This window comes from Dendrobates tinctorius, unplaced genomic scaffold (assembly GCF_039654945.1).
Source record: "Dendrobates tinctorius isolate UK_male_01 unplaced genomic scaffold, ASM3965494v1 ptg000070l, whole genome shotgun sequence".
Classification (NCBI taxonomy): domain Eukaryota; kingdom Metazoa; phylum Chordata; class Amphibia; order Anura; family Dendrobatidae; genus Dendrobates; species Dendrobates tinctorius.
The window spans coordinates 29,951,012-30,023,100 of NW_027361738.1; the positions used below are offsets into that span (position 1 = coordinate 29,951,012).

General features: G+C 45.1%; 2 protein-coding genes across 4 annotated transcripts in view; both read right to left on the reverse strand.

Annotated features, from left to right (window-relative positions):
* LOC141095511 (uncharacterized) overlaps window positions 1–1,955 on the reverse strand; it is a 10,007-nt gene extending 8,052 nt beyond the window's left edge. Inside the window, exons 1-2 of the mRNA XM_073581534.1 lie at window positions 1,482–1,955; window positions 33–86 (exon numbers count right to left, since the gene is read on the reverse strand). Coding sequence (XP_073437635.1) covers window positions 33–86; window positions 1,482–1,510 — 83 coding nt within the window. The 5' untranslated portion in view covers window positions 1,511–1,955. The remainder of the gene's footprint in view (window positions 1–32; window positions 87–1,481) is intronic.
* Window positions 1,956–12,994: 11,039 nt separating this feature from the next.
* On the reverse strand, window positions 12,995–37,753 carry LOC141095513 (nuclease EXOG, mitochondrial-like). 3 transcript variants are annotated; one of them, XM_073581536.1, is made up of 6 exons: window positions 37,550–37,753; window positions 30,753–30,902; window positions 28,458–28,597; window positions 27,942–28,018; window positions 21,077–21,191; window positions 12,995–14,182 (listed from the first exon to the last, which is right to left on the reverse strand). In XM_073581536.1, exons 1-6 carry the CDS (start codon window positions 37,677–37,679, stop codon window positions 13,724–13,726), a joined length of 1,071 nt encoding a protein of 356 aa, XP_073437637.1. In that variant the 5' UTR covers window positions 37,680–37,753; the 3' UTR covers window positions 12,995–13,723. The 3 variants fall into 3 exon arrangements, 1 of the variants encoding a protein (XP_073437637.1); XR_012233407.1 differs by lacking the exons at window positions 12,995–14,182; window positions 27,942–28,018; window positions 28,458–28,597; window positions 30,753–30,902; window positions 37,550–37,753 and adding an exon at window positions 22,274–24,651 and having other exon boundaries at window positions 21,075–21,191; XR_012233406.1 differs by lacking the exons at window positions 12,995–14,182; window positions 27,942–28,018; window positions 28,458–28,597; window positions 30,753–30,902; window positions 37,550–37,753 and adding an exon at window positions 22,274–24,651 and having other exon boundaries at window positions 21,081–21,394.
* Window positions 37,754–72,089: the final 34,336 nt, after the last annotated feature.

Genomic DNA, 72,089 nt, shown 5'->3' on the forward strand with positions numbered 1-72,089 from the left:
GATCAATAATCCCAGTTATATGATATACATACAGCTCATGCAGGAACTCCTTGTACTCCTTGTACTCCTCTTCTAACGTCATCCTACTGAAGAGAAGGAAGACTATTAGGAATTATTGTATCTGCTCCATAGCTGATAACAGATCATCAATGGTCACTAAAATGTACAACTGTTGTATGTCAGAAACCTGGCGTAGTGTAAGCCCCTGTTCACATGTACGTGTCTCCAGGGCGTCTGGCAGCCGTTTTCACCCGTACTGGAGACATATATCCACGCGTACCCATTACAACCTATAGGGCTGCTCATATGTCCGCGTTTTACCAGCAGCACAGATGACAGAGGCCAATACCAGTCTATGGGTCCATGTACAACACATATAGCACACGAATGGCATCCATGTGTCATCCATGTGCCGTCCGTGTATATTTAACACTGCAAGTATAGAAGCTTTGGAATGGATTTTTATAAAGCCATACTGGAAAAAAACGGATGTCACATGGATGGCACACGGGTGACCCACTGATGAATCATTGATGATACACTGATAGCACTCGGGTGACACTGGGGACACACTAATGACACCAAGTCATCGCCAACTGTGGTACTTTACAAATCATTAAAATGTAATCTTTAATGCAATACTAGAAAAAATATTTATACAAAAAAACACTAATTAGAGTAATATGGGAGTAATTACTCCATTTTTATACTATTTAATTAAAGTTTATATTTTAACAATTTGTAAAATATCACAATTGGTGGAGAATTGGTTTCTAAATAGTGTGTACTCTAATAACACAATAACGCTTTGAGCTTTCTCAAGGATGACACACTGATGGCTCACTGATACTACACTGACAGTATACTGATACTACACTGATAGTACACTGATGACACACTGATAGTACACTGATGGCTCACTGATACTACACTGACAGTACACTGATTCCACACTGACAGTACACTGATGACACACTGACAGTACACTGATACTACACTGATACTACACTGACAGTACACTGATAGTACACTGATACTACACTGACAGTACACTGATGGCACACTGATACTACACTGATGACACACTGACAGTACACTGATGGCACACTGATACTACACTGATGACACACTGACAATACACTGATGACACACTGACAGTACACTGATCCAAAACACTGATGACACCGATACTATTTTTTCCGGTATTGGTATTATATGGACGTGTGAAGGGGCCCACAATTTCCTCCCACCATGAATGAATTTCCCAAAAATGGGCACTAAATCTGCCACATCTGAACTTGCCCTTCGGCTAATGCTCGGCGGTAATAGAGTCACCCGGTCATTCTGACATGGATCTGCAATGTTTCCCTGTGGGAAGCAGAATTGCAGGAGATTACGGGTGACATGGAAGGTGACTCTCCGCCATCCAGTGGCTCCAGTGTATCAGAGAAATTGCAGATTTAGGGTAAGTAAGCATTTACCTCATTCTCCTCACTAGATTCTCGCTCATAAACTATAAAATAATAGAAAAAGAAGAATTATAGCAGACATTGTATTTCATTCCTGTTTTGATATTTGTAAAGAATTGCAGGGATTAACTACATAACGATTCCATTATTAAGGAGAAGTGATGTCCTGACATTACAGGGTTAACACCTATAGATAAAGGAGAACCTATCAGAACATAATAAAGGACACAAAAAAGAGGCTAATACGTTTCCTTCCACTTTACTCCCGACTGCGGACCTCTAGTGAGTGTCCCCTCCGCAGGCACCATGATGTCACTGTGTGATGTCATCCCATTTCATGGATTACTAATCCCCAGTAACAGCAGTAACTGTCAGGAGTGACAAAAACCTACAACCAATCCCATATCCATGAAATAGGGTTTTAAGGGATTGTGCAGGACTGGAAAAACATAACTGCTTCCTTCTAAAAACAGTGCCGCACCTGTCCACGGCTTGTGTTTGGCATTGTAACTCGGCTTCATAGAGATGAATAGAGCTGAACTGTAATACCGGACACAACCAACAGACAGGTGTGGCGCTGTTTTTTGAAGAAAAGAGACAGAATTTTTCAAATCTTGTACAACCCTCTTAGATTCTTTACCTTAAATCAAAACTTTATCAATGTAATCACCTAAATATAAAGCACATAGCCTCTTCACAGAGGAAGAGGACAGGAGTTCTAGAGCCACCCATTAGAGGAGGCAATCCTAAAAGTCAATATCGGCCCTTTCATGAGCCTTGGCACATGACTTTGGATAGGAAACCAAACCAGAAGCTGCATTTACAATCAAGTACTTTGGATTTTTTACTCCTTATTAGCACAAAGCTATCGCCAATAGGTGGCGCTAGAGCTCTTGTCCTCCTCCTCTGAACAGGCACCCTGCATATTAAAATTCCCAGAGGAGCATTACTTGGCGCCTCCCCACACCAACTTGGCGCCTCCACAAGGGACAACGTTACCCCTTAGACCCTCTAAATGTTATGTAACTGTTACAAAATGGTAAAAATTAAATATTAATGGCAGTTATTTCTATATTCCTAATTATACCTAATCTATACATTGCACTGTATTGTTCACATGGATGGTGGAGGATACAAAGAGAGAAGGCCGGTTACATAGATGACACAGTTTAAACATTAGCAAAAAATAAAGTTGAGATATTAGAGAATGAGGGAAATGAGGAGCGAGAGTCACAGACACATGGGATATAATAGAACAGAAATCAGGAGCTAAAGTCACAGACACATGGGATATAATAGGACACAAATCAGGAGCTAATATAAATGATGTTACTTACACTCCACTAACTGAAACCCTCAGAGAAGTTCCGTTCGGCAGTTGATTCTATGTCATCGTGATGTCACAACATTCCGTGACCTCATAACCGGCAGCCACCTACAGCCGATGCTCTATACATGAAATAGGCTTCTCACGACTTATGGGCACAACTGGTTTTGGCCTTAAAGGGGTTCTCCGAGAAATGTAATAAAATAAATAAATAAATAAATACACAAATAATAAACAGTTTTCTAAATACTTTTATTCAGCAAAAAGCTATGCTTTATGGACTGCGCCCTGTCAGGATTTTTGCATGAAAGAGTGGTCCAAAATTCAAGTTGAGAGGTGTAAGAAGCTCTTGATGGTTATGGGAAGCCACTGATTGCAGTTATTGTTTCCAAAGGGTGTGCAACCAAATATTAAGATGAGGGTGCCAACAATTTTGTCAAAACTTCAGTTTCTGGAACAATTTCAAGGGTTCCAACACTTTAGGCCATTATTGTGTGTGTAATATGTATACACAGCAGTCTCGGCGTCTCCTATGTGATGTAGCCGTATATACACCATTCTAGGTGTATCCTGTCCTGTGTCATGTATATAGCTATAGTGCGGTGTTAACATAGTGGGTAATATTTATATATTGAGCTTTTTTTCTCATACCGAGTCAGTATGGGAAAAAAATATTGCACTTCCTCATTCAATAGTATCTGATAAAAAGAAAAAACCTGATAAAAATAAAATATCGAATAGCACACACCCAATTTATACGTTTGTGTGCATGAGCCCTTATTCCATGTATATATACACTGCACAGTACGGGTTCTCCTGTCCTGTATACTGGGTATAAGGGCTCATTCACACTCCTGTATAAAATATTGATCTGATGTTGCTTCAGAAAAGTTGGACAAGTGGAATCCGTATGGCTGAACTTATGCCATGCGAGTGTGCAATTTGTTTTCTCCCCCAGTATCCGTATGACATCTGTGCGACATGCATATGCAATGTATTCTTAACATCATCTTTTACATACTATAATTCACTATGTAATTTAAGACAAGTTTACAAACTAATAAAGCAATCTTATATACAGATATAGATAGAATAGATATAATAAACTCTAAAGTTGGCTCTGAAGGATCTTTAGCCTTGTTTAACCCCTTTCTGACATTGGATGTAATATTCCGTCCACGTGCCCTGGGCCAATTTGACCATGGACAGATCATTACTTCATCGAGATCGGCCGCGCTAACGGGGAGTACGCGGCCGATCGCAGCCGGGTGTCAGCTGATTCTAACAGCTGAAACCCGGCATTAGGTGCCAGGAGCGGTCACAGAACGCTCCCGGCACTTTAACCCCCAAAATACTGTGATCAAACAAGATCGCAGCATTCCGGGAGCCGACGCAGTGCTAACAGCCTCTCTGTCTTTATATCAGAGACCCCGCAGCGTAACATGGGGTCCCGATTGTTGCCATGGTGGGTTACCAGAGCTGGGAAACTTGTTGATCATGCACAGTGCAGCGCTGACAGCTTCTATGGCATGCAGATGCTGTTTCATCAGGATGCTATAGAAGCGATCAGCCTGCAAAAAATGATTGTCCCATAGTGGGACAAAGTGTAAATGTTAGGAAAAATTAAAAAAATATTTTTAAATAATTGAAAAAATATTTAAAAATAGAATAAAAAATAAAAAATCAATATACAGTGTGAGCCATTTATATAAATACACCAAAATAAAATGGGAATGGTTGGTGATATCAACTTCCTGCTTGTGACACATTAGTATATGCGAGGGGGAAAACTTTTCAAGATGGGTGGTGACCATGGTGGCCATTTTGGTTCCAACTTTATTCTTTTCAATGGGAAGAGGGTCATGTGACACATCAAACTTATTGCTAATTTCACAAGAAAAACAAAGGGTGTGCTTGGTTTTATCGCAACTTTAGTCTTTCATGAGTTATTTACAAGGTTCTCTTTGTTTACAGCTATTGACATGTCGCAGAGGTTAACACGTAAGGAGCGGATAGAAATTGTGTTGATGTCTGGTGAACGCAGTACCCGGGTCATTGCAGCAGATTTCAATGCAAGACACCCTACGCAAGAAAACAGTCACCATTCCCATTTTATTTAGGTGTATCCATATAAATGGCCCACCCAAAAAAGTTTGCCTCATCACTAAACATAATGTTCTGTGTAAATTGAGGGTCCTATTCCAATTTTTGTTTTGCCCATTCTGCAAATTCAGCGCGCTGATCTGGGTCACCAACCACTCCCATTTTATTTAGGTGTATCCATATAAATGGCCCACCCTGTATATTCTATCACTAAATAAATATTTGAATGAAGAAAAAAATCTAAACAATAAAAGTACACATATTTGGCATCACCGTGTGCACAACAACAAGACCTATAAAACTGTCTCACTAGTTAACCCCTTTAGTGAACACCATTAAAAAAAGGCAAAAAAAATGATCTATCATCATACTGCCGAACAAAAAGTGGAATATTACGCAATCAAAAAGATGGATATAAATAAAAATGGTACCGCTTAAAACGTCATCTTGTCCCGCAAAAAACGAGCCGCAAAAGCGCCAAAACATAAAAAAAAATATAAATGAGGTGTCTCTGTAATCATACTGACCCAAAGAATAAAACTGCCTTATCAATTTTACCACACACGGAATGGTATAAACCCCCCCCCCGCCAAAAAAACAAGAAATTCATGAATTGTTTTTTGCTCTTTCTGCCTCCCAAAAATCTGATCTTAATTCCAGCCAATTTTGCATTGAAAAAGTAAAACGGCGCTCCTTCCCTTCCAAGCTCCGCCATGCGACCACACAGTGGTTTACCCCCACATATGGGGTATCGGCGCACTCAGGACAAATTGCACAACATCTTTTGGGGTCCAATTTCTCCCATTACACTTGGGAAAATCAAAAAAAATGGATCTGAAGTAAATTTTTTGTGAAAAAGTTAAATGTTCATTTTTTGTTAAAAATTCCAAAAACTACTGTGAAGCACCTGAAGGGTTAATAAACTTCTTGAATGTGGTTTTGAGCACCTTAAGGGGTGCAGTTTTTAGAATGGTGTCACTTTTGGGTATTTTCTATCATATAGACCCCCCAAAGTGGCTTCAAATGTGATGTGGTCCTAAAAATAAAATGGTGTTGTAAAAATGAGAAATCGCTGGTCAACTTTTAACCCTTATAACTTCCTAACAAAAAAAAATGTGGGGGACTTCCGGTTCCGGCGCCCGCATGTGAGGAGCAAGGCTTCCAGCGCTCCCCAACCCCCTGCTAAAAGGCAGCATCTACACCGCAAACTTGATCCCCGGATTACCGGGAACGGGAGGAGAGGAAGCCCCGGCCCTGCTGCACCGCTGCATGGACAGATACGTCCTCAGGAACAGCGGTAAAGAGGCAGCTCAAAACCGAGGGGGAGAGACACGCGCGCCTTCCAAGATGGCGCCGGCGCCGACCTCAGCGGCGGCAGCAGCTGCTTCAAGGCAGACGGTGAGGAGAGGGGAGCAGGGAGGAAGGAGAGACGGCAGGGCTGAGACACACAAGTCTGGGAAATCCGCGATTGAGAAGCTCAGGGAGACCCAGGGCACCCCTAAGCCATGTACTCTTCCTGACGCGATTTATGCCCCTGCATCCCCCACTGCTATGGAGGACTGCGGTGATTGTGAGGAGCGTGACCCCCCTGGATCGCACATACCTGAGATGGACTATAAAAAGCTGGCAGGGGAGGTGGCAGGTCATTTACTGCCTGAGATTACGTCAAAGCTGAGGGAGTACATAGGAACGGCCTTGCATGATATGCAGAAGCATCTACATGAAACCGCTGAGAAGGTGTCCGCAATGGAGACACGTGTATCTACACTGGAAGACAATGTATATGATGATCAGTCAACAATATCTAGATTATCTAAGGAAAACCTGATTTTGAGAGATAAAATTGATGATCTGGAAAACAGATCCAGACGGAGTAATATTCGGATTATAGGAATCTCTGAAAAATTCCCCATAAAGGACTTAAGAAATCTGTGCGAAAATATGATCCCCGAGGCTTTGGGGTTAGAGGCGGGGAAGATAATTGAGCGGGTACATCGCATTGGCCCCCAAAAGAACCCGTCCGAAATGGGCAACCAGATAAGACCTAGACAAATCATTACCAAGTACCTGAACTTTTCGGACAAAAATGATGTCATTCAGTCCTATAAAAGACTTAGACGACCCCTTGAAATTAGGGGGGAAAAAGTGCTCTTATTTGAAGACTTTTCTGCTGAAGTGACCAGGCAACGCAGAGCTTTCAGTGTGATATGCACAGAACTACACAAAAACAATGTGCGGTTCCAATTGAGATACCCGGCAACCCTCTACATTAGGCATCAAGATGGCTCTTCACATTCATTTTACAATCCCAAAGAAGCAGAGAAGTTTCTCAAGACCTTGAGAGTCGTTCACACAGAGGTTGCAAGATCGCAGGGAAGCGCAAACAGTCCCAAAGAGCATCTAAAGGACTGGCCGACATACACGGAGGACAGAAGCCCGAATCTAGTATCGGATTCACCGAAGGCCCAGAGAACGTCCAAACAATCCGGGAAGGTTTGAAGAAGGGTGTATGGGTCGCTACTGAGGACAGATTGGGGTTTGACGTATAGTTGTTTTCTTCTCTTTCTGGGGTCTGATCACCTCTCGGACCGCCCGAGGGATTTGTATTCTATATGTCTGTTTATAACTGATCACGCAATAATGGGAGAGGGGAAAGGGGGGAGGGGAGCAAGGGAAGGAAAAGGTGCGGGGAAGAAGTGAAGTCAAAAATGGTATGCCAATCTGGACAAGGATCCTGGAGATGTTCTCCAGGCTCCTTAGGGGATAAAGGGGCAGGGAAAAGGTTAATCTTGGTTCAACTTGTTTGTGGGGGATATAACTGTATTTTTGATTTTGAAATTGGCTCACATGGACAGAGAAGCTTTGCTCGTATCCCAGTGTTGGATGTCACTAAGTTAACTACAGTTGGCCCACCTAAAAAAAAAAAAAAAAAAAAAAAAAAAAAATATATATAATAAATAAGAATTTATGAGGATAGTTACCTGGAATGTAAGGGGCCTGAAGTCCCCACAGAAGCGGTTAATGATTCTCAGACATCTTAAACGTATTAAGCCAGATATAGCCCTATTACAAGAGACACATTTGGAATTGTCAGACTTTAAGAGGATGGAAAAATTGTGGGTGGGCAAAACATACGGGTCACCAGCTATTAATAATAAGGCAGGAGTACTAATGTTGATAGATAAAAATTTCCAACACCAGGTGGTGAACACTAAAACGGATCATGAGGGGAGGCTACACTCGATTACCATAACGGCATCAGGCAGCACATACAAAATAATGAACGTATATGCCCCCAATGAAAATAATAAAGCATACTACCATTTTCTAGAACAGGAGATACTGAAAGATCCCATACATGACCTGATAATCGGGGGGGATTTCAACTCGGTGGTAAATGTCTCAGAAGATAGAAAAAACGAATCACAGAGGACACCGGGGCTGAGAGGCCAAGATAAAGTAATTTCCCCAATGCTAAAAAACACGGGCCTGACTGACACTTGGAGATATCTGCACCCGCAGGATAGGGAATTCACTTTCTATTCACCTGCCAGAGACGCGTGGTCGAGGATAGATCATTTCTTGGTCTCCCCGACTGTCCTTGGCAGGGTGTTGTCGTCTACAATACATGATCTGGTGATATCGGATCATGCGCCTGTGACAATAGAACTGGCAGATGCGTTCCCTAGAGGAACAGACTATTTATGGAGATTTCCTAGATATTTACATGACAACGAAGATTTCGCATTAAAACTGAAGGAGTGGTGGGGAGAGATAAGAGAGGACAATAGGTCACACGAGACTAACTCACCCCTATTATGGGAAACAATTAAAGTAGTCATGAGGGGAAAAATAATTTCATACACGTCAGCTTTAAAAAGGAAAACACAGGAAAAGTACACAGAACTCACGAACAGGCTCAGACAGACTTATACCCTGTTTCAAAGTCACCCCAACAAAATAAATAAGGATGACTGGTTAATGGAGCAAAGAGAATTTAATACTTGGATGGCTAAGAGGGAACAATTATTTAAATCATCTCACGAGGCCAAATTCCATAGATTTGGAAATAAAGCAGGAAAACTGATGGCCTCTATGGTCAGGAATAGATTCTTTGCACAAGGCCCTTTTCATCTAAAAGACCAAAATGGTAACATACAAATTAAACCAAAAGAAATAGCCAATATTCTGGGAAAATACTATAAGAACCTTTATATGGATAAGGTGGATCGGAGATTTCCGAAGACCACATTGCTCGATCGACCAGATATCCCGAAGTTGTCAGATGAACAAAAACAACTCTTAAATACACTCATTACACAAGAAGAAATTAAACAGACAATTAGGAACTTGGGGAATGGGAAAGCCCCGGGCCCTGATGGCTATTCGGGAGAATTTTTTAAGATTTTACAGGATGAAGCATCCCCTGTTTTAGCAAAAATATTTAACGGGATACTAGAAGGGAAGCCCATGACGAGGCCCAGCAAATTAGCATATATCAAAGTTTTACCAAAACCAGGAAAGGATCCCCTGTCGCCGGGATCTTATCGTCCCATTTCCTTAATAAACGTAGATAATAAAATTATGTCTAAAATCCTGGCTGATAGATTGGCAGAAATATTACCAAACCTAATATCGGAATCACAGGCGGGTTTTGTTAAGGGTAGGTCAGCAACGAGTAACTTGAGAAAAGTCATGTTGGTCTTGGACAGGGTAAACCTTAATCCCACTCCAAGTGAAAAACCAGCATTACTAACAATCGATGCTGAGAAAGCATTTGATAATGTCAGGTGGGAATGGCTTTTCAGGGTGTTGGTAAGAATGGGTTTTGATGGCTCCTTCCTGACCTACATCACAGAGTTATATTCAAGGCCGGAGGCCCAGATCTACATTCCGGGTTTCCTCTCGGACAGGTTCCCATTGTCCAGGGGGACAAGGCAGGGGTGTCCTTTGTCGCCTCTGCTATTCAATATAGCTCTGGAACCTTTGGTGAGAGAGTTGTCCGACCCGCAGCGGTTTCCTGGCATTCAGATCGGTGGGGAGACAGTGCGTGCTACTTTCTTTGCCGATGATATTTTGCTTTTCCTTAGGGATCCCTTTGCGCAGGTGGAACCGGCTATAGAAACGATAAATACATATGGGGATTATGCGGGTTTTAAAATTAACAAGATTAAATCCGAACTGCTTCCCCTGGGAAGGTGGGACGAGACGAATAGACAGAAATTAAATAGAGCTCAATTGGGGGTGGGTATGGCGAAATCTTATATTAAATATTTAGGCATTAAAATAGGGGGAGAGCCATCTTCTATATACAAATTAAACTACCCTCCTTTAATAACAAATATAGTAAATGATCTAGTAAAGTGGAAAGATCTCCCATTAAATTTGACAGGGAGAATACAACTTATTAAAATGATGAGTACTTCGAAATTAATGTACCACCTTCAAACAATCCCACTCCTGCTGAAACACGCGGATGTAAAAGCATTGACTTCTGCGTTCTCCAAATTTATTTGGAGGAACAAAAAACCACGCATAAGTCTTAAAAAGATGATGAATCCAAAGACGGAAGGGGGCTTAAACTTATCAAGTATTAGAAATTATAATATAGCGTGTCTGACAAGGTACTTTTTAAATTGGTTGCATGGTGAGAGTAAATATTCGGCCTATGTCATAGAGAAGGAATATGCCCATCCTTGGGATCTTAGGTCCTTGTTGCATGCAAGATTAAAGATGCTCCCAGCCAAAATCAAAAATTCTTTGATATTCCGGGATACTATTGCCACCTGGAAGACGGTGAGAAAAAAATATAAACTTTCGTTCCGAATATCTAAATACCTCCCAATGTGGAACAACATAGAGTTTTTACCGGGAGTAGAGAATAAACTGTTTAAGGAATGGAGAGATAGGGGTATACAGGAGATAGCTCATCTGGTTCATCCTACAGAGAACAGATGGCTAAGACAAAACGAAATAATAGAAAAATTTGATCTCCAAAAATTTCAAACGTTACAATTTGAACAGATTAGGTATCATATCATGTCCCACTTAGTAGACACGCAGGCGGAGTTCACATGCAACGAGTTTGATAAAATGGTTGATGCAGCAAAAAATTTTTCGTCTATTACATTGCTGTATAACACGATGAGAGGGGTGCTCTTAGATAGTCATCCAGATACCTTCTATAAAAAATGGGAATCGCAGCTGGAGGACAGGGCTATTGGAGACAAAATAAGGAAGGGGTGGACTAAAGCTCGACAGTCCCTTATTAATGAGAGTTGGAGAAACTCAATTCAAAATAATACATAGGGCAATATACGCCTTCCAGTTTCCAAGGAGTTCTGATAAGCCAGATAGAATCACGCAGTGTCCCAAGTGTAATGTCCCATTTACTGACTTACTCCATGGCCTACTGACTTGCAAGCACGTGGCGGATATGTGGGGTGCGGTTAGAAAATATATAAAGAACATATGGGATTGGGGTGATGAAATCCCGAGAGATTTGATCTTATTTCATTATTGGGAGAAGTCCCCCGTTGCTCATGAAGGGGGGGGAGGACCCCCGGATGTTGTCCATATAATCATAATGCTCATGAAAAAAATATTACTAACAAATTGGCTGCAAAAAGACATGCCCACCATAAAAGAACTCTCGGGTCGCCTGAAACATGTAATGCTAATGGAAAGGTTGGAAGCAGAAAAGAGGAAGTCTTGCGAAACATCTAGATTTTTTACAAAGTGGAGGCATTATATTGTGGAACATTGTAACAAGGAGGAAATTCAACGCATAGTTATTCCTTTCAGGGACACAACATGGTACCACAAGGAATCTTTGGGGGGAACACTGGGAAGATTAAAACTGAACTGAGGCAAATGATTTCTGTGAGCCAATGAAAGTCAATTATGGAGAGTCATAGAGCCTGTGAGTGGGTAGGCTCTCCACAAAGCAAGGGAGGAAAAGGTTATAGGGTGTTGGGGGGGGGGGGGGGGGGGAGAGATTGTTGGGGAGGGAAGAGGGTAGCAGAGTTAAAGCTGTTCTTTAAATATGTAATCTTAAGGAAGAAGTGGACGCCACCGACTTTTGGACAGATTGTTACTAGAGATACATGCTCTTGATTAGAGCCGTGATGTTGCGTCTCTCTGAAGAATGCAAATTTGTAACATGATATGTATTTGTATGGCTTTTCCTTTCTGTACTTTCTTTTGTTGTTAACAAAGAAAATTTCTAATAAAAATAGAGTTTAAAAAAAAAAAAAAAAAATGTGGGTTCCAAAATTGTGCTGATGTAAAGTAAACATGTGGGAAATGTTAGTTATCAAGTTTTTTGTGTGCCGTATCTCTGTGATTTAAGGGCATAAAAATTTAAAGTTGGAAAATTGCGAAATTTTCAAAATTTTCGCCAAATTTCCGTTTTTCTCACAAATAAACGCAAGTTATTTGAATGAAATTTTACCACTAACATGAAGTACAATATGTCACGAGAAAACAGTGTCAGAATCACCGCGATCCATGGAAGGGTTCCAGAGTTATGACCTCATAAAGGTGCAGTGGTCAGAATTGTAAAAATTGGCCCGGTCATGAACGTGCAAACCACCCTTGGGGGTGAAGGGGTTAAGGATATCCAGCCATCCTTAAAGACAAAAAAGTCCAGGAAGGATGGGCAATGTATCAGGTTTTGCTGATTTTTTGTGCCAAAACCTGATTCTATAGAACAGAACTTTTTTTTCAACACTAAACTTTATCAGCATGCATAAGAAACAAGTCTAGCATGCCAGAAACACAGCAAAAATGAGAGAGATCAGGTTTTGCTGCAGGAATTGGAAAACTTGCAAGGTCAGCAGTCTATCAAATACTTAATTTTCCCCACTGTATATACTGGCCCAAAGTACGCTCTGGCTGGCCTCCATTACATGAAGAGAGTCCTATGGATAAGTCATAAGAATGTAGGCAGACATATTTTTAGGTATGTGCCAACTATAAGAATAACGTATATTGAACACCATGTAAATCTAACTTCAAAGGGAATCTGTCACCAATCTGTCACCAGGTTTTTGCTACCTCATCTGACAGGAGCACAAAATTAGGAAAAGACAGATTCCAGTGATGAGTCACTTAGCTTACTGTGGCAGATGTGACACAGAGTTCTTAGATACAGCACATACAATAGAAGAGCTGAAAAGCTGCCACGGGCCACACCACAGCTATGTACATTATCTATAGACAGTGAGCTGCTTATCACAGGAGGGGCGGAGTCGAACTTGGTGTCACCTGTTGCTGCAGTCTGAGCAGTGATAAAGTCCTGGTGATAAAACCTTCATTATAAGTAAACAACAGCACAAAGCCTCATAAGGGACACATCGATGAGTTACCCATTTAAACCCTACCTCATACTTTATTCAGACTACATAGCGAAAGCCTGCTGATGGATTTCTTTAAATCTATAGATGTATTTCCATCCTTTGGCCATTAAAAGAAAACATCTGATAATCCCTGATGAGTTGGTAATAATGGCCTGGTATCAATAGTCGTAGCCGCACAAAGCGAACACTCAGCGTGCAGCAAGATTTCTCCCCCTTCATGAGTCCGGAAGGGAGTGATCACAGCCTTCTTGGTCCGGCTCACAGACCGACCCACTGAATAATGACAAATGTAACATTTTTTTCTATGATTTATTCCCCCCATATTTTTTTTTAAGTACTTTACAAAAGTCCTCATTTAAAGGGATTTTTCCTTGTTAAAGGTCACCTTTACAGATTCCTGAGCAAAGAAAAATAGAACTTGGTTCCATGTGATTATGGGCCCTGTAACATGCAGCTATGACTTGTTACCCTTGTCTTCCGTCTCGTACAGTAACGGTCTCACCAGACTCCAGTTCATTCTTCTTCTGTTCATAAAGTTCTGACAGATACCGGTCCGGCTTTATGTTGGCCTCACGCAATTCTAACATGATCTTCTCCACTTTCTGGAGGCTTCTTGCATTCTTCATGCTCCGTCCTGCAATGTATAGTTTGAACTCTTCTAGTTCAAAAAGCTTACAGGTGTCCTCCTCACAAACGTTCTTCACTTCTTTTGATTTGTCCACTTGAGGGAAGAAAACAAGACCAGACGACTTCTCAAGTGTTTCAAGAGGGACCTGAAATTCTGGCAACTGATGCTGAAAGCTGATGGGGACGTTGGGAACAATAAAAGCTCCTTCAGCTAGAGTCTCCTCAGAGGGCCTCCTCCTGGCGAGGATCACCTTATACAGATGTGTGGGCACGACTACATCATCACTGCCAATAACCTGAAATAAAAAATGAGCAAAAACATCTTCATTACACCAAAAAGATCACAGTGCACCACCACAAATTGCAGTAGGCCTCTGTGCACCTACATGGAGATTTCCACATCGCCTCTCACACACCCCACCCATCTTCACTATTAAAGTTTAAACTTTAAGGACTTGTAAGATTTAGCAAACGAATATAAAAATGCCATCAAATAGCAAAAGCGAAAGAAGCTGTGGTGGGCATCTCTATTCCTGGGGACCCAACTTGCCCCCAATAATAGAAACATTCAGCCCACTTATTTCACTGTTATCTGACAATTGGGTCCCGGGAAGCGGGGACTGCATTAATGGATAAATAGAAAATCAGCAAATACCTTTATTACAAATTAGATTGTTTAAAAGTGCCACCAACAAGGTGCATTCATTCTCACTAACCTGTCCGTCCAATGCCTAATGTCAGGTCTGTGGCAACAGAAAGGGAACCTGTCACCAGAAGTGTCATAACAGCTAAAACTATGACTTTACTCAGCATCTGTGCTGCATTCCATAAATGCTTATATACCCCCTGTATACTCCCAAAAGAACCTTTAAAGTTCTCCCGCGTTGTATGAAAATCGGGTCGGTCCTGTCTGATGGCCATGGTTTCGGGCCTCTTGATCCCTCCCCCCCGGCTGCTGCTCGCCGCCCTCTTCCCCGGCTGCTGCTCGCCGCCCTCTTCCCCGACTGCTGCTCGCCGCCCTCTTCCCCGACTGCTGCTCGCCGCCCTCTTCCCCGACTGCTGCTCGCCGCCCTCTTCCCCGACTGCTGCTCGCCGCCCTCTTCCCCGACTGCTGCTCGCCGCCCTCTTCCCCGACTGCTGCTCGCCGCCCTCTTCCCCGACTGCTGCTCGCCGCCCTCCTCCCCGACTGCTGCTCGCCGCCCTCCGCCCCAGCTGCTGCTCGCCGCCCTCCGCCCCGACGGCTGCTCGCCGCCCTCCGCCCCGGCTGCTGCTCACCACCCTCCGCCCCGGCTGCTGCTCACCGCCCTCCTCCTTCAACTGACATGGATGATGCCTCACGTCAAGATTTCGCCAGGCAATGTGGATGCATCAAGGAGTCACCTACGTCAATTAAAGAAGAAGAACAGTGAGCAAGAGCCAGAGGGAGGGATGGGGAGGCCTGAAACCACAAATCCAGCCTTTATAGTGCCCACAGAATGATAATGAAATGGGGCAGCCCACTAGAAAAAAATCTGATGCAAAGTTACAAAGCACCAGAATTTTATAGTGCTCACAGAATTATAATAATGACATTGAGCAGCCTACTGAAAAAAAAAGTGGAAGCCAAGTTACAGAGTATCAAAATTGTGTATTCTAATAAAGGAAGTTCCAGACTCTATAGTGCTGGCAGAATGATAATGAACTGGAGTATCCAACTGGAAAAAAAAGAAGCCACGTAAGAGAGTGTCAGAAGGGTGTACTCTAGTAAGGGAAAAAAGGAAGTTCCAGACTCTATAGTGCTGGCAAAATAATAATGACCTGAAACTGACCATTGAAAACAGAGTGGTAGCCAAACTACAAAGCATTCGCATTGGAACAGTTCCAGCTAGACTGGTACAGTTAGGTCCATATATATTTGGACAGAGACAACATTTTTCTAATTTTGGTTCTAGACATTACCACAATGAATTTTAAACAAAACAATTCAGATGCAGTTGAAGTTCAGACTTTCAGCTTTCATTTGAGGGTATCCATATTAAAATTGGATGAAGGGTTTAGGAGATTCTGCTCCTTAACATGTGCCACCCTGTTTTTAACCCCTTCACTACCAAGGGTGGTTTGCACGTTAACTCCCGGGCCAATTTTTACAATTCTGACCACTGTCACTTTATGAGGTCATAACTCTGGAACGCTCCCATGGATCTCGGTGATTCTGACATTGTTTTCTCGTGACATATTGTACTTCATGTTAGTGGTAAAATTTCATTCAAATAACTTGCGTTTATTTGTGAAAAAAATGGAAATTTGGCGAAAATTTTGAAAATTTCGCAATTTTCCAACTTTGAATTTTTATGCCCTTAAATCACAGCGATACGGCACACAAAAAACTTGATAACTAACATTTCCCACATGTTTACTTTACATCAGCACAATTTTGGAACCAACATTTTTTTTTGTTAGGAAGTTATAAGGGTTAAAAGTTGACCAGCGATTTCTCATTTTTACAACACCATTTTATTTTTAGGACCAAATCACATTTGAAGCCACTTTGAGGGGTCTATATGATAGAAAATACCCAAAAGTGACACCATTCTAAAAACTGCACCCCTTATGGTGCTTAAAACCACATTCAAGAAGTTTATTAACCCTTTAGGTGCGTCACAGGAATTTTTTGAATATTTAAAAAAAAAAAAATATGAACATTTAACTTTTTTTCACAAAAAAAATACTTCAGGTTCAATTTTCTTTATTTTACCAAGGGTAACAGGAGAAATTGGACTGCAAAAGTTAATGTGCAATTTGTCCTGAGTACGCCGATACCCGATATGTGGGGGGGAACCACTGTTTCGGCGCATGGCAGACCTCAGTAGGGAAGGAGCGCCGTTTGACTTTTTCAATGCAAAATTGGCTGGAATTCAGATCGGACGCCATGTCGCGTTTGGAGAGCCCCTGATGTACCTGAACAGTGGAAACCCCCCCAAGTGACCCCATTTTGGAAACTAGACCCCCCAAGGAACTTATCTAGATATGTGGTGAGAACTTTGAACCCACAAGGGCTTCACAGAAGTTTATAACGTACAGCGGTACAATTAAAAAATCATATTTTTTCCACAAAAATGATCTTTTCACCCCCAATTTTTATTTTTCCAAGGGTAACAGGACCCTAAAAGTTATTGTGCAATTTGTCCTAAGTACGCTGATACCCCATATGTGGGGGTAAACCACTATTTTGGCGCATGGCAGAGCTCGGAAGGGAAGCAGCACCATTTGACTTTATTGGCTGGAATTGAGATCGGACACCATGTCGCGTTTGGAAAGCCCCTGATGTACCAAAACAGTAGAAACCCCCCACAAATGACACCATTTTGGAAACTAGACCCCCCAAGGAACTTATCTAGATGTGTGGTGAGCACTTTGAACCCCCCAGTGCTTCAAAGAAGTTTATAATGCCCAGGCATGAAAATAAATTTTTTATTTTCCTAAGGGTAACAGGAGAAATTGGACCCCAAAAGTTGTTTTGTAATTTGTCCTGAGTAGGCTGATACCCCATATGTGGGGGTAAAACACTGTTTGGGCGCATGGCAGAGCTTGGAAGGGAAGGAGCACCATTTGACTTTTTCAACGCAGAATTGGCTGGAATTGAGATTGCATTTGGAGAGCACCTGATGTGCCCAAACAGTGGAAACCCCACAATTATAACTCCAACCCTAACCCCAACACACCCCTAACCCTAATCTCAGCCCTAATCCTAGCCCTAACCCTAATGGGAAAATGGAAATAAATACATTTTCTTTTAGTTTTATTATTTTTCCCTAACTAAGGGGGTGATAACGGGGGGTTTGATTTACTATTTATGGCGGTTTTTATGTTTGGCGGTTGTCACACGCTAAAAGACGCTTTTTATTGTAAAAATAGTTTTTGCATCACCACATATTGTGAGCTATAATTTTTCCGTATTTTGACCCACCGAGTCATGTGAGGTCTTATTTTTTGCGGAACGAGTTGACGTTTTTATTGGTACCATTTTCGGGCACGTGACATTTTTTGATCGCTTTTTATTCCGATTTTTGGGACGCAGAATGAACTAAAACCAGCGTTTCATGAATTTCTTTTGGGGGGGTGCGTTTACACTGTTCCGCGTGCGGTAAAATTGATAAAGCGCTTTTATTCTTCGGGTCAGTACGGTTATAGCGATACCTCATTTAGGTCGTTTTTTTATGTTTTGTCGGTTTTTTGCAATGAAAACAATTTTATATAAAAAATAATTATTTTTGTATCTCTTTATTCTGCGAGCTATAACTTTTTTATTTTTTTGCAGATGATGCTGTATGGCGGCTCGTTTTTTGCGGGACAAGATGACGTTTTCAGCGGTACCATGGATATTTATATGCGTCTTTTTGATCGTGCGTTATTGCACTTTTTGTGCACTATTTTTTGCTTCGTTTTTTATTTTTTAAGGGGTTCGCTAAAGGGGTTAACTAATGGGAAAGTTTTATAGGGCGGGTCGCTACGGACGCGGCGATACCAAATATGTGTACTTTTATTATTTTGTTTTTTTTTATTTTGAAAAAATGCATTTATTGGGGAATATTTTTGGTTTTTTTTTACTAATTTATTTAGCGATTTTTTTTTAAATTATTTTTAACACTTTTTTTTTTTTTTTACTTTATTACCTTGTCCCAGGTGGGACATCACTGTCCTCTGACAGATCGCTGATCTGTCACATCACAGATCACTGAGACAGATCAGCAATCTGTCACAGGCAGTTCTGCAGACTTCCTCATGCCTGCGCTTTGCAGGCAGTGAGGAAGTCAGCTCCCTACAGGCCCCCGAAGGCCCCCGTCGCTATCTTGGATCCGGGGGCCTGTAGGGAAAGAGACCCCCGCAGAAGCGCTGCACATTGCGCTGCCGTGGGGGGCTCAGGGAAGCACGGAGGGAGCCCCCTCCCTGCCGATGCTTCCCTTTAACCCCCGGTACACCGCGATCGCATTTGATCGCGGTGTGAAAGGGGTTAAGGTGTCGGGGGCGGTCCGTAACAGCCCCTGACACATTGTGCCGGGTGTCAGCTGTGATAATCAGCTGACACCCGGCCGCGATCAGCGGCGCTCACCACGTGGGCGCCGCTGATCGCTGGGACGTAATATTCCGTCCATGGTAATTAGGTCCAGGGTCACATGGACGGAATATTACGTCCATTGTAGGTAAGGGGTTAAAAGGACCAAAAGTAATTGGACAATTGACTCCAAGGCTATTTCATGGACAGGTGTGGGCAATCCCTTCGTTATGTCATGCTCAATTAAGCAGATAAAAGGCCTGGAGTTGATTTGAGGACTGGTGCTTGCATTTGGAAGGTTTTGCTGTGAAGGAAACATGCAGTCAAAGGAGCTCTCCATGCAGGTGAAACAAGCCATCCTTAAGCTGCAAAAACAGAAAAAAACCCATCTGAGAAATTGCTACAACATTAGGAGTGGCAAAATCTACAGTTTGGTACATCCTGAGAAAGAAAGAAAGCACTGGTGAACTCATCAATGCAAAAAGACCTGGGCGCCCACGGAAGACAACAGTGGTGGATGATCGCAGAATAGTCTCCATGATGAAGAGAAACCCCTTCACAACAGCCAACCAAGTGAACAACACTCTCCAGGAGGTAGGCGTATCAATATCCAAATCTACCATAAAGAGAAGACTGCATGAAAGTAAATACAGATTGTTCACTGCACGGTGCAAGCCACTCATAAGCATCAAGAATAAAAAGGCTAGACTGGACTTTGCTAAAAAACATCTAAAAAATCCAGCACAGTTCTGGAAGAACATTATTAGGACAGATAAAACCAAGATCAACCTCTACAAGAATGATGGAAAGAGAAAAGTATAGTGAAGGCGTGGTACAGCTCTCATGATCCAAAGCATACCACATCATCTGTAAAACACGGCGGAGGCAGTGTGATGGCTTGGGCATGCATGGCTGCCAGTGGCACTGGGTCACTAGTGTTTATTGATGATGTGACACAGGACAGAAGCAGTCGAATGAATTCTGAGGTATTCAGAGCCATACTGTGTGCTCAGATCCAGCCAAATGCTGCCAAACTGATTGGCCGTCGTTTCATACTACAGATGGACAATGACCCAAAACATAAAGCCAAAGCAACCCAGGAGTTTATTAAAGCAAAGAAATATTCTTGAATGGCCAAGTCAGTCACCTGATCTCACCCCAATTGAGCATGCATTTCACTTGTTAAAGACTAAACTTCAGACAGAAAGGCCCACAAACAAACAGCAACTGAAAACCACCGCAGTGAAGGCCTGACAGAGCATCAAAAAGGAGGAAACAGCGTCTGGTGATGTCCATGAGTTCAAGACTTCAGGCAGTCATTACCAACAAAGGGTTTTCAACCAAGTACCAGAAATGAACATTTTATTTACAATTATTTAATCTGTCCAATTACTTTTGGTCCCTTTAAAAACAGGGTGGCACATGTTAAGAATCTGAAACTCCTAAACCCTTGATCCAATTTGAATGTGGATACCCTCAAATGAAAGCTGAAAGTCTGAACTTCAACTGCTTCTGAGTTGTTTTGTTTAAAATTCATTGTGGTAATATCTAGAACCAAAATTAGAAAAATGTTGTCTCTGTCCAAATATATATGGACCTAACTGTATTTGCACTAACAGCAGTGATGAGGGTAGCAGGTCCAAGCATTTACCCTGGTTTTGGATATTATACTAGGTACACCCCCCCAGATTACGATTACAGCTGATTGCTGGCACAAATCACACATAGGTGCAAAAACGACAAAGAATATTTGCCCAGAATCACTTATGATTCCAATGATCATGCCATGGAGGTGTTGCAAACCTGCCATTCGCTGCCCCACGAAGCCTTTTATTGCATATTATGCCCTTAGCTCCTCATTTAAATTCTGAATTTATAATTTATCAAATTAGAATCTCACCCTGGTTACTGAGCAAACAGGTAGCTCTTAGTGAGAATGTGCGGTGTCTTTCACCCTGAACTAAGAAATTTAGTGGATCGGAGGCTGCCGATAAGAGGAACTTCATTTCACGACTGAACGCTTCTCAACACAATCAGGCAGGAGCAGAAAGCAATGATCAGCCAGACTGAAGGAGGCTCATTGTTTTCTAGAGCACGGCGGCCGACCGGTCATCTCTGAAGTCACTACATGAACATGTGGTGGTAAACAGCGGCTCACCTGATAAGTGACACTTTTCTTGCCGTCCTCATTCTGCACGGGTAACAGCAGGGGGCCGCTCACAATCCAGACATCATCGAATCGCTGTGTCAGGTCTCGACAATACATTTCAAACCTGGATAAAGATTTCAAGCAATGAGAAAAATGAGCCGCCATTACTCCATTGTAGGACTGATCTCATTACACTACACATGCAATGGCCTGGCTGATGACTGTCCCCGGAGAACATGTCCGCCTCAAGCCGCCATCGGTTATGTCATTCTTTGCAGAAATTTCTACATATCTGTATCTGAAGCTCCAGATACGGTTCTCCTAGACCTGTGAATAGGAAATTTACCTAGTTACATAGTAATCCAGAAGCAGAGGGGTGTCACCATACAAATAGATGCCATCCAGGACAGAGTATGAAATCACCGTGAATAATGACATTTATGATATGGGGTATTCCCATCCCATAAAGTGATGGCATGTTACTTTATGATCGGTGGAGGTCTGACCTATGGGCCCCTCACCGATCCTGAAAATGTTGCACTCTCTACACAGTGACGCCAGAGGGGAACTACAGCTCAGCGGTATACCACCACCTTCCTCAGCGCCTGTGCTGCATTACAGAAAGTTGTATACTATTTCCTGACTCCCCCTTATATCTCCAAAAAAAAACTACTGAAGTGCTCCAGCAAGGTATACAAATTAGGACGGTCCGGTCCCAGGGGAGTCATTACAGCGGGGCCTGTCCCTCCTCTCCCCTGCTAAAAGCCGTCTTCCAGCTTTGATTGATGTGGATGACGTGTCCTGTGTCATCCACATAGCTGAATGAAATCTCGTGCCTTAGCAGGGACATTGCCGGATCGCACAAACGCACTTTCCTCTTCTCTACTGCAGGCCGAGCCTAAAACCTAACTGCGCATGCGCCGGCACATGTCTTTCCGGCTCCTGCTTGCCAAAACCATTTTAGCTATATTGTTTTCTGGGCAAAATGGTTCCGTAAGAAGGAGCCAGAAAGAAAGGAAGGCTGTAGAAGGCAGCCATGTCTCGTCATATCTTTGTGTCTGTGACATTGAAGGCTCAATGTGGGTTCAAGCTGCAGTGGTCCAGGAAAGACCACGATATGTTAAAAGTATTGTCCATTACTGAACAGCCCCTCATTAAATGCTAAAGGACCCCAGATTTTATAAAAATAAAAACCGGATTACTTACCGGTAATACTCTTTTGTAGAGTCCACGACAGCACCCACTGAGAGAGGGGATCCGCCCCCGGAACAGGAAACCTACAGAGAGATAAATGGGGCGGTCCCCCTCGCTCCCTCAGTTTGTGTTACCGAGAACAACGGAGGAACCGCCATACATGTTTTAGTCAATTTGTTTGGGCGATTCATCTATCTTACCCCTATGTAGCTTTCTGCTTACTAAGTTTAATTACATATCTAACTTAACCTCATAATCTCCACCACCAAGGAGACCCATGTGTGAAAAAATCTTTACGGGAGGGAAGTGAGCGGGTGCTGTCGTGGACTCTACAAAAGAGTATTACCGGTAAGTAATCCGGTTTTTCCTCTTCGCCACGACAGCACCCACTGAGAGATTTCCAGAGATAATCACTTGGGAGGGCACACCGTGTTAAGGACTGATCTACCAAAAGTTAGATCCTCTGTAGAGGACAAATCTAGTCTATAGTGACTATAAAAGGTAGACGGAGAAGACCAGGTTGCAGCCTTACATATTTGTTCAATTGGCACGTTCGCTCTCTCGGCCCAGGAGGATGATATGGCTCTAGTAGAGTGCGCCTTAATCCCCAGTGGAGGGTCTTCTCCTTTTGCCAGATACGCCATTGTGATAGCATCTCTAATCCATCTGGATATCGTGCCTGATGTAACTGCAGACCCCTTCCTGCTACCCTGGAAGGAGACAAAAAGAGACCTACTCTGCCTCCAGGGATTGGTCCTATCTAGGTAGGCTAGCACTGCTCTTTTCACATCTAAAGTGTGATATTTTACCTCGTCTTGTGTTGACGGGTTCTCATGGAAGGAAGGTAGGTATATCTCCTGAGAACTATGAAATTTAGTTGCCCGTTTTGGAAGGTAGGACGGGTCTGTCTTTAAAATCAGACTGTCTCGTGTTATTGACAGGAACGGAGGGTCTACTGATAGAGCGTGAAGATCACTCACTCTTCTAGCCGATACTAAGGCTACTAGCGTAGCAGTTTTTAGAGAGAGGCACTTCACTGATGCTGAGCTTATAGGCTCAAATGGTGCCTGAGTGAAAGCATCCAAAACTAGAGTAAGGTTCCATGCTGGTAGCTGAGGAATATGCACTGGTTCTGAGCGTTGACAGGCTGAGATGAAACGGGTCACCCATCTATTTGCTGCCACGTTATAGTTAAATAGGGCTCCTAGAGCTGACACGTGGACCTTTAGAGTGCTTACCGAGAGCCTTAATTCTCGGCCTCTTTGCAGAAATTCTAGAATGGCCGTAATGGGTACTTCACCGGTTAGTTTTGCTGGGTGAAAGGCCAGGAACTTTTTCCACACTTTAGCATATATTTTTGTTGTGGACTCCTTCCTACTTTGCAGCAGGGTATTGATTAGGTTCTTTGAGAAACCTTTCTGCCTCAGTAGCTCCCTTTCAAATTCCAGACCGCTAGGTGCAGGGCTTTGGCCTGTGGATGGTAGCAGGATCCCTGCGAGAGAAGATTCTGGTGCAGCGGCAGGATCCACGGGTCGGTTACTGACATGGCTCTCAGCCATGAAAACCACGGTCTTTTTGGCCAAAAAGGGGCTATCAAGATGACCCTCGCCCTCTCCTGTCTTATTTTCCTGACTACTGTTGGTAGTAGAACCATTGGAGGGAAGGCATAGGCTAGCTGAAATGTCCAGGGTGCTTGGAGGGCATCTAGAATGTCTGGGTTGTCCGACCTGTAGAGAGAAGCAAACCTTTTTACGCGCCTGTTGGCTCTGGTCGCGAATAGGTCTATCTCTGGTCTGCCCCATTCTGACGCTATCATTTCGAAGACGTGCCTGCTGAGGACCCACTCGCCCTGATATAGGGCTTGGCGACTGAGATAGTCTGCTCGGGAGTTGTCTACTCCTCTTATATGGAGAGCTGACAAGGAGAGAAGATGGACCTCGGCCATTTCCAGGATCTTTCCCGCGATAGACATCAGTGGCACTGACCGCGTGCCTCCTTGCCGGTTTATATAGGCCACTGCGGTGGTATTGTCTGTCTGGATTTTTACGTGGGCGCCCCTTAACTGCGGGAGAAAATGAGATATTGCATAAAAAAATCGCTGTTAGCTCCTTTACATTAGAGGAGGTCTCTATTTCATCATTACGCCACCAGCCTTGTACCATGTGCTCCTCTAGATGGGCCCCCCAACCTAAGGGGCTGGCATCCGTGGTGAGTATCTTGGAGGGAGTCACCCACCATTGCACTCCCTTCGATAAATTGGAAGGATTTAACCACCATTTTAGGGATTCAACCACCTCGGGCGATAGGGACATCCTCCCCTCCAACCGCCCCTGCAGTCTGTTTCCTGCAGAATAGCCCACTGTAGTTCTCTGGAGTGGAACTGGGCCCATTGCACCGCTGGAATGCACGATATTAGCGACCCCAGCAAGGACATACCCTGTCTCAATGATATTACAGGTCTTTCTGCAGTATTCCGTATCTTATTGATTATGGCTATCACTTTGGCGTGTGGCAGAAAACACTCCTCAGTTACGGAGTCTAGTTGCAGGCCTAGAAACCTCTGACAGGTTACAGGTTCTAGCCTGGACTTCTCCCAGTTAATTAGCCAGCCCAGTGTCTTTAGGGATGAGATAATCTTAGCTATTCTGGCTTCGCACTGTGAAACAGAGTTTCCTACTATGAGTAGGTCATCTAAGTAAGGGATAACTAAGGTGTCATTCAGCCTTACATACGACATCACCTCCAACATCAATTTTGTAAATACCCGAGGAGCCATGGATAGTCCGAATGGCATTGCCGCAAACTGGAAATGCTGAATCCGACCTTTGAACCAGACTGCTACCCGCAGGAACCTCTGGTGCCCACGATATATGGGGAGATGGTAATAGGCGTCCTTTAGGTCGACTCCATCTTAAATGACCTCAGCTTTAAGAAGGTATTAAGCTTCCTTAAATTTATTATGGTCCTAAAAGAGCCATCCTGTTTTGGGACTAAGAATAGAGGAGAATAAAAGCCCATTCCTATTTCGTCCCCTGGGACCTCTACTAGGACCTGTTTAGTTAGCAGTACTGCAATCTCCATCTCCAGTGCTTCCTGCTGTGTTCGGGACTTCATAGAAGTCAATAGGAAGGAGTTCGGTGGATGCCGAACAAATTCTAATTTTAGGCCTGATGACACAATATTTATGGCCCACGGGTTTGATGTCACCTTCTCCCATTGGCGGCTGAATTTTAATAGCCTGCCACCTACCGGTGTAATGGTTTTATCGGGATCTGTCTCCCCTGAAGGGACGTTTCCCGAATAGGTTGCCCCTTTGCTTGGGGTCCTTATTTCCCCAGCGGTCCTGGGGTCTAAAGTCCTTCTTTTTACCGAACGGCGGCTTCCTGTAGGCCCTCCTATTGAACGGAACATACGGGTTAGGAAACCCCTTCTTCCTTTCCCCCGCTTTTGTCAAAATCTCATCCAGTTCCGTGCCAAACAGGTACTTACCCTGGCAGGGTATAGCACACAGTCTAGTCTTTGTTTGTGTGTCTCCTTTCCACCCCTTCAACCATAAGGCCCGCCTGCCTGCATTGGTCAGTCCTGCCGCTCTAGCCGATAACCGGAGGGAGTCCGCGGAGGAGTCGGAGAGGAAGGCCGCTGCTCCCTTAATGAGGGGCATAGAGGAAAGAAGTCTATTCCTAGCTACTCCATTCTTAATATTGTCCTCTAATTCATTCAGCCACACCAACATTGATCTTGCCGTGCACGTGGCTGCTATTGCGGGCTTAAAGGCTGCCGTACATGCTTCCCAAGATCTTTTAAGGAATGTATCGGTTTTACGATCCAAGGAATCAGCCAAAGTTCCCGAATCCTCTACCGGCAAGGAGGATCTACGGGAGGTAGAGGCCACTGCCGCATCCACCTTGGGGGCTCTCGACCAGGCTGTTAACTCCTCATCGTCAAAGGGGTACTTACGTTTTGACGTTAAGGGGAGGAAGGTTCTCTGACCTTGTTTCTCCCACTCCCTTTTAACTAGCTCTTTAACAGCTGGGACCACTGGGAATGCCCGGACCTTTCTACGGGAAATACCCGCAAACATTATGTCCTGAGGGGTCTTGGGGTCTTTACTTTCTGGCAACCCCATGGTATTTCGGACAGACTTCACTAAATTACTGACACTGTCCGTGGGGAAACACGTCTGGTCCTCGTCCTCTGAGGAAAGGTATTCCTGGGACTTATCGGAATCTAGTTCCTCGGTTCTTGACGGCGACTTTGACGCCAGCGAGACTCCTCCTCTAGGCGAACATATTTCTCTCACGGAGGAGTGACCCCCCAGACTACTGGAACCGCCTAAGGCCCGTAGCGCCTCTCTTATCATTGCCCGGATATCCTCCTTCTTTCTTGAGGATTCCCCCTGTAAGGCCTCCTCAATACACGATTGGCATAATCTCTTAGGGTGGCCGTCCGAGAGTGGCTGCGAACATAAGGCACACTCTCTATGTTTCGCCTTTTCTGTTTTTTTAGCCTAAAGGGGGTATGGACCAGAAAGAGAAGGCCATCAATTATTTATCCTGACCAAAAAACACTCACCCGTGAGTTTCGTCAGCAACTACCGGCTGCGGTGTCCGCGACCCAGGCTGAGGCGAGGCATGGGACGACTTCTTTTCTTTGCGTTTTTTCTCTAAAGGCTCATCTTGCCTGGAAGGTCCACTGGATTCCTTCCTGGAGCTGCCACTTTTCCTGGTGCTACTGCTTCTACTTGTAGCACTGCTCTGTCTACTGCCATGTGGGGATTCCACTAGCTGACCTAATGGGAGCGAAGCTGGGTCATCTAAGGACGACATGACTGCGCACTAGCGCTGTGTCTGTGGCTTCCTTTTAAAGCCTTTGCTATAGTTGCTCCTCATTTTTTTTTTTTTTTCCGTCCCCATTTTTTTTTTTTTTTTTCCCTACTACGCATGCGCGGGCGTTGTCCCGCGATCTGTGCCTTCTGACCTGATCCCGGAAGTCCTCCTTCCACTTCCGGGTTGCCTCTCCTGGGGAGCGCTCGGTCACAGGGATTAGTGATGCAGCCGGCGATGCCCACCGCGCATCTGCGCTCCGCGTCAACGCACGGGGTCCTCCTCACCTTAACCCCTGGGGCCCCTGCTGCTCATATTCTGCACGCAGGCGGCTACCAGACCAGGAATCCTCTTCTGCGGGTTCCTTTCCAGGAACAGGAAACCAAACTGAGGGAGCGAGGGGGACCGCCCCATTTATCTCTCTGTAGGTTTCCTGTTCCGGGGGCGGATCCCCTCTCTCAGTGGGTGCTGTCGTGGCGAAGAGGAAAAAATATATTTCTAGATATTTACACACACTTGTCGGATGGAGGTTATTCCAGCAATTTTTAATCGCTGGTATAACCCGAGTCTTTTGATAGAGGACAATGGTGTCACAGGAGCGTTGCAGACTGCCACACCGATCAGCTGCAGCCTTCAGTCAGGTGAAGCCATTTTGTCTGATGCCACGATGAAGGCTGGAGCCGATTGTCATGTCACATAACCTCTGGAAGACAGCTCCAAAAATCACTGAGATGTGGAGTCCGGGTGGTAAGGAGGTGATTTTTGCTATTGACAACCCCTTTAATCTTTGAACATGAGGCAGGACTGCATCTGCATTTCAGATTGTAAAGTAAATCCCTGTTGACCATGGACCTTACCGATTCCAGAAGCCGGCGTTGTTTTTATAGTTTTGGGGCACAATGTTTGACAGGTAAAATGTTTCAGCCATGGCCTCCTGTGGACGTAAAAGGGAACTGATGTAAATAGTCAAAATAGTAAGGGTCTGTGCACACGCTGCAGAGTTGTCGCTTTTTTTCTGCACAGATTTGTCATAAAGTGAATGAGAATCCTGAAGTCTCATGCACTTATTGCTTATTTGTGACTTGCAGATTTCACTCATATTAATGAGTGGGAAAAATCTGCACCAAAAAAACATTTAAAAAAATGGGGCAAAAACGCATGCATTACACGGTTTTTCGTGCCAAGAGATGCCGAAATGGTACAGAAATTTCTGCACCAAACATTTAATGTCTGCACACACCATAAAGCTTTATGACAAGTCAAAGTAATGAACTTTATATTCCATATTCTTATATAAATACAAAAAGAAAAGAAAAAAAAAGACTAATTTTTATAGATTTTCTTCTTCAGATAAGCAGAAAACAGATTCTTACTGTAGAATATTTACTGTCCCCCGCTGGCGCCATGTGACCCCGGGACCACCCGCTACGTAAATAGTCTTCATTGCTGGCACTAAATAATTGCGGAATGTTTGGATCCGGTTTAAATCGGCAGTGTTTCCGGTCAGCAACGCCTAAGGAAAAGATAAAAAAGAAAAACATGTTCTAAAACCTAGACAAACAAAATAAAGCACAACACCCCCTGAATTGGGGGGCAACTATATTTATACTGAGCCGTCCTGCTGTTTACAGTCCCAAGAGGGGCCTTTCCATTGGCAGCTGTATACGACCATTAGGGCTCGCTCCCACTGGCGATTAAATAATAATAATAATCAGATTGCATTCGAACCAATTTAATCCTATATTTCATTATCTATCAGTGGCGGGTTTTTGCCAGCGCTGATTGGATTGCAATCGGACAGGAAAAAAAAATGGCAGCATGCTGTGATTGCACGCCAAATTCGGTTCTCACGCACCCATACAAGTCTATAGGAGAGTGTGTAACATCGCACTGCACTCGGATAACAGATGATCATTTCCACTGTGGATTTGGTCACTAATCCACAACAAAACGTGTAATGAATCCACAGAAGGAACCAGCATTTGTTGATCATGGATTCCACCCTGCTCCGTTACTAAGCATTATTGAATAGGGTGAAATCCACAATCAAAATCTGTACATGAAGGAGCACGCTGCAGATCTGAAGTCGGCACCATGCTTTCATTTTTTTGCAATGTGTGACTGAGACTTTCAAGTCTTCTAGACTGCTGCAGACTAAACCACAATTCCGCAAAGTGTGAACTTGGCCTCAGGACATGCCGCAGCCTCACTTAAAGAGGACCTGTCACCTGTGTGTGGCTGCACGTACGATGTAAGAAAAGAGAGAGCAGCCACAGACCGACGGTTTTACAAATCATAACTCATTAAGAAAGACGTCCAGCAGTGTCCCTAATGACAGGCAAAACGACCGGACTGTCTAGAAAAAAAAAAATCAGGTCCGAACTTCCGGGTTGTGGGATCCCGACATACAGAGCGAGATCCAACAACCCTCCGTGGCCTCCGTGACAGTAAAGTGCGAGGCCGATTATCTACACCACAGCGGATACATCATTTACTGAGAGGCGAGGTAACCGCTCTAATGATGTTACGACTGGTAACTGCTACGTACCGGACGGGGCAACACTGGTTTGGCTCCAACGTGAGATTTCATGACACCTCACGAGGTCTCACACTGTGGGAATCTGAATGCCACGATCTAACAACATGCAAGTTTGAACCTGAATTTTGCTAGAAAGTCGGGTCTTTTAGGTTGGTATTAGCAACACTTTTTTTATTTCATTTTTGCCCATAGGTTGTTTAAAAAAAAAAAATTAAAAATCACCAGTCGGAGGCTGCCCGCTGTTCTCTTAAATAAAAAAGGGCGACCTGAGACTGGTGGCAGGCGCTCTGTAATGTGACCGCTCTAGACAAATGTCTAATGCTACAGTTTTCCCAACACTGAAGTCAGTAAGTGAAAACGGAGTCAAATCAGAAACAAATAGAAGAGGTTTGAAAACTTTTTTTTTACTGCATGGGAATAAACAATAAGAATTCACTACAACGTTGTCTGGCCTAAGTGGTGAATTGTCAGAAAAAATACTAAATACATCAAAAATCAGATGTGTAAAAGTGCCAATAAAAATGGATAACTGTGATCCTGACATATTGTTAGACCTCTGGGAATCCAGTGCTGAATAAAGGGGGCTGTCCCACTCTCTGTCTTCAGGAGGGCACAGCTCCCGGCGAGCATGCAGTCAGAAAATAGGAATGGCACTGAGCGCTCAATACATTGTGACAGATGAGACGAGCCGCATGTTTCCACCGCTCACTGGAACGCAGTGCTCAGCTGCTGTTACAGGAGGCGGCTCTGGCTCCGCTTGTAAACATTATTATGCTTTAGCTTATATAGCGCCATTAATTCCACAGCGCTTTACAGATCTTGTCTTCACTGTCCCCATTGGGGCTCAGGGCTCACAATCTGAATTCCCTATCAGTATGTCTTTGAAGTGTGGAAGGAAACCGGAGAACCCGGAGGAAACCCATGCAAACACGGGGAGAACATACAAACTCCTTGCAGATGTTGTCCTCAGTGGGATTTGAACCCAGGACCCCAGAGCTGCAAAGTAAAGGTGCTAACCGCTGAGCCACCATACAATGCTAACCACTGAGCCACCATACACTTTGTTGCCCATTGTGCTCCTTACTAGGAGACCAGCCGAGGTAATGGAATTAATTCCCTTTTTACTCACCAACTATTTTCTCTTTTGTAAGATGCTCAATGACCCAACGTGGGGTCTTCTTTGCTTGATCATAAGATAAAGCATGACCGATATATTGCCTGACCTCCTCTCCACTCTGCGGGAATCCAAACTCCTCCAATGGAGACTTCTGTACAGGTTCTGGGGGAAAAAAAAAGGTTAATATTAACATTATATCTGGTTCAGTAGGATCAACCCTCCTAAGCCATCTAGATGGCCACGCAAGTAAGTAAAAATAAAAAAAAATTAATAAAATGATAACGTGACGTCTTCAATCTGATCTTATTACCTAGAAATCTACACTTGTCTTTATATGTAAATGAACGGTTAAGATCTACGGGCCGGACATAGATCTCCCTGAGAATCTGCCTCCAGAGACTTTTTTAAATAAAAGGAGGTGTTACCAGTGTAGATCAGGAGAGCTGACTGTCAGTCATTACATGTCTCACACCAGCAATGCCGCATTTCATTTAAAGTTGTCCACTGCTAGGACAACCCCTTGTCATACCCCACGCTTTGCCCCAATAAGATAAAAAAGCCTATACTCACATCCCGTGCCTGTGCTGCTCCCACGGTGTCAGCACGCGCTCTCTGCAGGGCTCTCATGCGGTTTGACACTGGCACACAATCAGCGCTGGCATCACTGTCCCCACCCTTCATATGAATTGAACATGAAGAGGAAGTCGGAGATCAGCCGCAGCCCGGACTTACTCTTCATGTACAACTCGTTGAAGGCGCGGACAGTGATGCCAGCACTGATTGGGCACCGGAGTCACGTGTCACATCACACAAGAGCCCCAGGACCGCGGCATAAACTTAAAATGAAGCAAACAATGGTGTAAATTGCTGTTGTTTCACAATACAACTCAGCCTGCAGAAAAAACACCAAATATCAGAGCTACACAGACGAAAAAAGAAAAAAAGTGTATAAAAAACAGAACAGAAGAGATGCTGAGCAGTGATGAGCGTGCTGAGGTGTTATCTGGGCATGCTGGAGCGCTAACAGTGACTTCGGTGTGCTGAATAATATGTTCTAGTCCCTGCGGCTGCATGTGTAGGGTCGGTGGGCCGAGCTAGGGGGGTGGTCCCTCGATATACCGCGCAGAGACAAAACAGAGACAAGATGGAGGCAGGTTCTGGGTGCAACAGGTCCAAGTTTATTCCACTCGCCGTCCGCCTGACGGCCTCTGCAGTACACCGCACTTCACCTCACGGCCCTCCATTTCTAGGGCCCGTTATACACACCGTACTTTCACACTAGGGACGTACATGCACGTACCGTCCCTTCTTCACTGTTTGACGCTCCTGACAGGTCCGTCACTGTGGCCGCCTTAGGCCACTAAACCAACAGCAATTTTACTGGTCAGGCGTCGTGTCAAATACGGTGTCCCACACCCGGTGTCTCGTCTCCACTGCGGTTCTTCCTGTCAGGATCACCCCCCTGACGTTCTCTCTCCTCAGTCCCCCGGTTCGGTTCTCCTCAGAGCGCACAGACTGTCGTAGTCCTTCTGTCACCTGAGCTCCCCCTGGGGACTGGAACTTTCTGGAACCCTCCCTCAGTATTTATACCTTTCCTGGTTCCCTGTAACTCCGCCCCCATGACCAATGGTTTCCTAAGCCCTAAGCTGATGTCAAGTCCTTTGCTCACACTCCTCCCTGCCCTCTAATGGTCAACCCAGGTACTGCACGTCCACTACACTTTCCTAGCTGTTTCCCCACTGTAGTAACTGACAACTATCTGAACTGTGCAAACCTTTCCTTCTCTATACTGACAGGTCCGTCCGGTCACCTTCCCTACACATGTCTCGTGACAGCGGTGACACATGTAAGGGTATGTTCCCACGGTCAGTGGACGCTGTGTACATCCGCAGCGTCCAGATGTTACAGCACAGTGGAGGGGGTGTCATCATATCCCACGCCCACTATGCGGGCAGACGCCTCCGGCTTCCATGTGGAGCATCTCTCCCGCCCGCAGCATGTCTATATATGTAGCGGAGACGCTCTGTCTCCACAGGATAAATCTCACCCGTACAATGTAATGGGAGCCGTGATCCCGCACGGTTCAGTGATCACATGTGGAATCAGCGGCGTTCAGAAGCCGGCAGCGCTGTGGATGGAGCGGACATGTGCTGCCAATACTGACCGTGGGAACATCCCCTGAGGAGTGACTGACAATCCCTGCATGTGCCGCTGCTGTCAATCAGCCACGAGACATGCAGCCGCGGGGACCAGAGCATAGTATTCGAGCACGCCGGGCACTATGAGCACTCGAGCATGCCCAGATAACACTTCATCCGACCCCGCTCACTCATCACTGATTCCACGGTGTGGACGTTGCGCTTTTTTACTTCTCTCCTATAAACCAACACAGAACAGACCCCAGACAGACACCATAACGATCCATGTCCCCTCTGCTCCGTCCTGACAGGAGGGGGCGCTGCAGTAAGGCAGAGGGTGAGAGGGGAGCTCGTACTGACGTCACTGGGAACTAGTGATGGGAAGTTCGGCTTTTTTTGGCGATCCGGCTCATTCGGCTCCGCTCACCATAAAGAGCCGGCTCTTTTTTTAATATTAATCCATTTTCCACAGTCCTCGTGCCAGGTCTTTGCCTGTAAATTGAGGGCCTCATTCTCCACCTGTATAAGGATCTAGTGACGCAGTGTAGACTGTTATTCAGCATTGCTGTCTCCTCAGATTGTCAGCTCTTGTGATCAGGCCCCGGCTCCTTGGTTGCAGACAGTCTTACCATGTATTAAAATAATAATAAATAATCTTTATTTTTATATAGCGCTAACATATTCCACAGCGCTTTACAGTTTGCACACATTATCATCACTGTCCCCGATGAGGCTCACAATCTAAATTCCCTATCAGTATGTCTTTAGAGTGTGGGAGGAAACCGGAGAACCCGGAGAAAACCCACGCAAACACGGGGAGAACATACAAACTCCTTGCAGATGTTGTCCTTGGTGGGGATTCGAACCCAGGACCCGCTAACCACTGAGCCACCGTGCTGCCCTATAATGTATTCCTTTCTAATCTGTGGAGTTTTTTGTACATGTCCTGTCTGGATTAGTAAGTGCTGCAATCTGTGTTGGCGCTGTATAAGGCCGGGGTCACACTGGCGAGGAATACGGCCGAGTGAGAGGCGCTAAAAGCCCGCATTAGACACGGACCAATAATTCTCTATGGGGTCACTTGCACCAGCCGTATATTTCTCATCCATTCTACGGTCCGTGCCACTCGCAGCATGATGATGCGATTGTCGGCGTACTACGCCCGTAGTACGCCAATGCAAGTCTATGGGTGCGCAAAAAATACGGATTACACACAGACCACACATGTGACTTGCGAGAAATACGCACCCGGTGTCTTTTAGCAAAGCCGGCAATTCAGTGCGCTATACAGTAAACTCACACTGACAGGTTTAATAAAGAAACGAAAGAATAGATATATTCACATAGAATACACACATATATCTATATATATGCATTCTATGTGTCTATATCTATTCTTTGGTTTCTGTTATAAACCCTGTCATAGGGTTCCATTATATGTCCATTTTGCAAGCCTGCGAGAAAATCTCACCATACGGATTACATACGGATGCTGACATGCGCAAAATACGCGACCACACCTTGATTACGGATGACCTACGGAGCACTGTTTAGGGGTCATTCATCCGTATTACGCCTGTAAACTACGGACCGTATTTTGCGCAGGTTAGTGTGACTCCGGCCTAAGAGTATAATCCGTAAAAGGTCTGTTGGAAGCGCTGTGCCAACACACACTCCAAAATATGTTAGCAAAGCATACTGAATGGTAAAATCAGACACTAAGAGCAGCTGCCGGGCTGGGGGGCTCAGTGTCGCACCCTCACTGATCAGACATTGCTGACCTATTCTAAGGTCAGCCAGCATTAAAGTCATGGACAATCTCGCTTGTGCGCTTATTTGAAGCCTGCAAAATGATTTGGACTTGGGCCAGTTTTGTTTCTATATTACACTGAAATGATCCTTTCTGTTCCCCACTGGCCCCTTCCTCCTAACCCCCTATTCCTGCAGTGTAATAACCTCATGTGCAGTAAGAATAGTCTCATATCGGCACTGGTGATCTGATAATGAACCAGCAGTAGCCCAGCGGGACGTCTATTCCCCCAGACTAGTCGTCCGCACCTTCATTGCTGCAGTCATTCCCTCTTGGACGCGATTTATTCGCATCCGTGTTTTTTCTGCAAATGGATGCAAACGCATGGAACTGCAGCCTGATCAGGATTTGGTTGGAAATGTGAAATTCTGACTTCTGGGGCAGAGGATAGGGGGAGAGAGGAGAGGGGAGGGAAGAGAGAGACTGGTGAAAGAAAAAAAGAAAATGGACCTCGGAGCCTGCGCAGTATGAAATCCACATGCAGATTGGACGCAGGCATCCTGATTCAGGTGCGTCTACATTGACAATCATATGGTTTTGCTGACACATATCAGGATGTCTGCAGATTTTTTTCAACACCCAAAATTCACAACAAGCTGCGTTTTGGGAGAACATGGAAAATCCTGATGCATCCTGATGAAAACGCAGGTCCGTGCATCCCTATGTTAAGTATAGAGATGTGATCTGGATCAGGATTGCTACGCTTCACAACGCACAGTACCAAAACGCTAGTGTGAACGCAGCCCGACTCGTGCAGCCCGTAACCAGGTGCCCCCATGTCATATACATGCTCCCAATACATGTTATTATCATTACCACACTGTAACACAGGGCACAAGCCCTTCTAGTGAGGCGGGAAAGATCCCTGTATGACAGAGCAGCATGCGGACATAGTCTAGATTATGTCTGCAGTCTGTTCCCATGCAGTTTCATCACTTTCCCGTACAGCACATCCCTCACTTCCGAGCATCAGTGCCGCAACACGGATCCCTGCACACGGACCCGTGTTGTCCTGGATCCGTGCTCCATAGAGCTCCATGTTAATTCCAGACGTGTAGCCGCGGATCCGTGCGTCTCCCTGTGCCTGCGTGTTTTTTAGATGACACAAAACTGCAACAAGTTGCGTTTTTGTGCATCTGATAAAATATGCAGACACAGCGATCTGTGGGAAAACGGTGACAACTGGATGCACAGTCCCATCCGTCACCACTGAAAGTCAATGGAGACGAAAACGGATCCATGTGCAGCCAAAATATGCAAGTGTGAGACCAGCTTAACCCTATAAGGCCATGTGCACACGGTGCGGATTCTGCTGCGGATCTGCAGCGTTTCAGGCCCTGTGGGGCCGCAGCAGCTTTAGCTGCATTGTACAGTATCATTGTTTTCAATGGTAAACTGAAAAACGCTGTGCACATGCTGCAGATTTGCTGCAGGTTCATATCCACAGCATGTAAATTCTTTGTGCGGAATCAGCTGCGGTTTCAAACCTCCATTGTAGAGATGTGAAACCGCAGGGGTAATCCGCAGGCTGATCCGCAGGTCTTTTTTACCTGCGGATTTTTCCAAATCCGCAGCACCAAAAATTCTGTGTGCACATGGCCTAATTATTGGGGCTGGACCTAGATCTCTGCACAGTCTTGCCTGAAATCACTTTATTATATTGCTTACCCTTACCCTACCCTCAGCAAAAACTGACGCTTCTCCCTGTAGGGCTCCTGTCCTGTGTGACTGTCCTGAATCCTCCTCACTCAGGCCGGTTTCACATTTGCGCTTTATGGCGCAGCGACGGACTGCGCACGGCCGCCGCTAAGCCCCGCCCCCTGCCCGCCCCTTCCGGTCATTGCCGCCTACTAGCGCACATGGATGCTTGCGATCTGCGCACCCTATCTTTAGCATAGGGTGCACAGATCGTGTGCTGGCCGTGCACTAGTAGGATTTTGCCGTGCGCTGCGCACTTTTGAAGGTGTGCCCGTGTGCGCTGAACGCAGCATGTTGCATTTCGGCACGCACGGCGCACCTTCAAAAGTGCGCAGTCCATGGCAAAATCCTGCCAGCGCACGATCTGTGCACCCTATGCTAAATTTAGGGTGCACAGATCGCAAGCGTCCATGTGCGCTAGCAGGCGGCAATGACCGGAAGGGGCGGTCAGGGAGCCGGCAGGGGGCGGGGCTTAGCGGCGGCCGTGCGCAGTCAGTCGCTGCGCCATAAAGCGCAAATGTGAAACCGGCCTCACTCAGTGCTGCACTGCTGAGTCGGGGGACTTTAACTAATAGTATATGTGAGAGTCTACATGAGACCAATTTGCTGAGTCACTTGAGTTTAACCCCTCTACAGTCACATGCCATGCATGCATGTCTGAAGCTAGGAGGAGTGTATCACTTTCAATATTTCCACTCACTCCAGCACAGACAGCACACATTTCTCTGTCTCCTGACAGCTCCGCCTCCTCCCAGATGAGTCACTGCCACTGCCTGGCGCCAGAAAAAGAAAAAAAAAACCGGCTCGTTCACAGTGCAGAGCCGGCTCATTTCGTGCTCAGCGGGGAGCCGGCTCTTTGAATCGGATGGTTCATGAACGACACATCACTACTGGGAACTAGGGGGTGACACATACACTGTACCCTGCTCGGACCGGTCACTCCCACGCGTGAGCGCGGACACGAGGCCACGTGACTCCGCCCTGATTCACTGTGGCCGCAGTTTCGGCGTTAACCCCTCCGTGCCTGTTGAGATCCCCGGATGCCATGAGGAGCGCGCACAGAGCAGGGACCCGGATGCAGGCCGCAGCCCACGCGTCTATGACAGGGCCTCCCTCCACAGGGGTAACGGCGCACACTCTCCGCCAGGGGGCGGCTTTCTCACCTGGCTCGTCTCTTTTTCGCTCGTATAAGTACAGCGCGGCTAAGCAGGACGATGTGCTCAGTGTAGCCCCCAGCACGAAACCCCCCAGAAAGCGGCGGCTTATAATCCTGTAGGAAATATGTCCTGACATCTTCCAAGTAGTTGTAAAAGACGAATGAACCGGAGCCGCCACCTGCTGGCCGGGAACAGTACAGCACTCGATTTAGAACCCAAGGCGTGCTACCAGCGACATCTTACGGCCAGATTTGTTTATTGCATGTGAATAAATTGTATGTAGACGGGCGCCACCTACTGGCGCGGAATATGACTGCTGCTGTGCTGGTGATCGGACATGAGGCGTCACATCTCTGAGCTGTGATTTGGGGTCACCTCAGGAGTCAGGTATAGGTGTAAGCAGGGCCGGACTGGGGCGAGAATTCAGCCGCGGCATTGTAGGTGCACAGGCCACGTGTGGGATGAATGTGAGACATCTCTGTGCACTTGTAGGTTGTAAGAAGTGAGGTTGGAGTAACACGACTCTATGGCTGAGTTCACACGTGGCGTTTTTTTCGCGTTTCCGCCGCGGTTTTAACCGCGTGATTTTGCCGTGAAAACGCGAAAAATAAGCATCCCATGCATTCCTATGGGATTCCGCAATGCTGTGCTAATGCTGCGGTTTTTACCACGGCGGAATCGCTTTGCGGTAAAAACCGCAGCATGCTCATTAATTTGCGGAATCGCGGCGATCCCGCACCCATAGGAATGCATTGTTCCGCTTACTTCCCGCATGTGGCTGTGCACATCATGCGGAAAGTAAGCAGAACAATTGCGGATGGTACCCACGGTCCGGAGGAGAGGAGACTGTCCTCCGGGCTGTGGGTACCATATCCCTGTTAAAAATAGAATTTAAAATAAAAAATATTGATATTCTTACCTTCCGAAGTCCCGCGCAGCCTTCCCGCCTCTCTCCACGCTCCCGGTCCCAGTAAGCCTTTGCGAAAATGCCCGCGATCCCGCGAGAACGGACATCATAGCTGGCATTTTCGCAAAGGATTACTGGGAACGGATGCGCGGGACGATGGAAGGTAAGAATAACACCATTTTTTACTCTTTTTTACATTCTATCTTTTACTACTGATGCTGCATAGGCGGCCTCAGTAGTAAAAAGTTGGTCACACTCGTTAAACACTATGTTTGACGAGTGTGACCAACCTGTCAATCAGTTCTCCAAGCGATGCTACAGATCGCTTGGAAAACGCTAGCATTTTGCAAGCTAAATACGCTTGCAAAATGCTAGTTTTTTCGCGGGAATTTAAAATGCGATTTTCCCGCGGAATGGAATTCCGGAATTCTCGCGGTAATTTCCGCGAGAGTTCCGGTACGTGTGCACTTAGCCTATGGCCGGGGTCAGACTTGTGAGAAGCTCGGACGAGCCTCGCATCAATACCCGGCACTGCCACCGGCACTCGGGACCGGAGTGAGCGGCTGCATGTATTTCTATGTGGCTGAGCGCTCCGGGCCGAGAGCCGGCGGCAGTGCCGGGTGTTGATGTGTGAGGCTCGTCCGAGTTTCTCACTTGTCTGACCCCGGCCTATAACACGGTCGCAGGTGGTCCAGTATCACAGCTCCGTCCTATTGCCGCTACTTTACCTACATACCGGAGTCTCGTAGATAATGATGAGGACGCTGCGCTCTCTATGGTGCTGGGGGTCTTCATACAGCTCACGGGCCGAGATGTAGATACCCCCTGAGCTAATACTGATGACCCATGCTACAGACAGCGATCAGTCTGAAGTCCCCAATCATCACTTTAACCCTTTCGAGACTTTACAATTTTCTGTTTTTTGCGTTTTCCTTTTTTTCCTCCCCTTCTCCCCAGTCATAACTTTTTTCTTTTTCCGCCAATACACCCACATGAGGGCTTGGTTTTTTGCAGAACGAGTTGTACTTTTGAACGACACCATTGATTTTACTGCTGCAGCCAGGATCATATTCCTCACCAATCGTAACACCGATGCCTCTACCTTGTGCCAGTCATTACACTGGCTACCCATCCACTCCAGAATTCAGTATAAACCACCCCACATCTCCCTTGTTTCAGTATACCACCCTACCCGCGTCCTCCGTTCTGCTGATGACCTGAGGTTAGCATCCTCGATAATCAGAACCTTCCACTCCCGTCTCCAAGACTTTACACGTGATGCGCCAATTCTTTGGAATGCACTTCCCAGGTCAATACGATTAGTCCCCAATCCCCACAATTTTAAGCGTGCCCTGAAAATGCATTTATTCAGATTGGCCTACCGCCTCAACACATTAACCTAATCTATCCCTGTGTGGCACAGCCAAAAGTTTTACCATAACCAATGATAGGAACTGAAGGAGTTAAATTGAGTTCTGTCTATGTTGCATTCTCTTGTTTAAAACCTTATCTTTTCTTCCAGGAGATGTCTCAGACATCTCCCTTGTGAACCAAGGTCAAATACCTCTGCTTTTTCGCCTAAATGACTTTCTTTGTCGAAAACAAGTTGTAAAATCATTTGTACTGCGCATGTCTGTAAACGTTTAAATTCTTTACTATAAAAGACGGAAGCCTAACTGATAAGCCAGAGGCGTCTTGACAGGCATCCCGAGTTGTACCATACAGCTGTTGTTTGTATAGTTCTTCTCCACGGAGCTGATTTAATTAGAGACATATGATGCTTCACACCCAAGAACATCGGTCCTTCAGATGAAAGAGTAATCTGAGGGATCCCGACAGTTTCCTGGCGCCCGAACAGGGACCTGATATAGGCACCTCTCCAAGACCACCCGGCTTACGGACCACTCCTGTTACTGATGAAATTGTGAACAGCAGACCTAAACACCTGGCCAGGTAAGAGATCAATTTTTCTCTTCTCTGCTCTTCATAATCTATCATTATAACTAAGGTCCGTATAAAGGGGAATCTAGTAGAGGAGGGGGCCGTAAAATCAGGTCCATATAAGAACTCTGAGGAAATCGGGTGTGACACGCATATGTAATTCCTGTATCCCTGTCCGAATGAGAGGCTGTTGCAGATTCTGCCTGTGCACAGCTATTTTTAGAAGAAGAACTGATGCAAATCATAACGGGTATGGTGATTGGACATTTGCAGGGACAACCCCAGACACAAACATAAAAAAGTTTCACCACTTCAAGAAGGGAGAACAGTGGTGGGTATTGTTAGCATTGAATACACATGTCCCATTGAGTGACACGCTGAGAGGTCTGACATTACGGAAGATAAGGCTGGGTGAACAGTTCATACTGCGCAGCCCGGACGGACAAGTTTTTCACAATAGACGATTCCGCACTAGGAATAGAGGAGGTTGTTAAGTGACTGCCTTGATTTGAAGGACTGTGGAAAGTAGAAAAATAAGCTGCACAGTAGGTATTCGTTCAAAGAGTGGTGATATTGCCTAACTGGGTCATGTGACTGCGTCCTTCCGGGGAGGTCACCGCCTAAGCTTAAATCAACACCCTTTACGGATAAACCTTGTGACAGATAAGAGTGTGATTGAATGAGCACAGGACTGTGAAATGAGCCTGTGACAAGATATGACTGAAGAACCCCGATAGATGGATACTTTGTTTACAATCCTGTGTGTTGTGGGAGTATTTCTGTTCGGATGCTACATAGCATATAAGTACACGAAACACGTAGTACACCGAGGAACAGACACTCCATTTAGCCTGTTAGCACCTTAGGAAGAAGGTAACGAGGTATAGTAGAGCCTAGTCTTGAGCTTACCCAATACACCACCTAAGGCAGGGGACTAACAGGAAGACAACAAGAGAGACAGGATAAGAATAAAAGATAAGATGGGGAACAGTCAGGGAAAGATACCTGAAGAAGGAGATTGGTTATGTGATATAATTGAGGATAGATATGGAAGACGTGCAGCAAGAGACCTAGAGAAGGTATTAAAAAAATTCAAGGTAAAAGGGAAAGAGGCTTTAAATGAGGATAAATGGAAAGAAATAAAAGACACAAAGTCAGGAAAAATTGCAGATGCGGGATGGGGGGAACAGGTTGAAGCATGTTTAAAATGTTCACAAGTTGCTCAGAGGGAAAAGTGGGCATATAATGAGAAGACAGGGAAATGGATACGTTCAAAGAAGGTCAGAAAGACAGATGACCCAGTGGAGGAAATGCGTGAGCCTCCACCCTATCCAATCCCTTTGTCAGTGCTACCACCAGTACCTATGGCTCCTGCCGCAACTCCCAGTTCACCCCCACCACCGTCCACTGGACTGTACCCTGATGTACAATCACCATCACCTGATAATGGCAATCCAGGATGGGTTTGTAGTAATTGTGGTCAACAAAATCCAGACTGGAGAAATACTTGCCTAGCCTGTGGAGCACCCCGTTACCACCACCCTAGCAGGTTAGCCCCTGTTAGGACTCAAAACACCCCTTTTAGAGAAGTGGATGACCAAGGTGTTACCCGCACCAGACATATTCAGACCCTTCATTACACTCCATGGTCTGCCCCAGAATGTATGGCATTATTGTCCAATGCTCCAGATCCAACTACCTTTCCTATGGCGTTTGCCCGATATATAAGACAGGTACTGACTGTACACAGAGGGACTTGGTTGGATGGGGAAGACCTATGTAGACTGAAATTACCATTAACTACCCAAGGGGAGTTCTCACACATTATCGGACCAAACAGACCGCCTGACGATGACCAAGAGGGTAACCTTCGAACTCAGGCTTCAAGAGAGCCTTTCTTAACCGCCCTTGATAATTTTATGCAGACAAAACAGAGACAGAGAGGTAACATGACAGCCATACCGCAGAAACCGGGACAATCAGTAACCGATTTCTTCCGGATATTGGAAACAGCTTTCCAAGATGAGGGTCTTGACACCAATAATGAGGGAGTATCGAGACTATTGGCAAAAGCCTTCATGGAAGGGTTACTCAAAGAAATACGAGATCCCCTGAAAATAAGCACCCCCGATTGGAGATCAGTACCTGATGCCCATGGATTAAGACAAAAAGCTATGGGAATTGAGCTAGATGTACAGGAAAGGAAGAATGCACCGCCAGCAAAAATAAGAGTAGCGGTGACTCAGTTTGATAATCAGGGAAATCCAATAAGTGGGGCTAGGAGGAGAACTTTTACATGTCACTATTGTAAGAAGCCAGGTCATTTCCAAAGAGATTGCCGTAAGAGGAAAGCGGATAGAGAATCTCAGCCTAGAAGGGAAGAACCTACTGACTGACTAAATGCAATTAGATTGAAACTCGACTCTAGGGAACCAGTAGTTAAAATTCAGGTAAATGGTAAAAAGGTACCCTTTCTATTAGATACCGGAGCAACCTCTTCGGTGGTGAATGACAAAGTAATAACTCCAGACCTCCTTTCAGAGTATTCGACTTTTGTCTCAGGATTCAGTGGACAATCTAGCCTAATTCCTTTTAGCAAACCTTTACCAGTTAAGATAGGACCTAAAATGTTCCTGAATAAATTTTTGTTTGTCAAAAGAGCACCAATTTGCCTATTGGGAGTGGATGTCCTAAAGAAATTGCAGGCAGACATCAAATTTACTGAAGATGGTACAGTACATCTTACTATCCCAGATGAGGATGAGGATGCTCTTGAGGCTTGCATGATAATTCAAGCTCTCGAGTCACAAAATCCTGATGACACCACATCACAACCATGGGACCCAGCCCTAGACAAATTACCTGATACCTTATGGGCAAAAGGGAATGCGGATATTGGCTTACTTCCCGTATCCCCAGTTGTGGTGGAGGTGCCCGCAGACACAAGGTTGCCACAGCTGCGGCAGTACCCTATCAGTGCCCAACAAGAGGCTGCTATTGAGGCACAAGTCACTGATCTTGTAAACAATGGAGCATTGGTGTCAATTAAATCACAAGCTAATACGCCATTGTTTCCTGTCAAAAAGAAAGGAGGACCAGGTGATGCCCCGAAATATCGCATGGTACATGATCTGAGAGAGATAAATAAGGTTCTTGTTCCTTTGACACCAGTAGTACCTAACCCACACACGCTATTGGCAAAAATCCCTAGTCAATCGAAATGTTTTTCAGTGATTGATTTGTCAAACGCATTTTTCTCAGTGCCCCTCCACAAAAGCTGTTGGCATCTGTTCGCTTTTACATTTAAGGGCAAACAATATGCCTGGACCAGACTGCCACAGGGCATGCAGCATTCACCCACATTGTACACGCAAGCATTACAGTCTGTGTTGGCCGGCTGGCCACATCCACCTGATATTGTGCTCTTACAATATGTGGATGACCTGTTGCTTTGTGCACCTGATGAGGCTAACTGTAGAATCCATACACTTTCACTACTGATGTTTTTATCAGACAATGGATGTAAGGTCAACAGAGAAAAATTACAGTTTTGCCAACCAAAAGTCATATTCTTAGGACATTGTCTATCACATGGTACCCGACACTTAACCAATGACAGAATCACAATTGTACAACAAATGAAGGAACCGACAACCCATAAGCAGTTGAGAGCATTTTTGGGTTTAGTTTCGTCTTGCCGCCAATGGGTCATACATGCTAGTGAACACATGCAGCCACTGTATGATTGCATCAACACAACACCTTTCCAACTGACTGACATTGCACGAGACTCATTCCAGTATCTGAAGAAGGCCATAGTGTCAGCCCCAGCATTAGGTATACCTAACTATGATATACCCTTTCAACTGATGGCCGCTGAAATTAGAGGGCATGCTACTGGCATTTTGACACAGAAACATGACAAAAAGAATAGACCCCTTGCATACTATTCTGCCAAATTAGACTCTGTGGCACAGGGAACACCATCCTGTGTTAGAGCAGTCTCTGCAATCGCATTGCTGCTTGACAAAGTTTCTGATATTGTACTGGATAACCCACTAACTGTCTGTACCACACATGATATATACGGTATCCTGAATCAGGTTTCTGCTAAACATATTTCTATGGCAAGACAACTCAGATTGCAATGTGCCTTGCTTATGCCTCCTAATGTTACGTTTACCAAAACTCAGAATCTGAATCTGGCTACATTGTTGCCAATTGCAGATTCTGAAGGGGGGGATATAGATGAGAACACATTATCGCTTTCTTTTGAGCCCCCACACGAGGTTGAACATGATTGCATAGAACTGATGCAGCAAGAAGTTGTTGGCTTGCCCAATGTCACAGACACACCATTGTCAAATCCAGACTTTATATTTTTTGTGGATGGCAGCAGATATGCCGATGAAAGTGGAAAATTCCACACAGGATATGCGGTAGTGTCACCACATGAGACTATTGTAGCAAAGGCACTTCCACCCCACATGTCCGCACAAGAGGCTGAGCTGACAGCTCTGAATGAGGCATTAAAACTTTCCAAAGGAAAAACAGCAAATATCTACACTGACTCAAGATATGCCTTTGGGATAGTACATGATTTTGGGGTTTTGTGGCGCACAAGGGGTTTCATGACAGCAGCAGGAACACCCATAAAACATGCCACACTGATCAGAGAAATCCTCGAGAATGTGGCCCAGACACAGGGGGTGGCCATTATGAGGGTGCCAGCACACACCAGAAAAGACAACATGGAAGCAAAAGGCAACGAAAAAGCAGACCAGGCGGCGAAGCAAGCTGCCTTGGGGACTCCAGAAAAAGTAAACATAGTGCACAAGGATGCATCAGAATTGTTTACAGACTTACAAAAGTTCCAAGAAGACTCCGCTCAGACGGACAAGGAGACTTGGGAAAAGATGGGAGCTGAGAAGACGAACGGAATGTGGAAGAAAGATCAGAAGTACTGTTTGCCTAGGGTTTTGTACCCAAGGATGGCAGAAGCAGTTCACCTTCCAACTCACATGTCCGCCAATGGAATGACGCGCCTAGTCACGAAGGTTTGGATTGCTCCTGGGTTTGGGAAGGTGGCGCAGCTACACTGTACTACCTGTCCCATATGCCTAGCACACAATCCCGGACAGGTGGTGAAAACTCCACTGAAACACAGTCCTAGGCCGTTATATCCCTTCCAGAGACTACAGATCGACTACATTCAACTCCCCAGAAGTGGACCATATGAATATGTTCTGGTGTGTGTTGACATGTTCTCTGGATGGCCAGAGGCCTACCCGGTGAAAACGGCTACAGCTCGAGCCACTGCAAAGAAACTAGTGATGGAACTAGTACCACGATTCGGTGTCCCTGAGACAATTGAATCAGACAGAGGTACACATTTCACTGCTGAGGTAATGCAAAATGTAATGCAAATGATAGGTGTAGAACAAGCATTTCATACACCCTACCACCCACAGAGTTCAGGGAAGGTAGAAAGAATGAACGGGACACTGAAATTGAAAATACAGAAAACCATGGAACAGACCCATAGACCATGGCCAGAGTGTCTCCCATTAGCATTATTCTCAGTAAGGTACACACCCACGGGGAAAACTAAACTGTCACCCTTCGAGATACTGTTTGGAAGACCACCAAACACAGGGTTGTACTACCCACAGGTCTTAACACTTAATGTGGATAATTTGACAAGTTATGTAATCCAGTTGCAAAAGCATTTAACTCAAATGCATTCTCTAGTTTTCTCTTCCATTCCAGATCCAGATAGTGTGGAAGGAACTCACTGTCTACAACCTGGTGATTACGTATATGTCAAGAAACACTCCAGAAAGACCCTTGAACCCCGATATCAAGGACCTTACCAAGTACTCCTAACAACGCCTACTTCTGTTAAGTTGGAGGGACGACCAAACTGGATCCACGCATCACATTGCAAACTAGCCACAGGAATTAACAAAGCATAAGAGTGCATAATGTTTTGGTTTGGTTTTGTTGCATTTTCTGTAATAATGGTAGCTGCGTGGGATAGTTTAAATTCTCCAATGTCCTTGAATAATAAGTTTATACAACATCATGAAAAAATACTAAATGATTGGTCAAAAGACACTCAGTCTCCAGCAGACTGCTGGATCTGCACACATTCACCAGTATCAGCCACTAGTATTCCGTTCCTTGTTATTCCTGTGCCACCCGAGGAATTATTTGCCTGGACCAGTTGTTCTGATACACTTGCTAATAATGCCACAAATAATGTGAAGTTATGGAACACAACTGTTGGAATACCTATTGTGGGATGGGTAGGATACCCTTGGTGGCAGGGTAACCTTTCAGGAAGTAATACTCACCTTCAATATCTGGCATATAAAGGGGGGGCTTGGGTACCCAGGAATAGAACTCGATTAACCTACCTGGGGCAAATTCCAATGTATAGCCTACAAGTTAGTTTTAGTGTAACTTCTCACTCTACTGACGCCTTTAAGCCAATACTGCTAGAAAGAAGGTTGCATAATACGTCCTGGGAGTATTCCAATTTATTTCCCCAGGGGAATAATGAAACTTGTTTTAATATTTCAGGTAATATGCCTTGTAACGAGTTATCTGGATATGAGAAAGGAACTCCCACCTGTGGAAATCCCGATGTAGGGTATTGTAGCCCTTTAGGACAACTTCCAAATTGGTGTATGCTTCAGAATGTATCTGCGTTCATAGATTTAGTCCATAGACTGGTATTACAACATTCAGCCCTATGGGACCTACCTAGTGACATGTACTGGGTATGTGGAGACAATGCATATAAATGGTTGCCAGTAGGGGTAAGAGGTACTTGTACTCTGGGACGTTTGACTCCGGCTACCTTTATCGTTCCAAGCCAACAATTAGATATGAAGGCAATACCCAAACATACATTATACAAAAGAGCTGCTGACAATACACCTCGCCTCTCTGGGAGACCACATATAGTGCAGATGAGTGTGGCTAATAAAATTGTCAGCTCTATTTTTATTTATCCTATGATCACTCAAATGTGGGATAAATTAGTCAGGGCTACAGATTACTTAGATGACCAAATATGGGATATATTGGATATATTGAACACCACCGTTGCTGTCCAAAATCAGCTTATCATAGTCACTAATCAGCATACCATAGTATTAGATTATTTAACTGCAGCGCAAGGAGGTATGTGTCAAGTCATCGGACCCGCTTGCTGTCATTATATAGATCCCAACAGTAGTTTAAAGTTAAGATCAAAAATAGAGGATGTTCAAAGACTTAGAGATCAGTACGATAAAGACAATGATCGTACTAAGGATAGTTGGTGGTCAGACACCTTCTCTTTTCTTAATCCAGCTAATTGGTTTAAGGGTATTGGAGGCTGGATAGCTGGGATTATACTAAGTCTATTACGTATTGTTGTTTGTATCTTCGTAATATATGTATTTTTTAAACTTGTTTTTTGGTGTTTTTCTGTATGTAAGAAAAAGTACAGGTATAGATGAAATAGATAAATTAATGACAGAACATATGCCAAAATTGATAACTGTTTTCTTTAGGTTTCAGGTTGACATCTCATTTCTGGCATGAAGGAGCATACTCTTGTGATGACAGACGTGGCCTTAGTAACCAGGGGATGGAGAGGGTAAAAGAAGATGCCTGTCTCCCTCAGGCAACCCGTCGGCCTGGGATAGTACCTGGTGAACGAGCCACTATCAGCTGTCGTTGCAGGACCCAGTGTTCCAGATTGATGAAAAATGAAGATGTCAAAGGGGGGAATGATAGGAACTGAAGGAGTTAAATTGAGTTCTGTCTATGTTGCATTCTCTTGTTTAAAACCTTATCTTTTCTTCGAGGAGATGTCTCAGACATCTCCCTTGTGAACCAAGGTCAAATACCTCTGCTTTTTCGCCTAAATGACTTTCTTTGTCGAAAACAAGTTGTAAAATCATTTGTACTGCGCATGTCTGTAAACGTTTAAATTCTTTACTATAAAAGACGGAAGCCTAACTGATAAGCCAGAGGCGTCTTGACAGGCATCCCGAGTTGTACCATACAGCTGTTGTTTGTATAGTTCTTCTCCACGGAGCTGATTTAATTAGAGACATATGATGCTTCACACCCAAGAACATCGGTCCTTCAGATGAAAGAGTAATCTGAGGGATCCCGACACCAGGTTCCCCGCATCATGTTCCCACATGTTTTATGCATCCATTAGCCCTCTGTGTCCGTACTGTTACACACTTAACATTAGGGCTGGTCCATACAATCAGGGCAATTGTTACCACCCACCTTTCGTGTCTCCCTCTTTCCTCATAGACTGTAAGCTTGCGAGCAGGGCCCTCATTCCTCTTGGTATCTGTTATAATCTATGTGATTATTGTTATGCTGTAATGTCTATTGTCTGTACAAATCCCCTCTGAAATGTAAAATGCTGCAGAATATGTCGGCGCTATAGAAATAAAATGTATTATTATTTTACGATATAGCGTATTGGAAAATGGAGAAAAATTCTAAGTGCAGTGAAATTGTAAAAAAAAAAAAAAGCAATTCCACAGCTATTCAGCTTTTATGTAATTTACCATGTTCATAAAATGATAAATCTGACCCGCCTTTATGATTCTCCAGGTCGTCACGTGTTCTCAGATATCAAACATGTCTAGTGGTGAAAAAAGTCCAAAGATTATAAGAAAAGAAAGGCGCCATTTTCCGAGATCTGGAGCGTCTCCGTTTTTTGTGATTTGGGTCAGGGCTTCTTTTTTGCTGCTGACGTTTTATTGATACCATTTCGGGGTAGATACGATCACATTTTATTGCAATGTTGCGACAACCAAAAAAGTTATTTGGGCGTTTTGATTTTTTTTCTCGTTACGTCGTTTACCGATCGGATGAATTTACTTTATACAGTCATGGCCAAAAGTATTGACACCCCTGCAATTCTGTCAGATAATACTCAGTTTCTTCCTGAAAATGATTGCAAACACAAATTCTTTGGTATTATTATCTTCATTTAATTTGTCTTAAATGAAAAAACACAAAAAGAATTGTCCTAAAGCCAAATTGGATATAATTCCACACCAAACATAACAAAGAGGGTGGACAAAAGTATTGGCACTGTTCGAAAAATCATGTGATGCTTCTCTAATTTGTGTAATTAACAGCACCTATAACTTACCTGTGGCACCTAACAGGTGTTGGCAATAACTAAATCACACTTGCAGCCAGTTGACATGGATTAAAGTGACTCAACCTCTGTCCTGTGTCCTTGTGTGTACCACATTGAGCATGGAGAAAAGAAAGAAGACCAAAGAATTGTCTGAGGACTTGAGAAACCAAATTGTGAGGAAGCATGAGCAATCTCAAGGCTACAAGTCCATCTCCAAAGACCTGAATGTTCCTGTGTCTACCGTGCGCAGTGTCATCAAGAAGTTTAAAGCCCATGGCACTGTGGCTAACCTCCCTAGATGTGGCCGGAAAAGAAAAATTGACAAGAGATTTCAACGCAAGATTGTGCGGATGTTGGATAAAGAACCTCCACTAACATCCAAACAAGTTCAAGCTGCCCTGCAGTCCGAGGGTACAACGGTGTCAATCCGTACTATCCGTCGGCATTTGAATGAAAAGGGACTGTATGGTAGGAGACCCAGGAAGACTCCACTTCTTACCCCGAGACATAAAAAAGCCAGGCTGGAGTTTGCCAAAACTTACCTGAAAAAGCCTAAAACATTTTGGAAGAATGTTCTCTGGTCAGATGAGACAAAAGTAGAGCTTTTAGGGCAAAAGCATCAACATAGAGTTTACAGGAGAAAAAAGAGGCATTCAAAGAAAAGTACACGGTCCCTACAGTCAAACATGGCGGAGGTTCCCTGATGTTTTGGGGTTGCTTTGCTGCCTCTGGCACTGGACTGCTTGACCGTGTGCATGGCATTATGAAGTCAGAAGACTACCAACAAATTTTGCAGCATAATTTAGGGCCCAGTGTGAGAAAGCTGGGTCTACCTCAGAGGTCATGGGTCTTCCAGCAGGACAATAACCCAAAACACACTTCAAAAAGCACTAGAAAATGGTTTGAGAGAAAGCACTGGAGACTTTTAAGGTGGCCAGCAATGAGTCCAGACCTGAATCCCATAGAACACGTGTGGAGAGATCTAAAAATGGCAGTTTGGAGAAGGCACCCTTCAAATATCAGGGACCTGGAGTAGTTTGCCAAAGAAGAATGGTCTAAAATTCCAGCAGAGCATTGTAAGAAACTCATTGATGGTTACCGGAAGCGGTTGGTCGCAGTTATTTTGGCTAAAGGCTGTGCAACCAAGTATTAGGCTGAGGGTGCCAATACTTTTGTCCGGCCCATTTTTGGAGTTTTGTGTGAAATGATCAATGTTTTGCTTTTTGCTTCATTCTCTTTTGTGTTTTTTCATTTAAGACAAATTAAATGAAGATAATAATACCAAAGAATTTGTGTTTGCAATCATTTTCAGGAAGAAACTCAATATTATCTGACAGAATTGCAGGGGTGTCAATACTTTTGGCCATGACTGTATATTGATATTTTGGGCGATTCTGAACTCGGCTATAACAAATATGTGCATTTTTTTATTTACTTTTTAATGTTTTATTTTGAATCGGGCAAAAGGGGGGGAGATTTGAACTTTTATATTTTTTAGCCCACCATATGTAGCAAATATCATCTCCTAGGAACGTCGGCCACGGGCCAGCGTTCATATTAGCTTCACAATGACAAGCACGGGAGTCTCCTGCAGACCTCCGGCTGTTGTGACAACCCATTGGCACCAGACGATCATGTGACAGGAATGCCAAAAGGCGGCTCTTGTGACACGCTTCCGGTTAGCGCGAGTTAAATGCCGCTGTAAGAGGTTGACGGCGGCATTGATTACCAGCCGTGGGTGGATCGTGAATCCACTCACTGCTGTTAGATGCACATGACAGCTGATCAGATCAGTAGTCACGTGCAGGGAAAGCTGCGGGCTCCGGCACAGAGACACGATCTTGGAAGTATCTATATGTCCAAGGTCGTCAAGGGGTTAAAGGCCAGAGTAATTTAATAAAATATAATAATGGAATGCATGTAAGCCACCGCAGAAATAAAAGAAACCCCAGAGTGGTGCTTTACTGCAGCTTACCAATAGATATAAGGGACATGTTAACTTTATTCTCTCAGTACAATACTGCAGCTTATGGAGAGAGTCCACTGTGACTGTGAAAATGTTTTTTAGCTCCACATTTTGCATCTTCATAAGGGTAACGGGAGACATTGCACCATACAATTTGCTGTGCAATTTCTCCTGAGCGTGCCGATGCCCCAACGGGCATTAGAGGATCCCGGCTGGTAATGAAGCTCTACACATGATGCACCTCCTGCAATGTCTGGGGGCTCCTTAGGATGGGAAACTGCCTTTACTGGTAACTTTATGATATGCATTTCCTGCATTTCCACGTTAGGCCGGGGTCACACTGGCGAGGAATACGGGCGCGTTAGAGGCGCGAAAAACACGCATTAGACACGGACAAATGATTTTCAATGGGGTCACTCGCACCAGGCGTATATTTCTCCTCAGTATCCTACGCTCCGTGCCAATCGCAGCATGCTGCGATTGTCAGCGTACTACGGCCGTAATACGCCAATGCAAGTCAATGGGTGTGCAAAAAATACTGATTACACACGGAATACACGTGTGACCTGCGAGCAATACGCAGGTCTTTTGGCTGGTGACAGGAAATGGGCCAATCCATCATCAGGAAGCCTTAACATGCAAATGAGCTCAAAAAGCGCTCCAGACATCCAGGAAGTACGCCTCCACGGAGTACAGCAGCAGCATGGCGTCCACATATATTAATGTTGAGATGCTCATTGTGCTGGTGCAGGAGCGTCCCGAAATATGGGACCCACGCGATGCAAATTATGCGAACCGGACAAGAAAGGAGGCGTCATGGAGGCGCATCTGTCGCCAGATGTACCAGGACTTTGGTGACAGACCACGTGATGAGCAGCATAAAATTCGTAAGTGCAACCATAAAAACATCATTAACCTTAGCGCGCTTAAAAATGAATCTACAATCAGCACCCCCCCTTCCTGGGCATGTAATATTCTTAGCCTCATGAGGCCGTTACATTTGGATGTGACACGTGGCTTCACACAGCCATAATTAGGGGTTAGGCCACAAGCTCCTCATCCTCCTAGCCAATAAAATTAGTTTCAGTGTAGCTAATGAGACCCTGTGTATCGGCCCAATTACATATGCCCCCATGGGTAGAAAGCACACCCCAGAAGGCCCCATGCCTAGACTACTGTTAGAAAATGTGACCTCTCAAATACAGTATGTGATTTTGACAATCTTTCCTGTCACATTGCAGTGGAAGATGTGATGAAACACTGGCGAAGCATCCGGGACCAGTTCCGCCGGGAACGCCAGCAGCGGTCCAGGAGTGTGGATGCTGGGCATGTGAAGAGAAAATATATCTACTATGACCAGCTGAACTTCCTCGCCCCAATTCTGGATCTGAGACCGTAAGTACATAGCTCGCACCACATTACACAAATACATTACACAAATACTTTACAGGGACAAAAATATTGATGTATTTTTGCCTCTGTTCTATTTCATAACAGAACTCATTCCAACCTTATGGATCGAGGAACGGCCTCAGAGGCAGAGCCCATTATAGATCCTGTAGGGGATGAGGTGGCTGGCCCATCTTCTCCCCCTACAAGAAGGATGGCTGAAGATGAGGCATCACAAGACCACACAATGGCTTCCCTACACACCACACCACCAGGACGGTCTGCTGCTGCCACCTCACCCATCCTGGAAGAGCCGGGCAACTTGAGCAGCAGCCCAACTGCCCAGATCAGGTCCTCCCCACAGGCTGCTCTAGCATCACGGCGAACAAGAAGGCGCCAGGTCACTCTTCAAGAGAGCAGGACCCATGTGGACACAGGGGTGCTAAATTATTTGTCCAGAGTAACAACAGATGATGGTGAGGAGGCCTATGCACGTAGCCTCACCCTTTATCTCCGTTCCCTTACCCGTGAGGTCAGGCTCCGTATTAGGGGATGTATTCAGATCCTGCTTGATGCAAGCACCCCCCCCCCAATACCCCATATGAGGTTTTTGAATTTCTGGAGAGGTGGCAGCTCTCACCACGAAATTTAATGCGCATGAGACCATCTACACAGATGCTTGCTCAAGCAGGGTCTGAACAGCCCCTAATACGTGGGCCAACACCTCAACCCCTTCCTCCCCCTACCCAACCGTCTATACCGCAGCACCAAATGTCTTCCTCAAGCCAACCCCACCAATATGGCCACTTGTACCCACCCAGTGTTGGAGGCTGGTCCCAACCTGGTTGGGGACGATCTGGCTATCTTGGTGGGTATGAGCACGGGCCTACCAGAGCCAACAAGAAGCCCCTCACCATCATCAGTACTCTGGCCAGTATCCCCAACAGTCCCAGGAGGCTGGACAATTCCAGCATCATGGGCAACAGTATGGCCCCACACAGGGCGATGTTGGCCACAATGTCCAGCAGCACCCACAGGCTGTTCTTCCACGTTCCCCTTCCCCAACATATGAAGATTTATGATTCTGTTGGTTGGAGATGTCCAGTCAGATGTAACTGGTGCTCCTAATCTAAATGTAAAAACAGGTGTTCTCCTTCACCAACATTTATAACATATTTTAACATTCACATTTTTAAACAATGTTTTCCAAACATATGAAACAATCCATCATGACAGGCAACGCTACCTCACGCCTTTCAGACAGATATTACATGTGTGTAGAAAAGAGAATCTTTAAATGCGCTATGCTGTAAACTGAAAGGATGAAAATACACTACTCACTTGCTAAGGCATAGGAAAGGCGTGCTCGCCTTAGTTAAGTAGTCACCTTTTTTGTTAGCAATCTCTAGTACAAAATTTCTAGGCGACAAGCATTCAGAGTAACCCGCTTTCTCTATGTCTTAACAAGTGAGTTTTGTATTTTCATCCTTTTCGGTATAGCATGCTTAAATATTGTCTGGTCTACAGACAGGTAATATCTGTGTGAAAGATGTGAGGTAGCCTTGCCTGTCATGGTGGAATCTTTCTATGTTTGGCTAACATTATGTGGAAATGTGAGTGTTATCTCGTTGCCTTTATTTTGGTGATGGAGCTCACCTTTTGTTGGCAAATCTAGGTTAATCTAGTGATGCAGCAATGTTTTTTTTGCCTAATGTTTGTGGCTGTTTTGTTCTGTAATGTTCATTTTACAACAAGTTAAAGAAGGCACAAAGGGTCATTTTGGCCATTGCCAAATTTGTCTTATGGCAAAATTATGTTTGCCTTTAAGCGAAAAAAAAAAAGGCAAAACTAAATATTTGTCTACTCTACTTAACGTCTCTGTGTGATTTTTCACAATCCCTCACAACATACTAACAGACACCAACCAAAGCACTGAAACATAGAATCATAAAGGCTTGAGTAATATATATTTTGATACACTTAAAGAAACAAATTATAACATAGACACAGCATGCTTTTGCCAAGAAGTTGCCCCCTCAGGTGAGATAAAGTAATTAGTGAAAATATCACGCACTTTGAGGCCAGAGAGCAGTCTACGTTGAGGGTTCATAGGTGGTCTCACCCTGCGCACATTGTCCGGCCTACGCACAACACCATCAGAGGAGGAGCAATCATGTATCCTGGTGAAGTTATGCAGAATAACACAGGCTTTCACAACTTCACATTTTGCTCACTCATCTGAATGGCAGACTGGAGTACTCGCCATTTGGCACAAAGAATCCCAAAGGAACACTCCACCAGTCGCCTAGCACGTGATAGGCGCAAGTTAAAAATTCTGCGCCTGTGGTCAAGGTTGTGCCGGGGATATGGCCTCATGACATTGCGCGATAACTGAAAGGCCTCATCTGCCACAAGGACATAAGGGACTGATTGTTTGGGGGAGCCTGGTAGCTAGCGTGGTGGTGGTAGATCCAACTGGTTGGTGCGTAGCCGCCGAGCCATTATGGAAGTATTGAAGACTCTAGAGTCTCCCGTCCTTCCATAGGCCCCAATGTCAAAAATTATAAACTTGTATTGAGGGTCTACCAGAGCCAACAATACAACAGAAAAGTATTGTTTATAATTGAAGAATTGGGAGCCAGAGTTCGGCGGCTTACGCACCCTGATATGTTTGCCATCCAGGGCCCCAATACAATTTGGAAACTGGCAGTCCTCCTCAAACTCCCTTGATATCCTTAACCAGTCTTCCATCCTGGGCTCGGGCATGACCACTTGATGGAGTCTTGTCCAGATTTGTGCACATGTAGACCTCACTATGCCTGAAATGGTTGATTTTCCTATGAGAAACTCATGGTGGAGGGCGGCATAAGACAGGCCAGTGGACAGGAAGCTGTAGAACAACAGAAATAGTAAAGTTTAGAATGGCTAAAGTAAAAAAAAATCAGTTACATGCCGACCAAACTTGTTAGGAAATGATAGAGAAGAACACACACATATTTGGTGGCACAATGACTAAGTGATATGCTGGACATATTAGATGTAACATTCTGCTGTGTCAGGTGATTCATATTTGGAGTAAGATGATGGCATTCAACTTTGTCCAAGAAGGCCAAAAAACATAATTTAGCACACACATTAGGAATATAGAGAATGTGGTTGTGTAGTACATACCGTATTGTGAGTAGAAGTCGCTCCTCTGCAGATATGGCTTTGCGCATCCTTGTATCCTGAAAGGTTATCCCAGGGCGCACTGTCTCCAAGAGGCGATCAAATGTGGAAAGGCTCATGCGACAGTACTGGTAAAATTTATCCGGATGCTCCCACAGAGAAGAATAGAGGCGGTGAAAATGCCCTCTTGTGAGTCGTTGCCTCAAAAGTGGATGGACCCACATGCGTCTCCTCCTCCGCGGATCCACTATCACAGGATATGGTTGCCCAAAGCGCCGTGACAAAAGCCAGGTAAAGAGAACCTGCTCAGTTGTATTGAATCGCAGACCCTCTGCCATGCTGCACAAAGAACACCAACACACCTCGTGAAAGCAAGGTGACAAATGTACAGAATGTAGGCAGCCACCTGTTTCTGAGTGTCTAAATAGGGTGCAGGCTAATGATTTAAATTGTTTGCAGGCCTCAAAACCGTTAAATGTCCATTTTGCAAGGCTGCGAGAAAATCTCGCCATACGGATTGCATACGGATGCCATACGGATTACATACGGATGCCACACGGATTACATACGGATGCACACATGTGCAAAATACGCGACCTCACCTTGCTTACGGATGACCTACGGAGCACTGTTTAGTGGTCATTCATCCGTATTACGCAAGTAAACTACGGACCGTATTTTGCGCAGGTTAGTGTGACTCCAGCCTTACACAGATTGTTCATGTGAGCACTGGCACTTTCTCTAATATATGGATTCATTTAATTTACACTATATGTCTTATAATATACTGATACACGTGTGTGTACATTCTGTATATACAGTATATCCCTTGCATTGTTTTTTTCTTATACCCTCCATAACCACTAGGGGGCAGGATTGTACTATTTTTTGGCTCCCAGGGCTAATGTTGTGTATCCCTGTGTCTATACTCCACATGGATCAGTTTATTTCCTATTTTTCTAACATGTCATGTAATGTGCACCGTTTTATTTGTATACCAGTTGTTTCATTCTGCAGTATATTTCCTTTTTTAATTGTTTTATGTATTTTTGTTGAAATGGAGATATTTGATTATAAATGCTTTTCATGGGAGTATTTTTTGTAGGTTTTCTTATACTCTTCTCTTTGTGGGAATGCAGCTCCCATAGAGCAGTATCTGTATGGCACGTGTTGGGAAGAGGTTAAAGGAGTTGTCCTGCCTAAAATGTAAAGTCTGCAGTCACTCTGTGTGACTGTAGACTTATGAATCCCTTGAGTGCAGCGCTGTGTGCCGTAAGGATTTGCGCGTTTCTGAGCCGGTAGCGGCGGTGATGTATGTGATATGCATACTCCCGGCCAAAGCCCGTCTGGCAGGCATGACCCCACCTTTTTATCCTTTGCTCCTAGTGGCCAATTACCAAACTCCAACTTTCCCTAGCTGATACATTCTACCTCCAACATCTACATATAATGGTTACAGCACATATTCATTTGTCCTATACACTCCGACAGGTCCACGTCTTAGTCCACCCTCCTACATACCCCCTTCCTGTAACCATTGTCGTCCCCGACAATCCCTAACCTTTCTTTTTTTTTGCACTTCCCCAATTTGCTTTTGTCTGTGTGGCCGGTTGCCGAGCAGAGCCCGGAGCACTTTAGCACTACACGGGGTGTTGGGCAGAGCCTGGAGCAGTTAAGCTCCGAGTAGCTGACGGCTACTCGCAGGCGCTTGCGCCTATATGACAATTTCCATTTTATTGGGGTAGGACCACCCGGACTCCTCAACAGGTACTCTCCCCCACTTTTCTTACACTTCAAATACCCATCTTTGATTGGGGTAGGACCACCCGGACTCCTCAACGCGTGCTCTCCCCCACTTTTCTTATGCTTCCAGAATCGTCTTTAGTTCCAGGGGCAGAATGACCGAGGCTGCCATGGAGCCTACCAGGTAATTGTTCCCCCCTCCTGCTTTTGAGATATTTCCCACCGAGGACCTAATCCGTGGACCGCTGTCTGCACCAAGTCATAAACCATCATATGAAAATTTCATTTGCTTTCTTTTACATTTTGTCATGGCAGGCATTTTACATTTTCCTATATATCTACATTTTTAACATTTTCATCTATAACATTTTTCATATTTGCAACATTTTAAATATGTATATTTTCAACATCTTCCATCATTTTCAAACATTTGGCAACAGTGCTCCCCTTCCTGTGAGGGAAGCACTCCGTACATCCCTGCCGCATCAGGAGACAGGGTTTCTTACCCTGAGGGGACCAGAACAGTCCCCATGCTGTGCAACCATGCACGGTAGTCCCAGCAGTCCGTTTACTTCAGCGGTGCTTGGGGGCGTCTCCTGGTGGCTGATTTTTTTCCGCCGGCAAAAAGGAACTCTACTGCCGTGGAGCCCTCGGGATGACTGGCAGTCTCAGATGGTGCATACGTGCACTAGAAGGGCAAGAAGGGGCCACAGAGAGTTCCGCGGCTCACATCCTGTGCCGTGTCTCTACGGGAGGCCCGGGCCGAAGAGGACTCTGCAGCCGCAGAGCCCGCAACCCGCGAAGGATAAACGGGCAAAGACGACCTCAGCTGCCTCTGCACGGGGACCGACATCTTCTCCGGAGGGCTCGGTGGTCTCAGGGGGCGGAAGTGTGGGTGCTCAGTGACGTGGACCTTGGGCCCCGAATCCCCGCAGTAGGACAGCATTGGGGCTGCGTGGTCCGCCACCGGCTGAGGTAGAGATGAACTCACCCCCTTTGATGTTGCGGTTCCGCTCCGTCTGGCCTTCATCTCCTGCAGGTAGTGCTGCATGCTGGAGGCCGAGGTCTCCATCGGTTCCTCGATTTTCTCCTCCTGAGTTGTCCCCGCCGTCTCGGGTGCGTTGGGGTTCACCTTCCGCCTGCCGCCCAGCAGGAACAGCTCCCGGGTCTTTCAGTTCCTCTGGCTGCAGAGCGGCTTCCGCTTCCCGCGCTGTCTCTGGCATGGACCGTGAAGAGTGCGGACGCATCTCCGCTGGGCGATCCGGCTCCGGGACAGCAGGCGCAGATGTCGGGGACTCCATATGCGGCAGGTCTTCAAAACGGATGAGTGCTTGCTGCTTTTGTAACTGCTCCCAGCTCCAAAGGTCCTGCTGTTGGTGATTCCACCTCCCGTTGTAGTCCTTCAGAGTGCCCGGCTTTCCTGCCGCGGCACCCAGCTTTCCCAGCCGCATCACTCCCGTTCCAGGGTGGGGATCTCGCCGGCCTCCACCCATTTTCCAGCATTCGGTGGGGAGGACGCTTGTCACTCGCGTATACCATTGCTCCCAGGGGCAGACCCGGCATAGTTGACAGTCTGCATTTGGCGCCATCCGCAGCTCCCTTCAGGCCATTCCGCCGATCTTCCAGGGGTCGGTGCATCCATGCGACAAAAGGGTCTGGGGTGTCGCTGGTCTCCACTGCTCCTCCACAGCTCCCGGTCCCGTCATCTGGTCTTCGCTGCTGTTCTTCATCCCACCGTTCGGCAGGACCAGCTTCCAGGCCCGATGGTCCCGCAGGACACGTCAGCGACGGCTGCTCCAGTGGCTGGAGAGCAGGCCCCACTTCCTGCGCTGCCTCTAACTCCGGCGTGAACAGTGGAGAGCGCGGGCGCACCCCTGCCAGGCGATCCAGCTCCAAGGCCCCGATATCGAGGACTCCATCTGCGGCAGGTCTTCAGGACGGCTGAGAGCTTGCTGCTTTTGTGATGGCTCCCAGGTCCTGCTGTAGCCCTTTAGCGTGGGAGGGTACCCAGCTTTCCAGCAGCGGCATCCAGCTTACCCAGCAGTGTTCCAGGGGCGGGCTCGGCTTAGCTGCCCCGATAGTCCAATGCAGCAGCAAACTCCTGCGATTCTTCAGGCGCTTATATGCCACAGCCATTTCTGTAAAGTCCTTTTTCCTCTGATTAAATCCCGCAATCACAATCATAGTCCAATTTGTAATCCACAGCGGTAAATCTTCAACCTATTCAGCTTGGGTTCATTGGCTCTTCGGCGCGCTCTTACCGCTGCCGTTGGTGTATTGGCGGTGGTGATCCTGCCAACTACGCCAATTGTAGGTACGTGTGTCGACTGGGGGGGTGGTCCCTTTGTGCTGCGAACAGACTGGAGACAGAAACCAATGTACGTTCAACAGGTCTTTATTGGTCGTCCTCCCGACGACCACAGCAGCACGACAGCTTCCATACACACAGGCCCGGGTACCTTTCAGCTCCTTCTCTTTCATGAAATTGACATCCCTCGCGGCTCTATCGCTGTGGCTGCCCTAGGCCTACCACCACAACGCTTCTCCTGTCTGAGTCCGTCCGTCTGGTACCCCTGGACTTCCTATGTCCTGCGGCTCTCCTGTCAGGGCCACCCCCCTGACCGTTTTGCCTTCCAGTATTTCCTGGAGTTCTTCCTCTCTGTCTCTTCCTCCTTCAGTCTCCTTCTCTGCTGAACTCCTCCTCCTGGACTGGCTCCCTTCTGGAACTCTCTCTGCCTATTTATTCTCCTCCGAGGGAATTTCCCTCTAGAGCCCCTGTAACTCCGCCCACCATGACTAAATGGTTTCCTAGCCTTAAGCTGCTGTTAAGCCCTTTCCTCACTGTTCTCTGCCTCCATCTTGTGGCCAAACTCTAGTACTGCACCGTCTACTTTTCCTGCTGTTCTTGGTCTCCCCCTAGTGGTCAAAACCCAGTACTTTACCATCTTTCATTGTCTCTAGCTGTCTCCCCGCATACATATTAATCAGTTCACATCAAGCACTTTTACAGTACATTTTGCATTCACCTTCCTACTGCAGACAGGTCAACAGGTCAGTCCACTTCCCTACACATACATGGATAGGGATGGAGCCATGCATAGAAGGATAGGGATGGGGCCATACATACATGGATGGGGATGGGGCCATACATACATGGATGGGGATGGGGCCATGCATACAAGGATGGGGATGGAGCCATGCATACAAGGATGGGGATGGGGCCATGCATACAAGGATGGGGATGGAGCCATGTATGCAATGATGGGGATGACGCCATGCATACAAGGATGGGGGTGGTGCTATGCATACAAGGATGGGGATGGTGCCATGCATACAAGGATGGGGATGGAGCCATGTATGCAATGATGGGGATGGGGCCATGCATACAAGGATGGGGATGGAGCCATGTATGCAATGATGGGGATGAGGCCATGCATACAAGGATGGGGGTGGTAATATGCATACAAGGATGGGGATGGTGCCATGAATGCAATGATGGGAATGAGGAGGCCGTGCATACCAGGATGAGGGGACAACGCATACCAGGCTTATACTTGAGTCAATAAGGTTTCCCAGATTTTTTAGATAAAATTAGGTGCTTCGGCTTATACTCGGGTCGGCTTATACTCGACTATATATGGGTAATTAAAAAAGCAAATAATATTTTTTGGAGAATAAAAAACAATGATAAAAAGTAATAAAAGAATAATAATTAGAAATTGGAAAAATATTGTTCCATGGTACCCAAGGTCACTGTCCAGCAACATTCTAGTTGTACCAACAAGCGTTCTACATCATCCCCCTGATGCCACAGTGGAGCCAGTAAATGCCTCGCACCTTAAGGCTGAGTGCAGACGGAGTTTTGAGCTCTGCGGATTTTTCCGTGCAGAATGGAAGAAAACCGCAGGTCAAATGACCTGCATTTTTCCTGCGGATTTCTTCCATTTTTCATGCGGTTTTCATGCGGTTTTCATGCGGTTTTTGTGCGGTTTTCCATTGCGGTTTTCCCCCTGTGGATTTGGTGACAGGGGAGATAGAAAACCGCACAAAAGAAGTAACATGCTGTGGATTTTGTACCGCAGGAAAACCGCGCGGAAAAATCCGCAGCGTCTGCACAGCGTTTTTTTTTTTCCATTCATTTTAAAGGTACTGTACATCACAATGCGGATATGCAACGTTTCTGCGCGGTAAAATCCGCTGCGGAAACGCTGCAAATCTGCATCGTGTGCACATGGCCTAAAACCAGTAGAGTCTCAGCTATGTCAGGAGGTGAAGTGCCTTGGGATGGTCTTGAGCACGAAGATGTCATCAATCTCACGTGCTGCCTGGATATCTGTGACATGCTGTCTGGTCTGTACAGTGGGGGAAAAAGTATTCAGCCAGCCACCAATTGTGCAAGTTCTCTCACTTAAAAAGATTAGAAAGGCCTGTAATTGACATCATAGGATTCCACAACTATGAGAGTCAAAATAAGAAAACAAATCCAGAAAATCACCTTGTCTGATTTGGCAAGATTTTGCAAATTACGGTGGAAAATAAGAATTTGGTCACTTAAAAACATGCAAGATTTATGGCTCTCACAGACCTGTAACTTCTTCTTTAAGAGGCTCCTCTGTCCTCCACTCATCACCTGTATTAATGGCACCTGTTTGAACTTGTTATCAATATAAAAGACACCTGTCCACATCCTCAGTCACACTCCAAACTCCACTATGGTGAAGACCAAAGAGCTGTCGAAGGACTCCAGAAACAAAATTGTAGCCCTGCACCAGGCTGGGAAGACTGAATCTGCAATAGGCAAGCAGCTTGGTGTGATGAAATCAACTGTGGGTGCAATAATAACAAAATGAAAGACATACAGGACCACTGATAATCCCCCTCGATCTGGGGCTCCACACAAGATCTCACCCCGTGGGGTCAAAATGATCACAATAACGGTGAGCAAAAATCCCAGAACCACATGGGGGACCTAGTGGATGACCTGCATAGAGCTAGGACCACTGTAACAAAGTCTACCATCAGTAGCACACCGCCAGGGACTCAGATTCTGCAGTGACAGACGTGTCCCCCCTGCATAAGCCAGTACATGTCCTGACCCGTCTGAAGTTTGCTAGAGAGCATTTAGATTATCCAGAAGATTATTGGGAGAATGTCAAATGGTCTGATGAAACCAAAGTAGAACTGTTTGGTAGAAATAAATCCCGTCATGGTTGGAGGAGACAAAATGCTGAGTTGCATGCAAAGAACACTATACCTACTGTGAAGCATGGGGGTGGCAACATCATGCTTTGGGGCTGTTTCTCTGCAAAGAGACCAGGACGACTGATCCATGTACATGAAAGAATGACCAAATACTTATTTTCCACCATAATTTGCAAAAATAAATTTTGCCAAATCAGACAAGGTGATTTTCTGGATTTGTTTTCTCATTTTGACTCTCATAGTTGTGGTCTACCTATGAGGTCAATTACAGGTCATTCTCATCTTTTTAAGTGGGAGAACTTGTAAAATTGGTGGCTGACTAAGTACTTTATTCCCCACTGTATATACCCAGAAAATGAAACATACATAAATCAAATAACATGTACATGTGGCATAGTAAATAACGAGTAGTGACACATGACATATAATTTGTGATTTTAAATAGTTTTCATCTGCAGAATAAAATGTAAAGGACCTAATGATGTTTTTACATGCAATAGTCTGGTTGCAGTAGCGTAGCTACCGGGGGGGCAGAGGAAGCGGTGACCCCGGGCCCCGCGCTCTAGAGGAGGCCCACCTGGAGCTACGCTACAGTAACTGTATCGCCATGCATAGCGCGCCGATACAGTTACATTCTGCGGCACAGCAAGGAGAATCGATCTCCCTGCCCTGCCGCCCAGCCGCTATGGGCCCCTGACCAGGTGGGGTGGGCCCGGTGCCGATACAGCTTACCTCCCATCATCTCCCTCTCGCTGACAGCGGGTGCGATGACATCACTACCTGGCACCCGCTGTCAGGAGATGAGCTGGAGCAGTGCAGGAGCCGGGAGCAAGAGAGGTGAGTATTAGATTTATTTTTTTATGGGGGTGCATTATACTACAGTCTGCCTATTGGGGGCTTCCTTATACTACAGTCTGCCCATAGGAGATGGGGAGGCTGCCTTATACTACAGTCTGCCTTTAGGGTGGGGGTGCTGCCTTATATTACAGTCTGACTGTAGGGTGTGGGCTGCCTTATACTACACTCTGCCTTAGTAAGATTAAAATTGACAAATCACCAGGCCCTGATGGCATTCACCCTCGGTTATTAAGGGAGTTAAGTAATGTGATAGACAGGCCTCTATTCCTTATATTTAAAGACTCTATAGAAACAGGGTCTGTTCCTTTTGATTGGCGGCAAGCAAATGTGGTACCAACATTCAAAAAGGGGTGTAAAAGGGAACCTGGAAACTATAGGCCTGTAAGATTAACATCTGTTGTGGGTAAAATTTTTGAAGGGTTTCTAAGGCAGGGTTCCCCAACTCCAGTCCTCAAGGCCCACCAACAGATCATGTTTTCAGGATTTCCTTTGTATTGCACAGGTGATGCAATTTTCACCTGAGCAATACTAAGGAAATCCTGAAAACATGATCTGTTGGTGGGCCTTGAGGACTGGAGTTGGGGAACCCTGTTCTAAGGGATACCATTATGGAATATCTCAGTGTTAATAAATGTTTAACTCCATATCAACATGGATTTATGAAGGATCGCTCCTGTCAAACTAATCTGATCAGCTTCTATGAGGATGTAAGCTCTCAAATGGACCAAGGAGAATCATTGGATGTCATTTATCCCGACTTCTCTAAAGCATTTGACACTGTCCCACATAAAAGATTGGTAAGTAAGATGAGAAAGCTTGGTTATTAATGATGCATACTCAGATTGGTCCAGGGTTACTAGTGGGGTACCACAGGGGTCTGTATTGGGCCCCCTACTATTTAATATATTTATTAATTATCTAGTGGATGGCTTACACAGTAAAATATCAGTATTTGCAGATGATACAAAACTATGTAAGGTAGTTAACACAAAGGAGGACAGTTTGCAACTACAGACAGTTTTGAGTAAATTGGAGAATTGGGCTGAAAAATGGCAAATGAGGTTTAACACAGATAAGTGTAAGGTTATGCACATGGGAAGGAGAAACAGATGCTACAATTACTTACTAAATGGGAAACAGCTGGGGAAATCAGACATGGAAAAAGACTTAGGCATCTTAGTCAATAAGAAGCTAAATTGGAGTGCCCAGTGTCAGGCAGCTGCCACCAAAGCAAATAGGGTCATGGGATGCATTAGAAGAGGTCTGGGGACACGAGATGAAAACATAATTCTCCCTCTGTACAAATCACTCGTCAGACCACACTTGGAGTATTGTGTGCAATTTTGGATGCCGGTGCCCAAGAAAGACATTACTGAACTTGAAAGGGTTCAAAGGCGGGCTACTAAAATGATAAATGGAGTTGATTCACTACAATACCCAGAAAGGTTATCAAAATTAGGTCTATTTACTCTAGAAAAGAGAAGACTTAGGGGAGACCTAATATATATGTACAAGTACAAGTATATCAGAGGGCAATACAGAGATCTCTACAATGAACTGTTTGTACCAAGGACTGTGACAAGAACAAGGGGCATTCTCTTCGTTTGGAGGAAAGACAATTTCTGCACCAGCATAGAAGAGGGTTCTTCACGGTAAGAGCAGTGAGGCTCTGGAATTCTCTTCCTGAGGAAGTAACATACATAGTAACATAGTAACATAGTTATTAAGGTTGAAGGGAGACTTTAAGTCCATCTAGTTCAACCCATATCCTATCCTAACTTGCCCTAACATGTTGATCCAGAGGAAGGCAAAAAACCCCATGTGGCAAACAGTAAGCTTCACATTGGGGAAAAAAATTCCTTCCTGACTCCACATACGGCAATCAGACTAGCTCCCTGGATCAACGCAATATTAAGGAAACTAGTGTATATACCCTGTAATATTATACTTTTCAAGAAAGGCATCCAGTCCCTTCTTAAATTTTAGTAGGGAATCACTCATTACAACATCATATGGCAGAGAGTTCCATAGTCTCACTGCTCTTACAGTAAAGAATCCGCGTCTGTGAGTATGCTTAAACCTTCTTTCCTCCAGACGTAGAGGATGCCCCCTTGTCCCCGTCACAGGTCTAAGAGTAAAAAGATCATTAGAAAGCTCTTGGTATTGTACCCGCATATATTTATACATTGTAATAAGATCACCCCTAAGCCTTCGATTCTCCAAACTAAATAACCCCAAATGTAATAACCTGTCTTGGTATTGCAGACCCCCTAGTTCCCTAATAACCTTGGTCGCTCTTCTCTGCACCCGCTCCAGTTCAGCTATGTCTTTCTTATACACCGGAGACCAGAACTGTACACAGTATTCTAAGTGTGGTCGCACTAGTGACTTATATAGAGGTAAAATTATGTTCTCCTCATGAGCATCTATGCCTCTTTTAATGCATCCCATTATTTTATTTGCCTTTGCAGCAGCTGCCTGACACTGGCCGCTAAATGTGAGTTTGTCGTCCACCCATACACCCAGGTCTTTTTCAGTGACTGTTTTGCCCAGTGTTTTACAATTAAGCACATAATTATACATCTTGTTCGTTCTACCCAAGTGCATGACCTTACATTTATCCCCATTAAAGCTCATTTGCCATTTATCAGCCCAAGCTTCTAGTTTACATAAATCCTCCTGTAATATAAAATTGTCCTCCTCTGTATTGATTACCCTGCAGAGTTTAGTGTCATCTGCAAATATTGAAATTCTACTCTCTATGCCCCCTACAAGGTCATTAATAAATATGTTAAAAAGAAGCGGGCCCAAAACTGACCCCTGTGGTACCCCACTGCTAACCGTGACCCAGTCTGAGTGTGCTCCATTAATAACCACCCTTTGTTTCCTATCCCTGAGCCAGCTCTTAACCCTCCTACACATATTTTCCCCTATCCCCATTGTTCTCATTTTATGTATCAACCTTTTGTGTGGCACCGTATCAAAAGCTTTTGAAAAGTCCATGTACACCACATCCACTGCATTCCCTTGGTCCAGTCCGGAACTTACCTCTTCATAAAAGCTTATCAGATTAGTCTGACAGGAACGGTCCCTTGTAAACCCATGTTGATATTGGGTCATGAGGTTATTCTTCTCCAGATACTCCAGTATAGTATCTCTTAGAAAACCCTCCTGGATTTTACCCACAGTTGAGGTTAAACTTACTGGCCTATAATTTCCAAGTTCAGTTTTTGTCCCCTTTTTGAATATTGGCACTACATTTGCTATACGCCAGTCCTGTGGTACAGACCCTGTTATTATGGAATCTTTAAAGATTAAAAATAATGGTCTATCTATGACTGTGCTTAATTCCTGCAGTACTCGGTGGTGTATCCCATCCGGGCCCGGGGATTTGTCAATTTTAGTGATTTTTAGACGCCACCGTACTTCCTGCTGGGTTAAGCAGGTGACATTTAACAGTGGTGATGGCCAACTCACTGAATGAATTTAAGAAAGGAATTGATGCTTTTCTTGTGAGTAACAGTATAGGTTACGAATAACATAATATTATAGATAGATGGGTGACCCAGCTTAGGAGTCGGGAAGGAATTTTTTTCCCTATGGAGAAAATTGGCTTCTACTCTGTGGGTTTTTTGCCTTCCCCAGGATCAACAATGCAGAACAGCTGCACTAAAAATAGGCTGAACTAGATGGACATAAGGTCTTCCTTCAGCCTTCAAAACTATGTTACTATTTTACTATAGGGAATGGGGAGGCAGCCTTATACTATAGTCTGCCTATAGGGGATTGGGAGGCTGCCTTATACTATAGTCTGCCTATTGGGGATTGGGAGGCTGCCTTATGCTACAGTCTGTCTATAGGGGATGGGAGGCTGCCTTATACTACAGTCTGCCTATAGGGGATGGGGGGGCTGCCTTATATTGCAGTCTGCCTATAGGAGATGAGGGGTGCTGCCTTATACTACAGTCTGCCTATAGGGGATGGGGGGGCTACCTGATACTACAGTTTGCCTATGTACGAAGCACATTTGATCAAAGTATGAGGCAGTTATAACATGGATGAATGTGACACGCATCTCTAGTCTCTTCATACAGGTAACCAGCTTTTTCAGTCTCTGCTCTGAATCAACTCCTGTGTGTCTACACTCCATTCAATGTCAGCAAGCAGTTAATCCTGAATGCTACATATGTGTTTGAAACTATGCAAGCTTATATCTGGTGTATAATTATTTCAACTTACTCTGCTTGTCCCCTTATGCTGTGAGGTCAAGAAACTTTTCTAAGTGGTTTATGATGCATGTAGGCCTGGACATTGGTTTATCTGAGCCCAACATTTATTGTGCCCTGCTGTCTTAGTTTAGTTTGATGGATTAGCGAGGAGAGCAAAAAAAAAAAAAAATCTAAGCCTTAGCCTCCTATATACGGTTGTGTCCAAAAGTATTGACACCCCTGCAATTCTGTCAGATAATTCTCAGTTTCTTCCTGAAAATGATTGCAAACACAAATTCTTTGGTATTATTATCTTCATTTAATTTGTATTAATTGAATAAACACAAAAAGAATTGTCCTAAAGCCAAATTGGATATAATTCCACACCAAACATAAAAAAGAGGGTGGACAAAAGTATTGGCACTGTTTGAAAAATCATGTGATGCTTCTCTAATTTGGGTAATTAACAGCACCTGTAACTTACCTGTGGCACCTAACAGGTGTTGGCAATAACTAAATCACACTTGCAGCCAGTTGACATGGATTAAAGTTGACTCAACCTCTGTCCTGTGTCCTTATGTGTACCACATTGAGCATGGAGAAAAGAAAGAAGACCAAAGAACTGTCTGAGGACTTGAGAAACCAAATTGTTAGGAAGCATGAGCAATCTCAAGACTACAAGTCCATCTCCAAAGACCTGAATGTTCCTGTGTCTACCGTGCGCAGTGTCATCAAGAAGTTTAAAGCCCATGGCACTGTGGCTAACCTCCCTAGATGTGGACGGAAAAGAAAAATTGACAAGAGATTTCAACGCAAGATTGTGTGGATGTTGGATAAAGAACCTCAACTAACATCCAAACAAGATCAAGCTGCCCTGCAGTCCGAGGGTACAACAATGTCAACCCATACTATCCGTCGGCGTCTGAATGAAAAGGGACTGTATGGTAGGAGACCCAGGAAGACCCCACTTCATACCCCGAGACATAAAAAAGCCAGGCTGGAGTTTGCCAAAACTTACCTGAAAAAGCCTAAAACATTTTGGAAGAATGTTCTCTGGTCAGATGAGACAAAAGTAGAGCTTTTTGGGCAAAGGCATCAACATAGAGTTTACAGGAGAAAAAAAGAGGCATTCAAAGAAAAGAACACGGTCCCTACAGTCAAACATGGTGGAGGTTCCCTGATGTTTTGGGGTTGCTTTGCTGCCTCTGGAACTGGACTGCTTGACCGTGTGCATGGCATTATGAAGTCTGAAGACTATCAACAAATTTTGTAGCATAATCTAGGGCCCAGTGTGAGAAAGCTGGGTCTCCCTCAGAGGTCATGGGTCTTCCAGAAGGACAATGACCCAAAACACACTTCAAAAAGCACTAGAAAATGGTTTGAGAGAAGGCACTGAAGACTTCTAAGGTGGCCAGCAATGAGTCCAGACCTGAATCCCATAGAACACCTGTGGAGAGATCTAAAAATGGCAGTTTGGAGAAGGGACCCTTCAAATATCAGGGACCTGGAGCAGTTTGCCAAAGAAGAATGGTCTAAAATTCCAGCAGAGCATTGTAAGAAACTCATTGATGGTTACCGGAAGCAGTTGGTCACAGTTATTTTGGCTAAAGGTTCTGCAACCAAGTATTAGGCTGAGGGTGCCAATACTTTTGTCTGGCCCATTTTTGGAGTTTTGTGTGAAATGATCAATGTTTTGCTTTTTGCTTCATTCTTTTTTGTGTTTTTTTATTTAAGACAAATTAAATGAAGATAATAATACCAAAAAATTTGTGTTTGCAATCATTTTCAGGAAGAAACTGAGTATTATCTGACAGAATTGCAGGGGTGTCAATACTTTTGGCCACAACTGTATTCAGACATAGCTTGGGGAAGGCATTTATGCAGGGGGCATTTATGCACATTTAATCGAAGTACATTTGATCAAAGTATGAGGCAGTTATAACATGTCAGTTAGACAGGGTAGGAGACAGGTAAGAGATTTAAAGACATCTATTTCCTGTACCTTTGGATTACAACAAATATATACCATATGCACTTGTGTAATTTATATCCTGGCCGCTGCATTCACACACATCCACCGCCATGGCATTAACTCTCTACACTCCATCCATATCGGCCCCTCACTCCTTTCCTCTCCTATGTATAGCACTCACGCTCTTTTCACATTGCTAAATTGCACAGATCCATTCAGTCCTACCATTCAACATCAGAGACGCTCTCACAAATCACTTAACCATCTGCTCACTCTTTCTATCCTCCTCCTCCTAGTCGCAGGAGACATTGCTTCCAACCCTGGCCCCCATGTTATAGAAAGTCAAACCCCCCAACTGCTACACTCAGAAGCCCCTCTAATATTATTAATTTTCCCTGCATGCCATCTGTCTCTTAATTGTGCCCTTTGGAATTCTCACTCAGTGTGTAACAAACTCTCCTTCATCCATGACTTCTTCCTTTCTAATTCTCTTAACCTTCTGGCTCTTACTGAAACCTGGATCCAGCAGTCAGGCACTACCGCTGCTGCTGCTCTTTCAAATGATGGACTACACTTCTCTCATACTCCAAGATCAGACAATAGAGCAGGTGGAGGCGTTGTTCTGCTCCTATCACCCAAATGTACCTTTCAGGTTATTTCTCAAGTACCCTCACTTGTCTTCCCTTCTTTTGAGGTCCATGCCGTCAGATTCTACACCCCCTTCTCCATGCAAGTGGCGGTGGTATATCGTCCTTCCGGCCCCTCCCATCAGTTCCTGGATCATTTTGGCACTTGGCTTCCACATGTTCTCTCCTGTGACATCCCTACCCTCATAATGGGCGATTTCAACATCCCCATTGCTCTTCCCCTCTCCCCATCTGCTACTCACCTTTTATCTCTAACCTCCTCGTTTGGCCTTTTGCAGCTTACTAATTCTCCAATGCATGAAGACGGAAACTCCCTCGACTTGGTCTTCTCGGCTTTGTGCAGTGGATGATTTTGTAAACTCCCCTCTCCCTCTCTCTGACCACAACCTTCTTTCATTCTCTATCAAGAACTGCCAGGCCACTCATGTCACCCCCACTGTCCATACTTATAGAAACATACAGGCCATTAACACCCAGAAACTTATGAAGAACTTGCAGTCTTCATTGGCCCCCATCTCCTCCCTCTCATGTCCTGATTCTGCATTGAAGCATTACAATGAAAAACTTCAAAGTGCCCTGGATAAATTTGCACCCTCTATACATAGAACACCACAACACAGATGGCGACAACCCTGGCACACCCTGCAAACACGTTTCCTGCAGCGGTGCTCCAGGTGCGCCAAACGTCTGTGGAAAAAATCCAATCTACACAAAGATTTCATCCATTATAAGTTTATGCTTAGAACATACAACACTGCCCTTCACCTCTCCAAACAAACCTATTTCAACACCCTCGTCACCTCACTGTCCAATAACCCTAAACTTCTCTTTGACACTTTTCATTCTCTACTCAACCCAAGAGTACAGGCCCCAACCACGGAGCTTCGAGCTGACGATCTGGCCAATTATTTCAAAGAAAAAATTGAGCAGATCCGACAGGAAATTATCTCCCAATCACCTCATACCATGCACTGTCCTCCGTCCCTCACTGCATCTAGCTCACTCTCTGATTTTGAACCAATCACAGAAGAAGTAAGCAGGCTCCTTGCATCTTCTCGCCCAACCACTTGTACCAGTGACCCATTTCCATCACATCTCCTCCATTCCCTTTCCCCTGCTGTCACCACTCACCTAACTAAACTATTTAACCTCTCTCTCTCTTCTGGTATCTTTCCCTCCTCATTTAAGCATGCCATCATACATCCACTACTTAAAAGATCATCCCTCGACCAAAACTGTGCCGCTATCTATAGACCTGTCTCTAATCTTCCCTTCATCTCTAAACTCCTGGAACGCCTTGTCCACTCTCGTCTTATCCGCTATCTCTCTGATAACTTTCTTCTCGACCCTCTCCAATCCGGTTTCTGCTCTTT

Coding starts and splice junctions, on each gene's coding strand:
- LOC141095513 (XM_073581536.1), bottom strand. CDS start 37,679: ATGTCAGGACATATTTCCTACAGGATTATAAGCCGCCGCTTTCTGGGG. Junction 28,598..30,752: donor TACAAAAGAGAAAATAGTTG/GTGAGTAAAAAG, acceptor TCTTTTCCTTAG/GCGTTGCTGACCGGAAACAC. Junction 21,192..27,941: donor AACGCCGGCTTCTGGAATCG/GTAAGGTCCATG, acceptor ATCTTTATCCAG/GTTTGAAATGTATTGTCGAG.